Below are 72,089 nucleotides of genomic sequence, written 5' to 3' on the forward strand. Positions count from 1 at the left end.
TTAAATGAAACAGAAACTGAACTCTGTCAAAAACTGAATGTAAAAGAGAGCAAGCTTTAGACCTTCTTAATGCCCCACTGGTCCAAATTACATGGGGTAAAGCTTTTTGTAAGAATGACTGTAATGAACTTCACTCTTGAGCAAGGCATATGTGCCATTTCAGCACGTCAGAGCAAGGCATATCAAGGGCAAGTGCAGTTGTTTTCCCTCTGTTTAGCATGTAGGGAAAGTTTGGGACCATTGTTTTAATTAACTGTGACATCTCTGACTGAGTTATCAGGTAACTCAGCTCTTCCTTGATCTCATTATTGTAAAAAATCACTGGGTTGCTGGATCACTGTTGCTGACAATAGCACAAAAAGGTGTGTTTGACTATTCTTACACCAAGAGCCCTGCAGAGTCTGAACCTCTATAAATATGTATGTTGTGGTCTCTATTCCTCCTTATGCATCACTGAGAGAAGCCCTACAGGACCCTATAACTGGAAGGTAATGAACCTGTCACTCACACCTATAAGACTTACTGACAGCAGAGGGTATTGCAGAAAGCACAACCTGACCTGCTGAGTTTCGGTCCCCACGGAGGCACCACCAGAAGGAGAGAGCCAAGCTCAGCGCTGTCGGCGTGCTTTGCACCCAGGAAGGCACTTCTTTTCCTTAACCTGAACACAGCCAATGTGGAACTGAGACACGATAATGTTGAGACTCGATGCGCAATGCAGACACCAGGATTAGGTGTCTGTATGGGATGTTTGCCCAACAGCGCCATGCACTCCATTACAGAAAGCAGAGAAGTAACCGGTATAGCTAAGGGGCCTTCAAAGCACTTCAGCACATCATTTCCAAATTTCTTTGGAGAAAAGTATCAAGTGTAAGCGAGCATGTCATGTTTGTGATACCTTTGGTGGTGTAATGTGGTGACAAACTCTGTAGCTCAGCTATTGCCATGCAGTATAAACACAGGGGAGCCGCTACACAGCCAGTTTAGGGCATCAGTTACAAACAGAGCCCAGTGGAGGAGCTTTGATGAAATAGGATGCTTGTAAAAGGGACTGGCAACCTGTTTGCCAGACAGGCAGCCAAGTCAAAACCCTACTCACGCCAGCACGTATGCAGTTCAGGGTCACTCTCACCCTTTCCACAATCAAAGCAGTCATGCCCACACTAACAAATTGCCTCATTTGCACAGACACTAGTCAATTTGTTACCCTAGGTGCCCTGAAAAAGATGTAAACCTGAGTGACATTTAAACTATTTGTCTCTGTTCAGTTCGCAGCTCTAAAGGTGCCAATTAAAAGGACGGCAGGACATTTAAAAAGATGCTAGTTTAGGCTGGTTGCAGTGAGAATTTGCTATTAGTTATTAAAGCTTTCCAAATGGCTGCTGGAAATGATTCCCCAACAAAATACCAGAAGCTTCTTGAAATTACTAAATAAGTCATAGATGACCAGGACTTTAACATTACATACAGATACATTTCGTACCTAAGTCTTTTTGGGTTTCCTTTGCATTTAAATTTAGATTCTATTGCATCTTTGTATACTCTTAATGGCTACATAGATTTTGTAACAGCTTTCTCAGACTCATGAGCCAGAGGTTAAATACACAAATTTGATTCAAACAACCATGCTGTAATAGAACATGGAGATGAAAAAGACCTTGTTAGTTAGCCATTTTCCTGGCCACTACAAAATTGTTCCCTAAAGTGTATTTTGCAATACTTTGTCCAGACTACTTTTATTTGACCAAAAAGCTGAGCAGCTGACCACTGCTACTCTTGGGACATTTTACCACAACTTAATGAACTTCACATTTAGGAAGTTTTTTTCCAGACATCCAATCTTGTAGGTTTTCTCTCCTTTTTTATAGTGTCTGTTTATAACATACCTCCCATAAATAATTGAAAAGTTTACCTAAATTATACTCTTACTAAATGTGAAAAGCATTCCAAACTGGATAAACAGAATGTTTCCTCCTGCCACAACCTTGCCAAAAATTACATTTTCCTCTTCAGTGACTGACTTACATAAAAGATAAGAATCTACTGTTACCAGCAATTTTTGAGCAATTCTTTTGGCTGAGAGTGCGTAAGTTTTTTCAGATATATCTGATGGTCACAATCTCAAAAAAAAAAAAAAAAAAAGAAAGAAAGAAAGAAAGAAAGAAAAATCCTCAGACACCTAAAGTAGCATTTAGGGAGAATGAACTCAAGAAAGTCCTAAATGGAAATACCGAAAGCTTCTGGCTCAGCTGCTGTGTCAATCTGAAGCCACCATCTTTGCAGCAATATCTCTTTCAGTCAAAAATGTTTCTTCCTGCCTGAGAAAATCTTAAAGTAAAGTAGATCTGTCAATTTCATTTGAGGTCTGAATTTTCTCAAAATTGAAGGGTGTTTGGATCTAGGGTTTTAGTTCAAGCCAGAGGAAAGTTTTATACTTTGTCTAGGTTTTCAGTAAGGAAGTCTCTGTATTTCTTAAAAGCTCATCTACAGTTGCTCTGTCACTTCAGACTTGGGACACTAAAAATGGTAGATAAGGGCAGGAGTGAGTAGGGACAATCCCTTCCACTTTGGCAAAACTCATTGTGTGATATTCTCCAGCACAGTACATGTTTTAAGCCAATAGTGCAGGAAAAAATATTAAAATATATATGAATTTGTTTTTGTGTGTCTATATATATAAAAAATATATGTGAAAAGTCAAACCAAATAAAAATAACATGCACAGAAAAGTTAAATAAAAGAAGGAAAAACCCCCAGTTTCCTGAGTGTTATGTTACTCTAGACCCCTCATAACTGCAGGTGCTGCTGCCCACCCTGTGTGTGCCCATCCTGATTAGAGGTTTTGCTTAGTCCCAGATGGAGCACCATTTTTTTCCTCAAGCTTTTACTTTCCAAATGTTCTTGCAAAGCCATGTCCTGTCAGACTAGAACTGCAAGATTACATTCAACTAGAGCTAAAATTCAGATGCTTTAAAAAGGCAGGGATTATGCAGCAGTTCCTCTTTGCAACTTGTACTTCCCTTGTTACTTCTAATTTATTCACTTTTCTCCCTGTGTCACTGTGATAATGCTCCCTTGGTATTTTTTCATCCTTTTACAAAATTTGGATCTTATTTTCCCTTCAGTGCATGCTGACTTGTCTGTAATTGATAGTTTAGTAGCACCATGTACAAAGTGGCTCATGAGCTGTGTCTAATCATTGCTGGGGGAGGGGAACCTCAATCCATCCCACTCGTACCAGTTTGATGCCAGTGCCAGCCATAGATGCCCACAGTCGGGAGAAGGATCACAGGTCAGCAGGAGAGCACCTGAACTGCAGCACAAAAGAACTCCAGCCAGTAAGCCAGCTTCATCAGGGCCCAACATAAATGCATCTACGCAAGCACAAGTGGCATGGGGAATAAACAAGAAGAGTTAGACACATGCGTACACCTTCAGGGCTGTGATTTTATTGGCATCACAGAGACGTGGTGGGATGGCTCCTGTGACTGGAGTGTTGGGATGGAAGGGTGCAGGCTCTTTAGGAAGGACAGGCAGAGGAGATGAGGAGGGGGTGTTGCCCTCTATGTCAATGACCATCTGGAGTGTATAGAGCTCCACCTGGGGCTGGATGAGGAGCCACTGAAAGCTTATGGGTCAGGACTAAAGGGAGGGCAGGGACTGGTGACACTATGGTGGGGGTCTGCTACAGGCCACCCAACCAGGAAGACGGAGTAGATGAGGCCCTCTATAGACAGACAGGAGCAGCCTCATGTTCACAAGCCCTGGTCTTCATGGAAGACTTCAACCACTCTGATATCTGTTGGAGGGACAACATAGCAGGGCATAAACAATCCAGGAGGTTCCTGGAATGTGTTGATGATAACTTCCTTCTTCAACTGACAGAGGAGCCAATGAGGAGAGGTGCCATGCTGGACCTTGTTCTCATCAGCAAGGAAGGGCTGGTGGGGAATGTGAAGCTCAATGGCAGCCTTGGCTGCAGTGACCATGAAATGGTGGAGTTCAAGGTCCTCAGGGCAGTTAGGAGGGCACACAGCAAGCTCACTACTCTGGACTTCAGGAGAGCAGACCTTGGCCTCCCCAGAGACCTACTTGGTAGAGTACCATGGGACAAAGCCCAAGAGGGAAGAGGGGCCCAAGACAGCTGGTTAATATTCGAGAATCACCTCCTCCAAGCTCAGGAGCGATGCAGCCCAACAAAGAGGAAGTCAGGCAAAAATGCCAGGAGCCTTGCATGGATGAACAAGGAGCTCCTGGACAAACTCAGAAACAGAAAGGAAGCCTACAGAGGGTGGCAGCAAGGGCAGGTAGCCTGGGAGGAATACAGAGAAACTGTCCGAGCAGCCAGGGATCAGGTTAGGAAAGCTAAAGCCCTGATAGAATATAATCTGGCCAGGGACATCGAGGGCACCAAGAAAAGCTTCTATAGTATGTCAGTGACAAAAGGAGGACTAAAGAAAATGTGGGCCCTCTGTGGAAGGAAAAAGGAGACCTGGTTACCTAGGATCTGGGGTACTCAACAACCTTTTTGCCTCAGTCTTCACTGGCAAGTGCTCTAGCCACACTGCCCAGGTCACAGAAGGCAAAGGCAGGGACTAGGAGAATGAAGAACCACTCACTGTAGGACAAAATCAGATTCAAGTCCATTTAAGGAACCTGAAGGTGCACAAGTTCATGGGACCTGATGAGATGCGTCCACGGGTCCTGAGGGAACTGGCAGATGAAGTTGCTAAGCTACTATCCATCATAGTTGAGAAGCTGTGGCAGTCAGGTGAAGTGACTTGGCTTCACTACGGGCAAATCATGCCTGACAAACTTGGTGGCCTTCTATCATGGGGTTACGGTGTTGGTGGATAAGGGAAGAGCAACTGATGTAATCTATCTGGACTTTTGCAAAGCATTTGACACTGTCCTGGATGACATTGTATGTAAACATCATGAAGTTCAACAAGGCCAAGTGCAAGGTCCTGAACCTGAGTCAGGGCAACCCCCAGTATCAATACAGACTGGGGGATGAGTGGACTGAGAGCAGCCCTGAGGAGAAGGACTTGGGAGTGTTGGTGGATGAGAAGCTCAACATGAGCCGGCAGTGTGCACTCGCAGCCCAGAAAGCCAACCATGTCCTGGGCTGCATCACAGGAAGTGTGACCAACAGGTCAAGGGAGGTGATCCTGCCCCTCTACTCTGCTCTCATGAGACCCCACCTGGAGTACTGCGTCCAGCTCTGGGATGTACAGTACAAGAAAGACATGGACCTGTTGGAGTGAGTCCAGAGGAGATCCACGAAGATGATCAGAGGGCTGGAGCTCCTCTCCTATGAAGACAGGCTGAAAGAGTTGGAGTTGTTCAGCCTGGAGAAGAGAGGGCTTCGGTGTTCAGCTTGCTTTGATTTTTTACTTCTTTCATTAGAAACAGGATTTAAGCATGGCACTTCCACATAGGACCACATCTGAGTCCTGTGGAAGAGCCATAGAAGAACTGATGGCAACTGAATTAGGACAAACAAGCTGCTGCAGGAATCACAGCTGTGGAAGTATCTTGAAACTGGAGTCTGTTGGGCTGTACAATAGAGAACTGTGTACTGGGCTGTCCCTATCCACACCACAGCCTGGGGCAGGCAGGGGGAGAGCCAGAGCCATGGATTTGTACACTGACATCTCCTGAAGCTGATCCAAAAGCATCAGTATCAAAGGAAGTACCACTGTTCTCAGTCTGCGTTAGCAGATATAGCTTTTCACCTGAGCTGTGCTGGAGGGAAGTTCAGCATCCCCTGCACAGATGATTTCTGTGCAGAAAGGGAGCAGCAATCACTGAGGGTTTGCCCTACAGTGTACGGCAGAAAACACATTAATCCTTAAGAATTTTTTCCTCTGGCTTGCTGTCTGTCTGAGCCACACTACAGTGTCCTTAAGAACCGTTAACCTCTGACAGAAAGGACAAAGGTTACACAATGAGCCCTCCTTTTTTATTTTTATTAGAATTACTCATAGATGGAGAAAACAGATATCTGTATGCGGTATCGAGTCTTGCGTGCTTGGAAGCTTATCTGTATTTTTAGCTGCATCTAGTAGGTCTGATAAAAGCTATAACCACTCTCCCCAGACCTTGCACTGTTTACATCCTTAGACCTTCACGGCTATAGCACTGCCACTACATCAACAATGTTATTATTGTCATTGCCAGATCACTGTTGAGGTAGCTGGAAAATAAGTTCCACATGGATCTCACAAGTGCTGTGAAGACTGTCACTGCTCCTAATCATGTTATATGTGAAACAACTGGAAAGGGCAAGAAATTGTACTAATCTCATGCTCTTGTGCCACCTTCGATAACTGAAGGTGTCATTAAAAGTGGATCAGCTGTGTAGGTAGATGAACAAAGAGTTCACAGTGGTAAATAGATCGGCTCTTTCTGCCTCTCCTGACAGAGATGTCTAATGGAAAATGCCCACATTGCTCAGTGTCCTTGCACGCACGGTTTCTGAGTACTGTTTGGCACTAGGGGAACAGGGATGGTGGCACGGGGAGCGGTTGGTGCCTTCTGCTCAGCTCTGCTCCCCCCAGTACTGCGTACCCTGCACTTACCCAGCTGAAAGCACTGTGGGGTTTCCTACAGGCTCACTTGATTATGGGTATTAAAAGTTGGGTGAAGAGGTTAAGTCGGGACACGTGTTGTAGCCCCCTTTGATACTACCCACACCTCCTCCTGCAGGTCACCCTGTGACGTGTACGCTGAAAGACTTGCCTTTGTCAGCAAATGCTTATTTTGAAGATGTTCCTGTAACTGCGAAGCATTGCTTAATTCATCCTTTCGAAAGGGAAAAGTATTTAGAGCAAAGTTGAAATGCAGTACAAAGCCTCTGCAGATGGAAACTGCTTCTTTCTCCAGCTGTCCTCAGCTCAGCTTAACTCTGCCTCGGGGGCTTTCAGCAGCTCCCAGGAACGTAATGCTTTAACTCAGGGGAAGTCCAAGGGAAGCTGGCTTACACAGTAGATGACGCAAGGGATTTTCTCGTTAAACAAAACATGTCCTCTTTAATGAGCATTCACCAGTGCAGGGTGAGGATGCGGATGAAGAGCCACCTCATGGCTTGGCATGCAGGCTCTGGGCAAAGGTGGAGAAGATCTGCAAGGGCTGAGCCACCCCTGTCCCTGTCAGCTCAGGAAACATTTGGCCCTTGAAACAATTACTTTGACGTGAGTTTTTTGCTATTCTTGTGCATCCATATGTCTCACTGCCTTTTGAGCAATCAAGGAATGTCACCTCTTTGTGTTGCTTTCCAGGTATTTTGCAGAGGAAATGGAAGTCCACATTGTGACACAGCAGCTCAGCAGTGGGCACGGGGAATGTGATTTGTGCCTCATTTGTGCATAAAATGTTCACAGATAACAACTATTTTTCTAGGCTAATCACTTCCACCATTTCTTAACATATGTGAACAGAGCTGCCCAGAAGCATGTTTTGGCACATACACTAGCCCCTGATTTGTCTTCTTTAAGAGTCACTAACATTTTGGGAAGATGCTGTAGCTGAGCACATGACTGTCTGCTCAGTCAGTTAATACAGAACTTCATGGGCAAGTACATTAAGATACTTTTTGTCCCTTTCGTCCCTCAGTTGCCATCTCAGTGGAACATTATACCCTCTTTCACCCTGGTGCTGCCTATGGTGAACCTGTAACTTCAATAGATTGTCAGGCAATCTCATAGAGTGGTTCCAGTTTGCCAAAATAAATCCCATACCTCTGAATAACACACAGTCAGGAACTGTGAGAGTTTCTCATTGACTTTCAAAGAAAGATTTATGAAACCTTAAATCCTCCCAAAATCTTGTGTTTGAACATGTCTTGGAGCATGGACCTCCACTCTTGCCCCATTCTTTTCTTTTTCCAACACATTTTCCATGAATTTTTGCTAAGAATGGGACACAGATGCACATCTCTCTAGTCTCCCAGAGCTATAGCAACCACATTTAGTTTTACTGATAAAAGAAATTCTGACTTTTAGAGCTTCTTCAAAGTACTTGAGCCTGAAGTAGGAAAGAAAAAAAAAATAAAAATCAATATTGCCCAGCAACTAACCAGCAGTCTACATTCATCCTTCTGATACTGAGTCACTAGTTGACACTGTGTATTTTGTCTGCTTAGTACCTATGTCCTCAATTTTAGAAAGTAAGTGCAGGGAGCAGTACCTCCAATACCCTTTTTTTTTAATAGTGTGATGAAGCCTCCGGGAGCAAAATGTAACTTGAATGCAACATGATTAATAAAAAAAAGATTATCTGTATTTCTTCCTTGCTAAGCATTCATAAAAACCTTTCTAACTTCTGGGAAACATCTGTCTATATGGACTTGAACTCATAACACTGGTCCTGTACTCTTCACTAAGGCAGAAGCCCTACTGACCAACTGGACTGACTCATTTAAAATACAGGTCTACATCAGGTCACTATGTGTTTACATCATGTAGGCCCTCCGTTACTCTCTGGGAAAACAGTGGAAAAGAATTCACTTAACTAAACTGGAACAGCTCCTGTAAACAACTGTTTTCCTTGTTTAAATTAAAGCCACTTGCATTTTTATATACAAGATTGAAAATTAATCCAAATTCCAACAAATGCCCCACTCTCTTATATCCATACATAAATTATTTGGAATTAGCCAATCTAGCTGCTTCAAATTAAAAAAATGCAGATCTGAGATTCATGCACTATGTTACAGCACCAAGTGAGTCTTTATGACTGAAAACAGAGGTTTGTAATGGAAACTGCAACTCATTCTTAACTATGCCAGTGTGAGCACGCTGTTCTAATATGCATGGTAAAACCTTATAAAATAACAAGACTGCAAAGTTTACTGCAGCAACTGTGCATTAACAGGCAATAAAGCACACATCATTTACAGCAAATTCAGTCAGTTATAAATTTCAGCACTTACTGCTATTTTATAGTACCTATAATGAACACAGAGCTGTGATTTGCATTCAGATTATGCACATACAAAGCAATTCAGGAAGCCATGCTGTACTTTCATGAACACAAAGCACGGTTCTCTGCCAACTGCTGTGTAGAAATTGTATGAAGGGGTGAGGCAGAGTTCCTCCAATACTTCCAGTAAAACATAATTCCTCTCTGTTAGCAGAAGGCATTGCACACCCTCACATTCATAACAGTTATATCACAGTTGCTGCAGGAACAGGTCATCATTCTCGAAATGAAAGTCAATGCAAGTGAATACAGATCTGCACAACTGCTAATGAAAGGCTGGGCTGTGTCAAGCTATAGAGAAGGTATTAAACAAGATTTAAGCACACTACATTGATTCTTGAAGTCTGTGAATCTCCTTTTCCTTTCCCTGTTTACAAACTTATATTATACTTTGCTTCAGCTAGAGGCTGGTGTTAATACCTGACTTTAGGTCACTGTCTTGTGAATGAAGGTATCCCATTCAAGTTCAGCTGTGGATGAGACTGTCTTCCAGCTCTGTCTACCATAGGATGTTGGTTTGCTGCCAATCTAACATGAAATAAAGGGGTTTTTTGGACTAATCTGTACCACAAAACCCAGAAATGTTCTTTAGTTCCTGGAACCAAGTGCACAACACAGCTGTCTCCTAAACTTCATCACGTGTGGAGACTTGAGCACAAACTGGCTCCTGATGCTTCTCTCCTACTCCCCAGGACACACATGCTATTCTCCACATGCTTGGAGCCTGCCAGAAGGCACCAGGCACTCTGAGCAGCTGTTGTCTACACAGTTAGCAGAAAAATAGCAAATTGTAATAATGGTTTCCAAGAAATTAGCTGCACTGCATTTTATAAAATTCAGTTTTGTAGTCCATTCACTTGCTGAATATAAGTCTATTTCCAAAAGCTTAGGCACTAAGCACTCTGTTGAAGTGTACTGGATCTGGCTGGGATGGAGTTAATTTTCTTTATAGCAGCCCATATGGTGCTGTGGTTTGGATCTGTGACTAAAACAGTGTTGATAACACACCAATGCTTTGGCAGTTGCTGAACAGCGCTTACACAGCATTAAGACATTCTTTGTTCATCATTTTGCCCCCATCAGCAATAAGGTTTGGGGTGGGCAGGAATTTGGGAAGAATCACAGCTGGAACAGCTGACACAAACTGACCAAAGGGATATTCCGTAACTTATGATGTTGTGGTGGGTTGACACAGGCTGGAGGCCAGGTGTCCCCAAAGCGGCTCTGTCACTGCCCTCCTCAGCTGGGCAGGGGAGAGAAAATATAACGAAAGGCTCCTGGGTCGAGATAAGGGCAGGGAGAGATCACTCACCAATTACTGTCAAGGGAAAAACATACTCAACTTGGGAAAATTAATTTATTACCAATCAGATCAGAGCTGACTAATGAGAAATAAAACCAAATCTTAAAAACACCTTCCCCCACCCCTCCCTTCTTCCTGGCTCAACTTCATAGACTTGTAGAATGATAGAATGTTTTGGGTTGAAAGGGACCTTAAAGACCATTTAGTTCCAATCCCCCTGCCATGGGCAGGGACACCCTCCACTAGACCACGTTGCCCAAAGCCTCATCCAACCTGGCCTTGAAGACTTCCATTCATTGCTCTGTCTCCTCCCCGCTCCAGCGGCACAGGGAGACGGGGAATGAGGGTTGTGGTCAGTTCATCACACAGTGTCTCTGCTACTCCTTCCTCCTCAGGGGGAGGACTCCTCACACTCTGTCCCTGCTCCAGCGTGGGGTCCCTCCCACAGGAGACAGTCCTCCATGAACTGCTCTAACATGAGTCCTTCCCACAGGCTGCAGTTCTTCGTGAACTGCTCCAGCGTGGGTCCCTTCCATGGGGCCACAGGTCCTGCCAGGAGCCTGCTCCAGCATGGGCTTCCCACGGGGTCACATCCTACTTTGTGTGCATCCACCTGCTCTGGTGCAGTGTCTTCCACAGGCTGCAGGTGGATATCTGCTCCACCATCATCCTCCATGGGCTGCAGGGGGACAGCCTGCCTCACCATGGTTTTCTCCACAGTCTGCAGGGAAACCTCTGCTCTGGTGCCTGGAGCACCTCCTCCCCCTTCTTCTGCACTGACCTGGGTGTCTGCAGAGTTGTTCTCACGTATTTTCACTCCTCTCACTGACTGCAATTGTTCCTCGTGGTTCCCCCCACCACACCCCTCCTTAACTCTGTTACCCCAGAGGCACTACCACCATGGCTGATGGGCTCAGCCTTGGCCAGCGGTGGGTCCATCTTGGAGCCGGCTGGCATTGGCTCTGTTGGACATGGGGGAAGCTTCTAGCAGCTTCTCACAGAAGCCACCCCTGTAGCCCTCCCACTACCAAAACCTTGCCATGCAAACACAATACAAATGTCATGGTCAACAATAAAAAAAAAAAAATAAAGGTGTTTGTGGGTTGTCTTCCATGGTAGCTATTGCTCAGATACTGGCTGGGCATTGGGCTGCTTGTGGGAGGTGGTGAGTGATTGCCTTTGCATCACTTGTTTGGGTTTTTTTCTCTTTCAGTTATAAACAGTCTTTATCTTGACCTACAAATTTTCTCACTCTTGCTCTTCTTATTCTCTCCCCCATCCTATGCAGGGGTGGGCAGTCAGCGAGCAGCTTAGCTACTGGCCAAGATCAACTCGCCACATGACTGTATCCTGCATGTCAATAGAACTGGTTCTAACTTGATAGATTATGTTAGAGCTACAGCTGGTCACTGAAGACTACAGATTTTGCTGTATGTTGTCATTGATCTGGCAATGGCTTATTTGAATGTCTTTGTCGTATTGCAGGCTCATTCTGCTTTAACTTAAATTAGCACAAATAATCAATGGAAACATCAAGAGCTGACAAAAGATGAATCCAGTTTGAAAACTATTATTAACAACTGTTGAACATATCAGAGTACTATGTCATACCATCCTTGATTTCATATACATTCTGGAGTCTGGTTATCTTTTGGCTGAATAGTATTACATGGTGTAAAGCCGTTATGAAGCACCAGTAGAATTTCACATAGAAGACTAGCAAGATTACCTATTCATTGATACAGACAATTCTGAACTTCATCTGTACAGATGACCCGTAGCACAAAGCAAAGTTCAATTGCATTTCCAAATAATATATCTGAAAAGAAGGTATGCTTATGTATAAATATGTGCCAATTTCCAGTGCTGTAAGAAATCCTAGCATATCGCCTAGATAGAGTAGGACCAATGATAATCACCAACACACACTCCTAATACCTTCTTCTCAGTACTTAAATAGCTTAACATAAACCTGGGATGAGTTATTAAAGATAATGGAGGCTTCAAGGGTGTGGAAATGTTACTTTATAATATGTAAAGTGAAGTTTCCTCACTAGAGGTTTGTTTGGATAGGAAATGGAAAGATATGGTGGGAGAAAGAAAACAGTTAATAAATAGTGTGGAAACACAACTCACCTAACCTTGACAGGTTTCTGGCCAACTCAGAATCACTGATTTTTGTCAGTGCCAAATCTAAGACCCAGTCAGGGCTTTTGGACTCTGACACATCACTCACCAATACCTGTTACAGGCTTAACGAGTTACCACCTGTCAAGTGAGTTTCTGCAAATGAGCACGTGCACGCTGCCCCAGTGGCAAGGTAGAATGCACTTTCTTAATTTCTGTATGAAAAAGAATGACTTCAGTGATACTTATTTCAGCATCAGAATTTAATCATCTCACCAACTCTTCTGCATCTAGATACCTGTAAGTGAGTTTGTTTAAAAAAAAAATAAAATAAATAAAAGAGAGATTGTGGTAAATTGGGTCAGCTGAAACCTGTGGACACACAGAAGAAATTGATGACAATAACCAGAATTCAAGTAGACTGAGTTTACTTTAGTATAAAAGTGTGTGCCCATAAGTGTCTCTGCCTGTTTCACTAGAGAGTGTATAATCACACTTTGCAAGTTAAACAAAACTTCCGCATGAATAAGATAAAGCATCGACAGAGCATGGACTAGTGCAGAAAAATACTGATGAAACTGTCTTTCATTTTGACTTATGAATACATTTTGTTTAGTGCTTCACTCCCCTCCATAGCTGTAATGAACTAAGTTCTTTTGAGCTTGTTCTGATAAGTACATCCTAAAAAAAAATAACAAAATTTACTGAACTGAAGGAGTGAAGCAATTGCAAATACTGAATTCTTGACTATTACATTTTTTTCCCTTTTAGAACTGCCTAACAGCCTGGCTGACCCACTGCAGTCTTGTAAATAGCCACTCCTCCTGTTGCTAGAATTAAAATGATTTCCCAGATGATTTCATGTTTTTCCTGTGGAGCAGGGTCACTGAGACATCACACATCACTGTCTGGCTGCGATCTATCATCATTTGCAACAATTTCAACATTTTAAATAAACATTACCAACTGTTCAGTTTCTTGAGCTTGCAATTACATGTAACTAATCCCTGGCTGGGTTTAGACACCAGGATTGCCAGCTCAACCACACACACAACGTACGTGAAGGTACTCAGGGCGCTCTGCCGTGGATCAGGCTGCCCCACATCATTTAACCTGGGGCAGTGTGATACGAATCATGACAGCCCTGATCTTTCCTGGCCAGGCACTGGGCCTAGGTTAAATGGAAAAGGTGCTGGCAAAGCTATTGCACAGGGGTGAAAATCTCACTCAGCATCCAAAGACTGTACTTTACTAGAGTAATTCGGCTGGAAGAACAGAATTTGACTCACCATCAGGGATTTGACTTCTCAGCCACCGTGCACAGTAAGCAACTATTAGCTCTTTGCAATCAGCCTGCTTCTCTTAGCCTGTCTGAGTAGTCTGGAAGCACTTCTAAGGAACGATCCATAATATTTTCAGTTTCCTGAGCTCATTAGAAGACCAACTGAATTTCCAAACCAGGAAAACTGGCTTTGCAGTATAATTAAAAAAGAGAATTGCTGCACATTGAATATGTGCAGAAAAGATGGACGCTGCCATACTTGCTAGGATCAGTGACAAATACAGCTTACAGGATAACACATATTGCTAGGTGTAAGCACTAGTTAAAGCTATTGTTAGTAAACCAAACTTAATTCCTCTTGCTGCTATACCCAGCTAACAATACAGATGGTAAAAAACAATGGTTAAAAGCACAGACATATGTATAAAAGATGATAATGTGGAGGTGACTGGAATATGTAATATCTACTGGACATGGACCTTCATACGTTTTATGGACTTCTGGTTTTAGTTCCTTCAGGAATCTTTTCGTGTTTGGACCCATGTTAAAGGGGTCACAGGTGTGTGACTAACTCAGCTTTAGCACCAGCTGCTGGAGTGACTCATTGCAGATTTTCCCTTTTGGAGAAAATAAACTTCTAAAACTAAAAATAGCTGTTTCATTTTGATATTGCTTTTGTTTATTTTTTTCTCTTGGAGCTGAAAAACTTTATTTTTCTCTAGAAACACACTTTTAAGAAACTATGTGTAAGATTAAAGATTTCAAGATTTTTGCTAAATCACTTATTCAGGCACACGTCATCTAACTTCACCGCAGCAGTCTCACTTCATGCCGTTAAACATTATCTCAAGGTTTTCACTATAATAGGATTTGGCAAGTTGATGCTCAGCATAATAAGTCCCAGTCTGAACTGAACATCAATATTCAGAACTTTGGGGAAACTTATGGAGCACATCAGCCTTCAAGGGGTGCTTTTAAAGAAAACAGCACAAGCATTTTATGTGCATGTTTTCACCCTCTATGGATCTAAAAACTTCATGCAGAGAAAGAAAAGCAAGTATGGTCATTATACAGAGGTCAACCTCGGGTAAGAATTGAATCTTATTCTAATTACTCTAACTGGTTTCTTTTGAGCTGGGTTTATAGAGTCGTTCCAATGAGGTCAGGTTATATTCCAAGCTGGAGATCTTCAGCCAAAGTTTTTCTCCTGAAATAGTAACACAGGTATTGAGCAAACTGCACACCTTCTCATATTTTGTAAGAAATAGCAACACTTGCATCCATATGTAATGTTCAGCCCATTATTACTATGCAATGAAACTGTAATATATTAATGGAATCTGGAAATAGTCTTGAAGTCTCATGTATTTTTCAACATATTGAAATTTGTCTCAGCATATTTTACTAGCATATGGCATTGTCATTTTCCATCAGGTGAAGAACAAGAAGCAAGGGAGGGAGACATACTTTCCTCCTACAAGCACTGAAGTAACAACAGCTAAAATTAGAATGAGAGGCATTAATTGCACTGAGACTAGCCCCCTTTATCAACACTTGATTTGCTGCAGAACCACACAACCCCTGCCTCCCCAAAATCCGGATATCCATCCTAAAATACCATTTAAAATCTAGTCACCTATTGGGCATGGTTAGACCTTTAACTTCAGTGTGAGTAAGTGACAACTGCACCAAGGTACTCAGTACAACTTTTTCCTACGTGCTACTAAATGCCTTGTGTTGATTTTTTTTCCCCAAACACAGAAGCATGAAGCATCAGGTCATGTTTAATATTTATAAGTAATTATAAAAAGCTGTTTTCTATCACCAGGGAAGACTGACTCAAGTCAATTGATCTAAACTATCATTTTAATCAGAATTTGCTTCTTCAGCATAGCCTCTAAAATATATTTATTTGCCATCTAGTGTAACCTTAATGGCATATTTGATAATTTTTGCTGAGTAAGATGGTGTATTGTCTTCATATATATTTATTTGAGAGAGTGTATAAATTAGCAGACATTGTTAGGAACTTGATTTTTCTATTGATATTTTAGAATGGTGCACTCCTTGTTCATGATTCGATGTGAGAGCTGTCTTGGACTGTATTAGGCAGAAAACTGCATTTGAACTGAAAACAACCAAGGAAGAATTGTTGCATTTTTTAAAATTAATTTACATTTTTTTCCTGGCATACCTATCACACGTAAAAACAAGGGACAACGCAGCTGAGCTCAAGCAATCCAGGAAGTTCCTGGAATGTGCCGATGACAACTTTCTCCACCAAGTGATAGAGGAGCCCATGAGGAGAGGTGCCATGCTGGACCTCATTCTCACCAATAAGGAGGGCCTGGTAGGGGACGTCAAGCTCAAGGGCAGCCTTGGCTGCATTGACCACGAAATGGTGGAATTCAGGATCCTCAGGGCAGCAAGGAGGGTGCACAGCAAGCTCACTACCCTGGACTTCAGGAGAGCAGACTTTGGCCTCTTCAGGGATCTGCTTGGTAGAGTACCATGGGACAAAGCCCTGGAAGGAAGAGGGGCCCAAGACAGCTGGCTAATATTCAGGGGTCACCTCCTCCAAGCTCAGGAGCAATGCATCCCAACAAAGAGCAAGTCTAGCAAAACCACCAAGAGACCCCCATGGATGAACGAGGAGCTCCTGGGCAAAGTCAAACAAAAAAAGGAAGCCTACAGAGGGTGGAAGCAAGGGCAGCTATCCTGGGAAGAATACAGAGAAACTGTCCGAGCAGCCAGGGATCAGGTTAGGAAAGCCAAAGCCCTGATAGAAATTAGTTTGGCCAGGGATGTCAAGGACAACAAGAAAAGCTTCTATAGGCATGTCAGTGAGAAAAGGAGGATGAGGGAAAATGTGGGTCCCCTCCGGAATGAAACGGGTGACCTGGTCACCCAGGATATGGAGAAGGCTGAGGTACTCAATGACTTCTTTGCCTCAGTCTTCACTGGCAAATGCTTGAGCCACACTGCCCAGGTCACAGAAGGCAGGGACTGGGAGAATGCAGAACCGCCCACTGTAGGAGAAGATCAGGTTCGAGAATATCTAAGGAACCTGAAGGTGCACAAGTCCATGGGACCTGATGAGTTGCATCCATGGGTCTTGAGGGAACTGGCGGATGAAGTGGCCAGGCCACTCTCCATCATATTTGAGAAATCCTGGCAGTCCGGCGAAGTTCCCACTGACTGGAAGAGGGGAAACAGAACCCCCATTTTTAAGAAGGGAAAAAAGGAAGACCCAGGGAACTACAGGCCGGTCAGTCTCACCTCCGTGCCTGGCAAGATTATGTAGCAGACCCTCCTGGAGACTATGCTCAGGCACATGGAAAATAAGGAGGTGATTGGCGACAGCCAACATGGCTTCACTAAGGGCAAATCATGCCTGACAAATTTGGTGGCTTTCTATGATGGGGTTACAGCGTTGGTGGATAAGGGAAGGGCAACTGACGTCATCTACCTGGATTTGTGCAAGGCATTTGACACTGTCCCGCACGACATCCTTGTCTCTAAATTGGAGAGACATGGATTCAATGGATGGACCACTCGGTGGATAAGGAATTGGCTGGATGGTTGCACTCCAAGAGTTGTGGTCAACGGTTCAATGTCCAAGTGGAGACTGGTGACGAGTGGCGTTCCTCAGGCGTCGGTACTGGGACCGGCACTGTTCAACATCTTTGTCGGTGACATGGACAATGGGATCGAGTGCACCCTCAGCAAGTTTGCCGACAACACCAAGCTGTGTGGTGTGGTCGACACTCTGGAGGGAAGGGATGCCATCCAGAGAGACCTTGACAGGCTGGAGAGGTGGGCCTGTGTGAACCGCATGAAGTTCAACAAGGCCAAGTGCAAGGTCCTGCACGTGGGTTGACACAATCCCAAGCACGACTATAGGCTGGGCAAGGAATGGATTGAGAGCAGCCCCGAGGAGAAGGACTTGGGGGTATTGATTGATGAAAAGCTCAACATGAGCCAGCAGTGTGCGCTTGCAGCCCAGAAAGCCAACCGTGTCCTGGGCTGCATCAAAAGAGGCGTGACCAGCAGGTCGAGGGAGGTGATCCTGCCCCTCTACTCTGCTCTTGTGAGACCCCACCTGGAGTACTGCGTCCAGCTCTGGGGGCCCCAGTACAGGAGAGACATGGAGCTGTTGGAGCAAGTCCAGAGGAGGACATTAAACTGTCTTTATCTCAACCCACGAGTTTGGGGTTTTTTCCATTCTCCTCCCCATCCGCTTGTGGGGGGGAGGAGCGAGCAAGCGGCTGCCTGGTGCTTGGTTACTGGCTGGGGCAAAACCATGATGACATGTTTAGGATATCACGTATATCTGTTCTTGAATAACAGTTATCAGAATTAAAAGAATTTAATAAGCTTTGGCCAAAATCATCCTTGGCCAAAATTTCAAGATAGTTAGATATTCAGATATGCATATACATTCATAAATTCATTGGGCAGCTAACTATATATTTGGATGTGTAAACAAGTTTAAAAATATAACCTTGTGGCCTTTCAATCTTTATAATGAGAACTTCAAATCCCTTCTGACTTCTTTTTTCCCCCACAAGCCAGAAATAAAAGTAAACTTGGAATTTTTCAGTTACAGCTTGGTCTTTTTACTTCAAATGAACAGCTCTGAATGAATGAAAGATTTTCACTATAGCAGGCAACTAGACTGAAAGAACATGTAAATAAACAAAGATCTTCCCTTCATAGTGCAAATATCATACTGAGCTTTGGAAAAAAATAATACTAGCAGCATGATGCTAAGAATTTATAAAAGGGTCAGTTGACTTTTAGAAGATTAAAATGTTCTTCACAAAAATAGAAGCAGGAACACTCTTGATTTCATTAAATTTTGAGATTGCTGTGATACAGCATTAAAAAGAAGAAAAAAACCAAAACCAAATGTGATTATTCAGCTTGGTAAGAAAATGCAAACCTTAGTATAGTTTAGCTCCAAGTTCCATTTTAGAGAGTTGTAGTTCTGCAAACTGTATTAAATAAGGAAATGGCTTTGTTTTCTTATTAACCTAGGGCACATCTGATAACTTCAAGGGAAAAATTCTGGTATTGTGCTAGAAATTTGACCATCCCTTATAAGAAGAGGATTAAAGATACAGATTTTCCTCGAAATACTGAATTTAGAAACACATTTCTTAGAGTAAATACAGGTTGAAGTGATAACTTGATTTCAAAATGTAGCTCAGTCTAACTGTTGCTTATCATATTGTTGGGCATGTATGAGCAAGTGGGGGAAAGAACATGGATCAGCCAAGCATCTGCTGTGTGATTTAATACTTAAGCGAATGTGAAGTGTTTAACTCATCTGTTAGCAGGAAAGTTTTAACACAACATTCCCCTGAACTGACTGATGACTCCAACTGCCATTGAGAAAAATGGTGTCATTCTTCCATGTTTTATTCCTAGAGCTCTTACAGAACCATGTGTAGAACTGACATTCTTTGGTGTCAGCTGGATTTACTATCCACCTAAAGTATAAAACTAATATATTATATCTTACGTTAAACAAGGCCATTTGTTGTTTTTACATAAATAAATGATTTAGCACTTTCTCAGAGGCATCAACAGGCAAGTCGAAGCACTTACTATGATGGGTAATGGAAAATTGAATTTCTAAGGCAGGTTTTTTGTTTGTTTCTTTGTTTGTTTGTTTTTTCTTGAAGGCACACAGGATAACATGTTAAGTTTAAGTTTAGGGTGCAGAAAAAAAGAATAAGAACAAACCCCTCTTATTTCACGACAAAAACAAGTTAGATTTTATTACTAGAATCAATAGAATCATAGAATCATAGAATCATAGAATTGTTTGGGTTGGAAAAGACCCTAAGGATCAAGTCCAACTCTTAACCTAGCACAGCCAAGTCCAACCATGTCCCTAAGCGCCACATCTATGCGTCTTTTAAATTCCTCCAGGGATGGTGACTCAACCACTTCACTGGGCAGCCTGGTCCAGTCTTGACAACCCTTTCAGTGAAGAATTTTTTCCCAATATCTAATCCAAACCTCCCCTGGAGCAACTTAAGGCCATTTCCTCTTGTCCTATTGCTTGTTATTTGGGAGAAGAGACCAACACCCATCTCCCTTCAGGTAGTTGTAGGGAGTGATAAGTTCTCCCCTCAGCCTCCTTTTCTCAAGACTAAACAACCCCAGTTTCCTCAGCTGCTCCTCATAAGACTTGTTCTCCAGATCCTTCACCAGCTTCGTTGCTCTTCTCTGGACATGCTCCAGCACCTTAGTGTCCTTCTTGCAGTGAGGGGCCCAAAACTGAACCCAGTACCCGAGGTGCGGCCACACCAGTGCTGAGTACAGGGGCACAATCACTTCCCTAGTCCTGCTGGCCACTCAATTTCTGATACAAGCCAGGATGCTGTTGACCTTCTTGGCCACCTGGGCACACTGCTTGCTCAACACCCCTAGGTCCTTTCCCACCAGGCAGCTTTCCAGCCCCTCTTCCCCAAGAGCCCCTCTTCCCCAAGCCTCTAGCATTTTCCAGGGTTGTTCTGACCCAAATGCAGGACCCAGCACTGAGCCTTTGTCATGGTTTTACCCCAGCCAGCAACTAAGCACCACGTAGCCACTCACTCACTCCCTTCCAGTGGAATGGGGGAGAGAATCAGAAGAGTGAAAGTGAGAAAACTCATGGGTTGTGATAAAGACAGTTTAATAAGTAAAGCAAAAGCTGCTTTGCAAGCAAAATAAGACAAGGAATTCATTCACCACTTCCCATGGGCATGCAGGTGTTCAGCCATCTCCAGAAAAGCAGGGCTCTATCACACATTTCAATTACTTGGGAAGACAAACGCCATCACTCCGAACATCAGCACTGCTGCCATCCTTCCTCTTCCCTAAGCCCCTTATAGGGTAAGCATGATGTCATATGGTATGGCATATCCCTTTGGTCAGCTGGGGTCACCTGTCCTGTCTGTGTCCCCTCCCAACTCCCTGTGCACCCCCAGCCATCCCACTGGCAGGGCAGTTTAAGAATCAGAAAAGGCCTTGGCTCTGTGTAAGCGCTGCTCAACAACAACAACAACATCTCTATATTACAAAAACATCTCTATATTATCAACTCAGTTTTCAGCACAAATCCAAAACACAGCCCCATAGCAGCTACTGTGAAGAAAATTAACCCTCTCAGCTGAAACCAGGACAGCCCTGTTGAACCTCATATAGTTGGCCTTGGCCCATCGATCCAGCCTGTCCAGCTCCCTCTGTAGAGCAGATCAACACTCCCACAGCAGTTGATCCCCCAAGCAGATCAACACTCCCACACAACTTGGTGTTGTCTGCAAATTCAGAACATTTCTCCCATAAGCCTATCATTTTATTATTATGAAATTAATATATTTCTATTTCATTTCACATAGTTTCTTTTCTCATGTTTATCACCACAGATTCCTAATGTCTTCGATTTGTTACATCATTACATATGATTTGCTAGTCATATTTTCCTCCTCCAAAAAGTACATGTAATTTTGCTTGGTTGGTGATTAGACTGCTGCTACTTTGATGAAGAGGAAGGTACTCCTATGCATTTCTGTATCAGAAGACAAACCAAAAGATATACACCTTTATTCTGATGCAAAAAGACAATAATATTTCTGACAGTTCAGGCCCAATACCTCACAATGCCAACAGCCACTTGCCTTGTAGGACAGTCTTTCCTATTATTCTCCGTTGTGTCAGAAAAATTTAGCTATTGGCAGCAATCATCTCTGTTCTTTGACTCTCTTTTATTTTAACCCACAAATTACTAGCTCCACCAGAAGCCAATTCTGAAAGAACATATGATCTAGTGTTGCAATAACCTTTCTTTGAGTGGGGCCAGCATAGATCACTTGAACACATCTCTCAATGGTTCTTAGTGTCCTTATATATATAATATATATAATGATAGAAATATAGAATCATAGAATGGTTAGGGTTGGAAGGGACTTTCAAAGGTCATCTAGTTGAATCACATTGCAATGACCAGGGACAACTTCAACTAGATCAGGTCGCTCAGAGCCCTCTCCAACCTGACCTTGAGTGTTTCCAGGGATGGGGGCATCTACCATCTCTCTGGGCAACTAGTCCACGTGTCTCACCACCCTCACTGTAAAAAATTTCTTCCTTATATCTAATCTAAATCTACTCTTATTTAGTTTAAAACCATTACCCCTTATCCTATTGCAACAGACCCTGCTAAAAGGTTTGTCCCTGTCTTTCTTGTAGGCCACCTTTATATATTGAAAGGCTGTAATAAGGTCTCCCCAGAGCCTTCTCTTATCCAGGCTGAACGACCCCAACTGTCTCAGCCTTTCCTCACAGGAGAGGTGTTCCAGCCCTATGATCATTTTTGTGGCCCACCTCTGCACCTGCTCTAACAGGTTCATGTCTTTTCTGTGCTGAGGGCTCCAGAGCTGAACACAGTACTCCAGGCAGGATCTCACAAAAGCAGAGTAGAGGGGGAGAATCACCTCCCTCAACTGCTGGTCATGCTTCTTTTGATGCAACCCATGATATGGTTCACTTTCTGGGCTGTGAGTGCCCATTGCCAGCTCATGTCCAGCTTTTTGTCCACTAGAACCTCCAAGTCCTTCTCAGCAGGGCTGCTCTCAATCCATTCATCCCCCAGATGGTATTGATACCAGAGGTTGCCCCAACCCAGGTGCAGGACGTTGCATTTGGCCTTGATGAAGTCTCATGAATCACCTCATGAAGTCCATATGAGCCTTCTCGAGCTTGTCCAGGTCCATCTGGATGGCATCCTGTCCCTCAAGTCTGTCAACTGCACTACTCAGCTTTGTGTCATTTGCAAACTTGCTGAGAGTGCACTTGATCCCACTATGTCATTGATGAAGTTATTAAACAGTACTGGTCTCAGTACAGACTCCTGACAGACAACATTTGTCACTGATCTCCATCTAGACATTGAGCCATTCACCGCTACCCTCTGGATGCGATCATCTAACCAATTACTCATCTACCGAAGAGTCCACCCACCAAATCCATATCTCTCCAAATAAAGAGAGAAGGATGTTGTGGAGGACCATGTCAAAGGCCTTACAGAAGTCCAGATAGAAGACATCCGTAGCTCTTCCCTTGTTCACTGATGTAGTCACTCCATCGTAGAAGGTCACTAGGTTGGCCAGACAGGATGTGCCCTTGGTGAAGCCATGCTGGCTGTCTCATATCACCTCCCTGTCCTCCATGTGCCTTAGCATAGCTTCTAGGAGGATCTGCTCCACAATCTTCCCAGGCACAGAGGTGAGGCTGACAGGTCAGTAGTTCCCAGGGTCCTCCTTTCTACCCTTTTTTTTTAAAAAAAAAAAATCATTCAAATTTATCTCACCAACACAAGACATATTGATATAAAAACTAAAACAGTATCAGAGATAAATCACTTTACCTGTGCTTGGTACGAGCTTATCCATGAGTGATTTTATTGTACTATAAACCTCCAGTTTTGAAAACTTTCAAGAATCTGCTCTGTCCTATCTCATTAAATGCAATTCAGATATTAAAAAAAATAAATGCTGAAATCAAGTAGCATCATGAATCTCCTTTTCATTCATTCCCCCTCCCCATCAAAGAGCAGTCAAGCAGTTATTCCTAAAATGATCAACTAGCCAGTCTCAGAACAGCATTTTTGCAAGCGTGAGTAACATTTATCAGGACAAACAACTTTGCTCAGTAAAGTTTCTCATGTATTATAAAAGTGTTGGTGCTGGATACTTGATGGTCTCTTAAAACAATTCATAAAGGCTTAAGGACTATTACATTCTGAAGAAGCGTTCCCATAGGTCTCATAGAAACAAGAGAACTGGAACAATACAGATTCATTAAAATGTAATTTCCTAACACCCTTACAAGCAACAGTGATGCGTTTACATACAGACACTTTCTAGAAGGCTCCTGAGACCTCAGAAGAATGTCATCTCTACTGACATTTTTATAAGTGTATATTTGAAACCAAATCCACCCACAAACCCACCATTTCTGAATCTTCAGGCTGCAAGGTGGGCTCCAGGTGCAAATTAATTGCTTAGGGTAGCACAACGGGCCGTTCAGTTATAACTGCATGTCAAGGGCCAGCTGACACTGTGTGGGGGACTCATTTGGCCTCAGCAGCAGCAGACTGGTAATGCTTCCTCAAGTTAAGGCATGCTTTTTTAGATATCAAATGACTCTAGCAAAGCTTTTAGTGTTTTATGGTTTTCACACTAATGAGTACAAATACTAAGCACATTGTAGTACTTAATCAGTATCTCAGAGCTCCAAATTCTTTTAGATTAGAAAGTCCAAGACTGATGCTAATGCAAAAAACCTAAAATGTATTTGAAGCATGCTAAAAAGGGTGTGGAAATGTTAATACGCTTAGACTTTTTATAAAAGGCTGCCAAAGTTAAGATAAACTGCCAAAATTATGTCCTAGGACCTCCTCAAAAAAGAAAAAAAAAGTATGCCAAGAGAAGAAGAATCGAAGGAAATGGCCATATGTGGTAGAGGGTTGAATTTGTGCTCATACATCTAAACAAACCAGAAAACAGGATGAAATGGGTTAGAGAATCACTGAAGATAAAATTTAGGCTAAAGGTTAAATTCAGTTTGTCAAGAGACAGATGATTAGCACATTCACTTATCACATTTGTAATAATGAAGTTTTCTGTCAGTGATTAGACCATAAAAATTCCAATCTGCAATTGTAATGAGATACTCACTTTCTTATGGCTTAACAGCTGAAGCTTGGACAAGATTATGCCTTCATGAGCAGACCACCCATGAGTGTTTCTTAATATTTAAAATGTATAAGAATAACCTTATTAAAATTGTGTATTTACACAATTTCAAAGTTTATAGCTTTCTTTCATGAAGTGTTTGTATTAATTATTTGAATCATTTAATGTTTCCATAGTTAGAACTTCCAGAAAAATCCTTGACTCAGAAAACCTTCACGTGAACTCCCTAACCAAAATTGGAGGCCTGTAGCCAAGTAAAAATGAGTTTGCCATTACTGGTAAGAGGCCACAGACTTTATATTAACCCAAGGATAGAGGTTCTCTGGACTTGTCCGCAATTCTCTTGGCTTGAGCTGATTTTAGCATGCCACAGCTGTGACAGCAATTGTCTAGAGGTCAGATAGCTATATCCTAAATTGTTTTAGCTTTAGTTTAGATGTGTGCAATTGTGCAGTGTAATGCCTACTGCTAACTAATAGGTAATGATAACAAGTAGTTATTCTGTGTAGGCTGAACTGCCTATGATCCTAGAATAAAAATGTAGCATAGTATAGCAACAGACAGAAACCAAAAACCCCAGGACTGTAAACACAAATGGCAGTGGCCAATTACTTGGCACTGTAGGAGTGCAACCATGTGTGTCTGGTAAAATGTTTTTTAAGGATAATAAAAGAGAATAGAAAAACAAGCAAAATATGAAATTGGGAATCACTGGAGATAAAGGAAGCAAGCATATTGTTTTAGATGGTGTATAAAAATAATCTAAGCAGATCCCAGGCTGAGGAATGCCCGTGTCACACTTCTCCCTGGAAAAAAATCAGGACGCTGATGCCTTCTCAAAGACCTCCACCATCCTCTTGAGGGGGCTGTGGCAAGAGGGAGCAAGAGGATGGGTGAACAGAACAGCAGGGAAAAGAGGTAAGTACCAGAAAGTTTGCATACCTCAGCCCTAATTGTATTGTTCACTGCATTAGCACTATTGTAACTGAACAAAGAATAACTTAGACTGTTCAGGTTTTAATTAGACTAATGATGGATTCTTGTCTTCACCTATGAACCTTACTCCTCATCAAGATTTTCAGTGTAACGGGATTCATTTTGGAATTCTGATTTTCCTCTGTAATTCAGATTTCATCCTCTCCTTTTCTCTTCCATTCCCTTTCCCTTCAAAATGTACAAAACTGAAGCAGGAAGAAAAACAGACACTTTGCAGAATATTCCCTTAATTCCTGTAGACATTTTTCAATGTTTTCAAGTTATGCAATATTGAAAAATGTTGTGAATACAGTAACAGATTTTTCAATGATTATTAAAAAAATAACCCACAATTCCCCAACAAACTGAAATCTTCAGTTTCTTGTAGCATTTTTGGGGAAAATAAGTACCAGCTTGACTGTTCCCCAAGGAGTTCCATAGTGTGTTGCATGACAAAAAAGAAGTTACCAAAACTGTAATTTAATCAGTTCATGATTTTATAAATGTTACTGTGATATGGCTATGTTTACCAACAAGCAAGTACTTTGCTTTCATGAGGAAGGCAATTAACTCACTGAAATGTCTGATATATTGTTCCATGAAACTATAAAGTCAGAAGAAGGAATTCAGTAAAATATCTCCACTCATCCCATGGAGAATACACTGACACGGAGGCCATCTCACCATGCCAAGAGAACACAACAACTTTCTGCTGGTGCGTAGCCAAGAGCAGAGGGACTTCTCCCATGGCTCAACGCCAACCCGACGTCTCCCACATTGTGCTCTGGCTGTTAATATCAGACAGAAAGTCAAGGCCAGGGCAGCCCTATGTCAGAAAGTACTCACGTCACTGTGGCTGCTGGCAACAGCGAAGGAGGATGGAGCGAAGTCAGACTGTGCAGACCTGTGCTAAGGGAGCTTGCAGCCAGCTCTTCAGTCCTCTACAAAGTCTTACCATCATCCCCAGAGGCGCAGTCAAGAACTGAATCTGAAATCTCCTGGTGCAGTGTATTTCCTTGCCCAGGATATCAGCCCTTTTGGTTTGCGTAGTACCTTTTTTTTCCAAAACTACAAACACAGATTTCCTTAGGAGTCACGCTCAATAGGCATTCTTGTTTGTATTATACTGCACATGCACTGGGACAGGAAGCCACAGCACTTCCAATGCATTGATAACAAAAAATAATAATAAGATACATTCTGCGCAATGAGGTATAACTTTGTACGTCAATGAGTGATTGTTAATAGATAAAAGCTTCACTTGACTCAAAAAGTTTCACCATTCTTTGTACTTACGGAAAATAAATGTAATTTCCCTTACTTGAAATGGATCTGTAAACACTGGGAGAGTGTTTCTAATGCTTAAACATAGGCTTAAACACCATCTGAGCTGCCCTAATGCTCTGTGGCATCCAAACGCTGCCTGTATGCCAACACTATGCCCACAGCATCCTGCCAGGCCTGTGAAGAGGTCTTGGGCGCTCTAGAGTGTCTCAGTTGGAAGAAGATGGGTTTACAAGGTTGGGAGTGGCATCCTGTCCCACAGTCTGCTGACACCATCCTCAGAACAGAGAGGTCTCTGTTACAGAGAGAAAACAATAAACATCTCTACTCGGTACTGTGATATTCAGGTATATAAAATCTCTCTTAAGCATACATAAGGTAGCATTCCAATTTATCATGAGAATTCCAATACTGTGCTCATCATGTTTGCTACACTCATGATGTCTCCATAAGAAATTATCATTATTTAGGGGAAAAAAATTATTTGTAGATCTGTCTGTATTGGATCTGGCTGGGATGGAGTTAATGTTCCCCATAGCAGCCCCCATAGCACTGTGTTTTGTAGCTGGAAGGTGCTGATAACAAACCAGTGTTTTGGATACCACTGAGCAGCACACAGCATCAAGGCTGTCTCTCCAACCCCCATCCCACCAAAGGCTGGAGGAAAAGAGGTTGGGAGGGAATATGGCTGGGACAACTGACCTAAACTGACCAAAGGGATATTCCATACCATATGATATTGCACTCAACAATAAAAGCTAAGAAAAAGGAGAGGGGGCATTCATTATTAAGGTGTTTGACTTCCAAAGAAACTGCTATGCATACTGAGGTCCTGCTTCCCGGGAAATGTCTGGACATTGCCTGCTGATGGGACGTAGGAAATAAATGTTTTTGTTTTCCTTTGCGTCTGCACACAGCCTTTGGTTTTCTTTACTAAACTGCCTTTATCTTGGCCCATGAGTTTTTAATGTTATTTTCTCCCCCTGGCCCACTGAGGAGGAAGAGTGAGAGAGCAGCTTGCTGGGCACCTGGTCATCAGCCAAGGTCAACCCATCACATCATCCATTCTTTTGAGTTTATTTCCCTATATAGTCATATTTTGCTGTGTGGTTGGTCTTACTGAAAACAACGAAATTGAAAACTTTCTTTGCCAGAGATTCCGTAAAAATTGAAAACATGGCATTTGTAAATTAAGATAGATTCTTTTCTTCAATGGACAATGCAGGTTAGCAATCTGGGACACAGGTGGTAAAGGTGCCATGTAGCCAGGTTTTGAGCAGTGATTGACACAGGACCTGACTTCTTGAGGTATGTCCATGATATGCAGAAAAAAAAAAAAAATTTAAAAAAATCCCCAAACCGAACAAACAAAAAACCCCTAGAAGTTTGTCAGTGGTTGCTGTCAAATTTAGTAAGGTTGGTGGTGTTATACTGTCAGGAGTAGGGTAGGAACAAGACCTTACTCTCAGCGATTATCCAGTTTGTGCTCTTGGTATTAGCAATTTCTTTCGGCTAAGACCAGTCTTAACCAAATGAGTCCATTTGGAAGGACCATGAAACCAATTGGCCAGAGACCAATTTCCTTAGGAAGCCTATGTGATATGACAGACATTACCTTACTTGCCTCTCTGTTTGCAAAGCCATGTTCTGCTAAGTGGTCCTTGCTGATTGATTGCCTCAGGCTTTATTGTTGCATCAATCATCCAAAAATGAGACTGGTTACAAGTAGAACATGACAACATTATATGGCTAGGCTAAGGCCTTATATCATTCAAGAGGAAAAATCAAAATTCTTATTTTATGTGAATAGTGTGTCCAATTGCACAACTGCGTAAGAGGCACAAGGAGCCAAGTGGGTTACCTGCCCCAGCAGCGTCCCCTGTGGAGGTAAGCAGTCCTTACCTCCCCATTGGAGGTTTCCTCCCATCCCATTACCTCCCACACTAGACCAGTGTAAAGGAAAGAAGTTGCCAAAAGATCTGTGTCAGATTAGTTCCTTTGCTAATAACAGGAAGGATGAGGACTTGAGCCAGCTGCAGCTGAGCCAGAGTCTGTCCCACCCTGCTCCACGCTGTGCTCCAGCTCATGCTCTCACCCAAGCTGGAGTCAAGGGAAACTTCTGTGTCTTGGGGCAAACAATTTAGTGACTGCCAAAGTGGCTCTGGGTTAAGAGCTTCACCCCAAGTCAATGACTGTGAAGACCTATGGGGTACCCATTACTGCTGCAGTCAGATTACTCCTAACCCTCCCAGTGCTAGCCAGCCTTTGGTGATGGGAGTGCACTCTCCTGAGACAACTCCAGGCTTTAAGAAGCCAGAATTGAATGAACACAATTAAGCAGAAAATGAGCAAAATCTTTATTAGAAGTGGGAGCATAGAGAAACTCTATTTTTAGCAGTAAATACATGGAGGAGCAGAGACCTAACCAGTGAGGAACAGTCCAGCTATTGCAAGGGTAGGAGGTTATACAGAAAAAGGTCTGGAAACTTTGGAGACAATGGCACAGGGGAGAAGACGGGTGAACATATAGAGAGGGAGGGATGGAGTGGCAGAAGAGGGGGGGAGGAAAGAAGCTGTCCAGACACAGATATTAAACTACTTAAAGGTAACACCAAAGGTGCCCACCCAAAGATTTTCTTATCAATGCTTCTCTCTTATTTTGTTTTGAAGCTAGCATCCCATACTGGTACAACTCAGTCAGACACCTTAAACAGAGAAGCCAGTGTCTGCTGAACAAAATGTTTATTTGCTGTTCATAGTGAAAGATTTTATATGGAAAATAAAGTGGCTCCAAGTGTACCTGCACAGGACTGTAGAAGTCTTGAATTGTCTTCTGTCATCCAGAAAAGATTTTCTTTGGTATACTTTAAGATTCAAAGTCTTTATCTGTAACAAAACTTTCAATAAAACATTGTTCAACCAAACTTTCCCAGTATTTAGCTCAGATCAGAAATTTAGAAATCATCATCCTTATGTCTGAAGCAAAAAAAAAGACAGGAACATTGTTTAAAACACAGGGCTGTAATTTCCCAAAACAAGTTGTATAGGAGAGGTTTTATTCTGTAAAGCAAAATGACTTGTGGCTGGGAAAGCTAGCTCATAGCTATTAAGAGAGGAGACACTGGGGACTGTTAATATGTATAATTAATGTCTAACTAATTTCAAAAGAATAATATATAAAACCTGAAATGCATACACAAGGCCCATCCTTTCCATCTACTCCTCAGATGTAATATTTTTAGGACAAGATTTGTCTCTCTGTACTGCTCCTAACTAATTTTGGCAGCTGCTGTAATATAATCAATCATTAGACAGTGGAATATATAGAAAGGTGGGCAACAAGACAAGGGAAAAATGGTCTGGTACTGAGTTAGGATTGGAGATTCACCTCGCCCAATATTCAGTACAGGCAATATAGATGTCTCCATTTGAGCCTGTCACTCAGTGACGTGTCGGCAGGCAAAAGAGGGGAAGAGACACCCCAAGAAGGGTTCATCTCACTCTAAACAAAGCATTTAATGTAGGCAAACCTGAAAAATGGTTAATCTAACCTAATTGTCTCCATTGACTATACAAGGAGCCACCCCTGCAGGTAACTTTGGATTCAGAGGACTGTGTTAAGCCACAGCAACAGTCCCCAAGCAGCTTTATGGCTAAATTTAGGTTTTAATTTGTATTAGTCTTAACTCACTTTTCTCAGTAAAGTAATATCCCACATTAAAAATTCAGTGGCATTCTCACCTGATTGTTTACACTCATATAGACCATTTCCTATGGAGATCATTGTTATCAAATAACCAAAATGAACATTCAGGAAACAAAATGTTTGATGAGTTGCTAATAGATCAGCTTGTTTTCATGTTTTTTTGCTTTGCCAGAGTGAAACAGACAAATACTTCTAGCTTTTGAAGGAGTTCTCACAGGATCAGCTGATGCATTAATGGAAAATCGTATCGCCTGTGTTAGCAGTCAACATCAAAGCAAAATGCAGAAAGGGACATAGTCCCAAGGTCACACAGAGATACAAGAAGCCAAAGTCAGCAGGACAGTACCCATTTCTTAGGAAAGTACATCTGCCACTCCCATTGCGCAACGAACAAGCATTTGACATGTTTATAACATTAGGATTTCTTCCCCTTCCTTGACATCTTTAGAAAACTGTCAGACTTAGGAAAAAGTTATCCATCCCTTGGTTTCATGCCCACTCCTTATGTGATGGAAAGACCTAGTACTTCACAGAGAAACCCGTGTTTTTTCCACTGTGATGGTTTAATAATTATCCCTTTCAAAACAGGGTGCTTGGCTTATTACCGTTCTATGCACTTAGTCTGACTAAACCCAGCAGTGAATTTTTGACTCCCTGAGAGGAGCTCTGTGAGACATTACTGTTCAGTTCCGTACAAAGGAGTACTGTGCACCAGAGCAGAGACTGCCTGTTACCTGATAAGCATTTGCCACTAAAGTGAAATCAAATTCTTTCTGAATTAGTCTTTAAACAAACATCACTGCCAGAAGAAAAGCAGTAAAGTGGGAGGAATCTTTCTCCTTTGTGTGCTCAGCTACTCCACTTAGTTCAAATGGGAGGTTCTTTCCTAAGCACTAATGCCCATTTACCACTTACTTAAGAGAATTGAAAGTAAATAAGCAAACAGTGAAGATATTCTTATTTTATATGATGATATAATTTTGTCATCTGGGACTTGCATTGCTTTGTGCTAAGCATTATACAGATGTTGGATATTGTCTGTGACACTGGCTTATCTGGCCCTTGGCCTGCCTCTGCCTTATTTTCTTTCTAGCTGCATCCATAGTATAGTCATAAAAGTAGGTTGCATCACGTGACATGTTCTTTCATAAGACCAGAAACAGTTGAGAAGGCATGCCACCTATGCAAAACTTCGGATGAACCCAAACCCAAGCTTTTGCCCAGTTGTCACATAAAACCAACCTGAGACACTGCATAGCTGCATGTGCAAAGGGCCATGCCTCAGCAGTGCTTCCTTCCAGAGCAGACCTGCAACCTCCTTGACAGCTGGCAGAGTGGTCCTCTCCATCCTCGGACAGTCTCATCTGCATAAATCTAACCTTGTGTCCCTTTGGGGGGTTTTGAAGAGAACAGAGCTTGTTGTTTTTCTCTCACTTGGTTTTCTCTTCCACCTCCTTATCTCCTCTTTCATTTAACAGGAATCCAACTTGAGGGATGGCACTGACTCCAGCTGCGATGATTCACACTTCCCAACTCCCCAGCTCTTTGCGGAGTTCCTTTCCCCTTCATGGGAGTTCCTCAAGTTTACATGCCTATGGTAGTCCTATAGGAATTACAAGTCCTTCTGGCTTGACTGGCTTTTTTCCAGATTACAATTCATCCAGGACTGTTATAGTAATTTATAGGCAACATAGAAGAAATACCAATGTACTTACGTCTCATTCAATTTATAATTTCCATCTTGATAAAGACGTCTCACAGAGACCACACATTGCATATTAATAACACAAATGGTAGACTTGGCCCTTGAACTGCTTTTTTAAACTACTTTTCTGTTCTCTCTTCCCTCTTAGGCAAGCACTTTGGTGAATCCAGCCATTTCAGGCAGATCTACTCCTGGTCACATAGATAAAGATGATGGCAGGGTATAGTTCCAGAGTGCCAGAGAGGCTACATAGCCTGTCATACATAAATCCTCATGAATAATATTTTGAATTAGGTTCATTATCTAATGAAAGAAAAAATAAAAGTAAAGGAAAAATAGCTAAGTAGGCTTTCAGAGTCTTGATTTCTAACCTATCAGACATAGGCTAGACTTTGCAGACTGTGTTTCTCCCTCCACTGTTGCTGCTCAGAGTCATGTAATTTGACTATATTTTCCTGACAGAAGTGTCCTAGTGTCCACTTGCTGTAGAACTAAGCTTTTGCTGCAGCTTAGCTTCCTCACACCACCTCTTCCTGTTGCGCTGCCAAAATGACATGTATTTGATTTTGAGAACTTTTCCCTAAATGCAAGTCACCCTCAAAAATTGAAGCTTCTGCTCTCATAGTGGACAGCACAGACAACACAAATGGTTCCTCACTTCAAAACCCTTTTGATTTAAAAGCCACTTTCTCATATACATTCTTTTCATATTTACGAGCTCAGGTAAAATGTTCTGCTTCTCTTAAGATACAGTGGACCACTCTAGTCCTGCATGCTTTGAAATACACATTTCAAATACCTTATAATTAGCCTTTTAATTAGTAGGGATTTTTTTTTCAGCCAGACACAGGTACAACAGGTAGCTTCATGTTTTAATGTTTTAACCTCATTAAAGCTTTAGCAAGCTTTAAAGATCCAGATTGATGTACTTTGTTTCAGAGTGAGTGGATATGTCAGTATCCACAAAACATTGCCATTTCTTAGAGGGTAAACTCAAAGTCTTGTTCTGACCAATGCAGTTTCCCTGCAAGATTTTGACATTTTGTCATTTTGTACTAGACATTTTGAACTGGCAATGTTAGGCAGGACATGATGTGTTGCCTCAGTTTTAAGAATGCATATTTTACAGATTTGGGGATGTAAAGAAACATATAAAGACCTGTGGATAAGGTGGTGAAGAAACTTTAAACTAAAAGAGAGTAAATCTAGATTAGATATTAGGAAAAAATTCTTCCCTGTGAGGGTGGTGAGGCACTGGAACAGGTTGCCCAGAGAAGCTGTGGATGCCCCATTCCTGGAAGTGTTGAAGGCCAGGTTGGATGGGGCTTTGGGCAACCTGGTCTAGTGGAGGGTGTCCCTGCCCATGGCAGAGGGGTTGGAGCTAGATGATCCTTGAGGTCCCTTCCAACCCAAACCATTCTATGATTTTATGAAAAAAAATCACAGTCAGTGCAGCATTATTCTTTCTCTGAAGACCCTGCCCTGAATAAGCTTCAGGGTCTGGTGACCCTCTGCTGACCAGGTTGTGTCCTTTCTATGAATCCTGAGCGACTCAGTGTGCTTCAGCCCAAGGGCATCCTGGCTCAGGGAGTGCCCCTCAGTATCAGTCCGTAGCTGATAGCACATTTGGGTGAGGTGGAGTCTCTGCCTGTTCCCCACTGCCCCTTCTTCAGCCAAATTACAGCCCTTCCAGTTGGCCCAAGGAGATGATGGAGCCACTCAACTCTTACAAAGAGCCCTTAAGAACCAAAAGATAACAAAGCTAAAAATTCAGACAGGAACTGAAAGTGTAGATAGGAAGAATAAAGTGAACCTCTAGGTCGGAACTGAGGAGGTAGAAGAAAATCTAGGCAGAAGCAGGGAGGAAAGATGCAAAAGTATTTAACTACTGCAAAATGTGCAACCGAATTTGCAATTTTCAAATCTCTGCACTCTCTTCTGTGCTAGAAGATGGTCAGCAGTTTTGCAGCTAACGTGCCTTTGTGGCATGCAGACAAAAAAGTAGGAAATCACAGGAGGTTATTTTGATCTGCCAAAGTCAACCTTGTTGATACTTCACTTATGGTCAGCATTGTCTCACATTTCTCTTTTTTTCTTTTATTCTGTTTCTTTTTTTTTCTTTTCTTCTTTTTTTTTTTCTTTTCTTCTTTTTTTTTTTCTTCTTTTTCTTATTTTTACTTATTTTTTTTCCTTTTTTGTAAAGGCAATTAAAAAAACCCCTGAAAACATTACAAAGGGAACCATTCAAATATAAAATCTAAGTTCAGTCCTCATGTAAGCATTCAGACAGAAAAAAGAGTTGCAGGTTTCATAATCATTATAGTTCCCCTTCCAATATCCATGACTGACTCAGTGCCTAGAACGAACAGTGCTGCCTGAATAACAACTATTCATAATTTATCACATGCTTCCTCAAGAATTAGTGCACTGAATTCTTTACTGTGGAACTACCCAAAAATATATCTACAGTGCAGCTATTTCTACAGTATCTTAAACTGTAGCACTTTCTGTATCTTTGTCCTCACAGAAAGTTGCATAAAAGACTAAAGCTGAGTGAAGCAAGAGAACAGAAACAGGGCAAGGGAAGAGCACTTTTCATTCAGCAACTGAGTGTACAATTTCTAGGTACAAAGCTTCCTTCAGGAGCAAAGTTTTACAAAATCCAAAGGTCACAAAGAGATTAATCTCTCACAATCAAACAATTCCCAGGTCATTACAAGAGTAGAAATTAATATTAAACTCCCAACACACTGAAGCTTTTTGATCTTACCCAGGCAGATACCAGAATATAACTCTGCTGTAAAGGGCATACAGAGGAATTCCATGCTCCTGTGACAGCACTAGATGGGAGGGAAGATGATGATCTAGTAGTCTGCTGTCTTCCTTCTGAACATTTCATGAGCAGAAGTTAAAAACATCTTGCTGTGTATCTGAAACAATGATGACATAAAGTGGAAGTAATTTAATGAATGAATCAACAAAACTAGGATGTAAAAATGTTTAACCTAAATAGCTATAAAAGTTTTAAGGACAGTCAACACAACCTTGGGTGGTTTATCAAGGTTGCTGAAGACTAGGAGAAATATTTGGGCTAGCTCTTTGGTGAATAGTTGTAGACAAGGAACTGCAAGGACTTATTACCTCTTATTTGCTTGTTAATGAAACTGTGTAAATATGTGCAAAATGCTGTTTCCCCATTTAGAAAAATGTACTTGATTCCACACAAAATAAACTAGAGACAATAAACCCTGCAAAGTCAATATAGTTCCACATAGATCTAGAAGAGGCAACTCAATACCACGCTGGGGGCAAGCTCCAGGAGAGCTCTGCAGAGTCAGCATGGGGCAGGCAGGACTGTGAAAGCCAGACCCGTGCCCGCGCCAGACCTGGCCTGCCTCTGATCAGAGCAGCTTAAGCACCTCATTCATGGAAATGGTGATGTTTGTGACACAGGGTGGATGCTTAAGAGCTAAAGGTAGTAGCCATCAGTCGGAGTGCAAGGTTAAATAAGGAAAATTAAAATCTAATTAAACAAATATAAAATTAGAGCAGTGTTTAAGTTATTACCACTTATTAAAGACAGAAGTGGAGCAATATGTGTTGTCCTGAGGTCCTGACATCCACACTACAGGACCAGTAAAGAGGTTTTGCTTTGGACTGGCTGTGGTCTGGTCCTGTGGACTGAAAGCCCCCACAGATGAGTGACCCAGCTGGGGCTCGGGCTTGCCCCACCCCATTCCGCCTTGTCTCTGAGGATTATAGTTCACTCCTCCACGACCACTCTGCCCTGGGAGCTAAAGCATCCGTAACAGGGACAATCAGGAGGTTTTTACTGCAGAACCCCACTCCTGATGCAAAAGGACATGGCAATGCAGGCACACCCTTAAAGGGCTTCCTTGGTGCCCCAGAAAAAAAGAAACCCCCGAGTGGTAACACTTATCAGCACCCTCTGTGGCCCATTTGGGTCTGAGAGACTGTAAACTACTACAGACGCTGGCTGTGTGTATCACTTCTTTCTCTTGGTATAATTGTTTTGGTTAAGCTCAGTAATAACCACTATTAGCAAACATTTACTACTAGGATTGCTGATTTATTTATTAACTCAAAATCAACAACTTTTCTGCTAAGGAATTTTAGCTGGATACTAAATCCTGCTCAATCACGCCATCTTGAACTCCAAAAACTTGATTAATTATTATAATTAATACAAATTACAGGTTAAGCAATAGCCATCTGTCAGCTTCTGTCCTCACTCCCATTCTTTGTAAGCATTTCAGAGATGTAAATATCAGGCAGGGTAAACAACTGTTTAAGCTAAAGGCCATGCTGACACAAGAACAAATGGATATAAATTGGCTATGAATAAATTTAGACTGGAAACAAGAAAAAACAAATAAAAATTAAGCACTACACCAAGGATCTGAACCAGAATTTTTATGGGAGCAATGCAGGACTAAAAAAATCATACTTTTTAAGATGGCGGATTAAGATAAGTTTAAGAAAACTATGAAATAACGTGGAACTTGTTAGAGAATGAAAAAAATAGTCATTCCTCCAGAGAGGCTCTTCTGGAGCCATGTACATGACTGCAGCTACAGCCAGACCTCCCTATGGCCCAGGAGCAGGGAGAGATCAAGCTTCAGATGACATTGAAGCTTTCTTGGATCAGACACCGTTAATTGCTTCACTTTACCTGGCCTAGATAAGATCACACAGAATATAGCTTCACAATATTTTGTTTGAAGTTCAAAATATGTAAGTTTTGCTCGCAGCAACAGAACATATTTTAAACACCTAGAAAGAAACATTTGTGCAGATGAGAATATTTGTAAGGCAGGTAAATCAGAACTAACTACTGCAGCTTTTGATGCTGAAATACCTCTCTTCTGTTGTTACCACTTTGGGCTTTCACTTTTTATCAGATTATTTATACTGTATATAGGCTAATATTATACTGTGCAATCCTTTCTCACGACTTTAAGGTTACCTACAGAGATCTAAGGTGAAATTCAGTACACAAGGCACCAAGAAAAGGAACTCTTTCATGGACCAATGATAGATGAAAATATATACCCAATTCTGGAAAGCAAAAATTCCATTACATAACTTAATTTAGGTAATGAGTAGTGAAACCATGTAAGTTTTAAACATATTTCTGAAACAATTTCTTACTCTTTTCACAGTCTTTGTACATATTACAGATTTGTAATAAAGATTATGTGGTTTATGAAGCATATATATTAAATTATCTCAAATTCCAACCTCTCCTGCAATCTTTTCAGCCCCCATCTTTTTTTTCCTGTTAGTATAATATACCTGTAATCTCCCTTTTACATTGCAATTTACTATTCAGCATAAGTAAAGGGACTGGACTTTCATCTTAAAAATATTTAAATTAATTACTCCAAAAGAATTAGAATGGTCATTTTTTAGCTGCTGGAAGCTTATAAAAAATAAATATTTTTTTTCTATTAAAAATGCATGAAGTAACAGTATGTCCTAGGGAATACACCACCAGTAAAGAAACTGAAGGATCATTGAGCATCAGTACAGCTGCAGGAGACCAGCTTTATCTGAATAAAGCCTACCTTTTATTTTTGGATGGCTGCAATTTCATGTTTGTCTAGTCTGCACCTCTTCAGGAGAATTTCAAATTACTGAATCCAGTGTCCAATACCTGCAAAACAGAATATTATTCAACTGGTGAAACAGAGGGAACATTATCAGCATTTTCCAACACTGTGTGAAACATGCCCCAAAACACCAAACAAAGCAGAAGCTCAGAGGCTATCTTCATTACTCTATTAGCTCAGAAATGTTGAGGGCAAGAATATAGCTTTGTTAATCTATAATATAAGCAGTTAGCCTCAAAGTCTTGGCCAGTTATACTCAGATTTGCTAAGAAATTTCATCAGCTTTACTAAAAAAAATAAATAAAAATAAAATAAAATAAAATAAAATAAAATAAAATAAAATAAAATAAAATAAAATAAAATAAATAAAATAAAATAAAATAAAATAAAATAAAATAAAATAATAAAATTAAATTAAATTAAATTAAATTAAATTAAATAATAGAATTGTGGGGTTTTTTCCCACCTAATAGCCATCCAAATGGAAATGCTAGCTACATCTGAAATCTCTGTGCCATACACCTCCTCTCCAGTCAGACACCTAGTCTCTGAGGCTGACCTTTTGTTCCAGCTCCCCAGGGAACTGGGGCGGCTGCTGTGCACTTCTGAGTCAGATGCCTCTTCTGGTGCAGTCCTGTGCATGATCTCCCAATAGCTAGCTCCAGACAGCTCGCTGCTCAATGCGAAAGAGTGCTGAATTGCTCCACTGAAGCACGAAGGCTCCCTGTACAGTCAGCAGAGACAAGTAAATGCTCCACTCTTGATCATTATTGATGATCTTGATTATTGCCGGCACTGTACAACATCTTTGTCGGCGACATGGACAATGGGATCGAGTGCACCCTCAGCAAGTTTGCCGACAACACCAAGCTGTGTGGTGTGGTCGACACTCTGGAGGGAAGGGATGCCATCCAGAGAGACCTTGACAGGCTGGAGAGGTGGGCCTGTGTGAACCGCATGAAATTCAACAAGGCCAAGTGCAAGGTCCTGCATGTGGGTCAGCACAATCCCAAGCACAACTGTAGGCTGGGCAAGGAATGGATTGAAAGCAGCCCCGAGGAGAAGGACTTGGGGGTATTGATTGATGAAAAGCTCAACATGACCCAGCAAAGTGCACTTGCAGCCCAGGAAGCCAACCGTGTCCTGGGCTGCATCAAAAGAAGTGTGACCAGCAGGTCGAGGGAGGTGATCCTGCCCCTCTACTTGGCTCTTGTGAGACCCCACCTGGAGTACTGCGTCCAGCTCTGGGGGCCCCAGTACAGAAGAGACATGGAGCTGTTGGAGCGAGTCCAGAGGAGGGCCACGAAGCTGATCAGAGGGATGGAGCACCTCTCCTATGAGGACAGGCTGAGAGAGTTGGGATTGTTCAGCCTGGAGAAAAGGCGGCTCTGGGGAGATCTAATTGCAGCTTACCAGTACCTGAAGGGGGCCTACAGGAAAGATGGTGAGGGACTGTTTATCAGGGAGTGTAGTGACAGGACAAGGGGTAATGGGTTTAAGCTGAAGGAGGGTCGATTTAGATTAGATGTTAGAAAGAAATTCTTTACTGTGAGAGTGGTGAGGCACTGGAACAGGTTGCCCAGAGAGGTTGTGGAGGCCCCATTCCTGGAACTGTTCAAGGCCAGGTTGGATGAGGCTGTGGGCAACGTGGTCTAGTGGAGGGTGTCCCTGCCCATGGCAGGGGGATTGGAACTAGATGATCTTTGAGGTCCCTTCCAACCCAAACCATTCTATGATTCTATGATTGTGTGATTATTGAGAGACCTTCAGGGGTGCCTGTATTGCTCTGCTGACTATGTAGGGCACCTGGGCACATACTTAAGCGCTTTGAATCACACTTCCAGGCTGTGGACTTACAGGTAAGACATTGTAATGCCTGACTTTTAGAAACTTTACTAATATGGAACCCAGCAGGTTGAGGATTCTGACTGAGAGCACCAGGGATCTGGAGCACATGGTCTGTGAGAAAATGTTGAAAGACATGGGCTTGTTTAGTCTGGTAAAGAGGTGGTCTACACCAGTCTGCAAGTGTATGCATGGGACTTATGAAGGTGACAGAGTCAAACTCTCTTGGCCATGGTATATGTTATACATATACAAGGAGCTGCAGCCACATGTTGTGGCTTGAGAGGTTCATTTTCTACTTTAAGGAAAATTTTTTCACTGGTGCATGGTGCAACACTGAAGCATGTTATCTAGAGGGGTGGTGGATCCTTGTTACAGGCTCTGCTGACCTGGTCTAGCATTGGTGACAGTCTCGCTTTGAGTGGGAGGAGAGATGAGAGGGCCACTGAAGTCCCTTCCAATTAACACCAGAAGAATTCTGTGTTTCCATCTGCACCTCTGAACTTGGCTTGTAAAAGCAACCCCTCAAGTTCACACCAGCAGCCATGAGCAAAATGTAGGGACTCCAGTGGTATGAAATAAGTTCCTAAAACATGGGAAGATCCTGTATCTTATGATTTCTATTGGCCATCATATGTTCGAAGTTCTTCCCATTCCCTGGTGTAAACAGGCAGAGCTTGGATGTGTAGAGGACCTCAAGACTTGGGGTGTGTGGTTGCAGTAACCATAATGCTGGGGACAGCCCACACCACAGAGTTCATAAGAGCTAATTGCTCGGAAGCAGACGGTGTTAGAGCCTGTTAAGTGTTTAACCTGTTAAGGATGTGAGGCTGGATGTAATTTGCAAACAGATATTTCTTACAGTGCTGATTTTCTTACAGCAACAGTTTTCATGTTAATCTGAACCAATTACAGAGTTAGAGGTCATATTCAAAAGCAATAGTAGGTGTGGCATTTTTTTTTAATTTTGGAGAAGCCAAAAGAGAAATTGCTAACAGGACAGCAGTGCTGTTCAGAGAGTAAGAAAATCCACTGAAATGGCAGTAGCACGCAAAAGATCTTTCTTTCTATCAACCTTGTAGGCTTAAAACATACACAAATGCAAAAAATAAAGTTAAAGTCAGCTCTGAACAGGCATTTCCTTTTGGGTGAAAGATGGAAGGATTTTGAAACATTCATAAATTGAAATATATTGAAACTTTGGAGAGGAGAAAAGGCAATTCTTGGATAATTTTGTCAGAGTGATGAAGGTGAAAAAAATTGATTAAGATCACTTAAAAGTCTTTTAAATCACTAATTGGAGTCCAAATTTATTTTTCTTCCCTCAAATGCACAGTTTTTAAGAGAGCTAAGAACTCAAATAACTTAAAAAGCTGCCTACAATCTTTCCAGTTAATATCTATAGATGCAAAGCAATTGTGGAGATCTCTGTTTTTAAAGTCGGCCCCAACACAGGGATGACCAAACCAGTAGAGACCTAAGAGCCACTGCTGATTTAGGCTCGAGTCTGGAGGAAGTCCAGCCACATTAGCTCTGTCATTACTATGTGAACGCATATCCCTGCATTTGGTCTGACTGCCATCCTTCCCGATTCTCCCTGTTTGGTGTGACATCATTTCTGGGATCAATGCAAGCTCAACGCCAAGCTCAAAGCTTCTGTGCTACGTGGTATAGATATGCCCAGTGTTTTCAAGAAATAGAATTAACACTGTCATCCTTACTAGTGGATATTGCCTTGCAAATGTATGAACAAAGGTACATTGGTAGAAAATATTAAACTCAAATGCTTTTATTCACAGAAGAAGCAGGACCCAACTCAGATCTGAGCCACTACTTCTGAAATAGTTATGTTATGATGAAAGAATTTGTTATGGTTCAATGTATTTATTAATGACAGAAAGTTTCTGATTTACATCTCTTTTCACTGAGGTTTAGTGCAGCGAATTAGTTAATGTAATTATAAGTGATGCAAATAAAAATAAAAACTGATCCTGATGTTGCAATATTGAAATGTTAAACAAGATTAATTTGATTCAGTGCTAACATTAAATTAAGACAAAAGGAGTCAGTCCTAAAAAGTTGTAATTGCATTACATATTTTCGGATGTTTCGAGGTCACAACAAAGAGGACTTGGCTGCTGCTGCCAGTAGTTGCTACATAGGCAAAATGACTTTTTATTAATTTTCCAAAGTAGTTTTCAGAAAAACATACACTAGAGTACTGTAATGTCCTAAAAAGACATGAGGCTCACAAATATAGCATTATATTTTGCTATTGTATAAAGGAAAGTGATTAGGAACAAATAAGTGGGGAATAACTTCTTGTTATGAATTATGTGTGCAAGAAGTGATGATGGTTCAAACTCCATACTTAAGCAATGGTAAGCCTGGATCCAGCCTCTAGGAGTGGCTTATAGGGAATAGAGAGCTATTAAATGTGAAAGAAGAGGGTGATTAATGGACTTCTATGGCAAGCAGCAGTATATTTCTTTTTCTTTCAAACTTTAAATGTCATCATTTAGTATTTAGATTACAGACCACTGGAGGATTCTCAAAGTTTCTGAAAATGTAGCAAAAAATATAGGCTAAGATCTAACTGCATACACCACCAATATGAATTGAACTGTGATAAACTACTAACTCATTCATTACCCCAATATTTAGTTGAAATAAAGTTTGAACCAGAAAGCAAGGTCAGTCTTGTGAAGCTGCAGTAGCAGAAATGAATCATTTACATCAGTCACTAAGTTTTCATCAAAATTTGAAACCCTTGTAAAGTCTGGGCACTCAGCCTCTCTAAAAAAACTCACTGAGCTGCATTTAAATTCCACTACCTACCTTAAACACCTCCTGGTGAAGCTTCTCACAAGTGGTTCCTGCATCTTCAGTCCTCTTCTCTACGAGATTGTGTCCATCAATGTTAATGGCCTCTTTATGGACACGTTCTGCACAGGCAGGAGGCGTGCATTACCTGGGAGTGTTGAGGAAGGCATTTCCTACTGTGTAGGAGAGCCACAGTGATCTTCACGAAACCTAAACACTGCCCCATTGAAGTCCTGTACATCACCTCACTAACAGTGTACATGAAAATAGGACTCCTTTCCCAGAAGACCATATCACATGGAGCAGCAGGTCTTTGGGCAGCCTGGCTGAATGCACTCCCTAACACCCAGACACCAACACACCATTTCCAAAGGGATGAACAGGAACTTCTCAGTTTTTTTCTCAACAAGTGCAAAGTGAGGAGACACATCGGGTCCTCTTAGATTAGACCAGGTAGAAGTTTCCATGGAAGTCATAGAAACACCTTAGCATTTAAACTTTCACTACAGCAGCTAATTATGCAGCAAGGGGTAGAGTTAGGACTAAATGGGCCTTGATTGTGTAATAAAATACTGTGTGTGGTACGCAGGTGCTGAATGAGGTAAAATAAAATCAGAACTTCAACATCTGCTGCTGTAGGATGAGGGGCAGATTCTTACCAAATGCAAATTGTTTCATTCTTCCATGCATTTTTCTGATTATGATATTTACTCCATCAAGCATCTATCCAGTGGAGTCTGGTGTAGAAGAAATTACAAATGAACCAGAAAGAGGTTCCCAGGGGAGGATCTCCTTTAATAGCAACACAATGCAAATTCAGCCAAAAATGCCAGCCAGGACCCAGATGAACATTTCAGTAACAAGTATTAGAAATAAGGCAGGGTTGTGTATAGCAGCACACTAGGGACTAGTTTAAAATCTGTGACTGAGAGAAAGAAGTCATCATCATACCACGGATGGTTTTTATTACACGCTTCTTGTTGTTCATCAGAAGACACTTAATAAAATAGATCAGCAAATAAAACAACAACAGAGTTTACAGCCGTAGCATAAACCCAAATAAGCAGTAAAAAGTTAATGCTAAAAGATATTTTTTTCAGCCCTGGCTTTGCAAATGCAACAAGCGGAGCTCTGCACATTTCAGGCAGAAGGATTTCAGAGGAAGTCTGAAGCAACACGCTGCCTGAAAGCTCTTCTGCCATTCTTATGGATCAGACCAGGAACAGCTACACATCTTGTCTTAAAAAATATTTGCTGCTGTGAATCTAACAGGCCAAATTCTACTTTTAAACATATTCCCTATGACCCCAGTGGCTACAACAAACAAGCTTGGCGTGTTAATGACAGCAAATTTTAGTCAAAGGGGTAACAATTTCTTCCAAAAGTCAAAATGAAAAGCAAGTTGCAATTGCATTTCTGTTATTCTTTCTACCCCAACTACCTAGGGGCAAAATTGTGGCTGAAATCTTATGATCCAAATCAACTGATTAAGAACAACTTCAGTCTAAGCTGATGTAACCATGTATAGCTAATAACTGCATTTCAAAATATCACTAGGACGAAAATAAAAGCAGATGCAAAATTGACTAAATGATGTGGCACTGTTCTCACTACATTATCTTACTTCTGTGTCAAAACAGAGGACATTTTGGGCAAGTCAAATAATCACTTCTCAAGGTTCTTTCTGGTTCCCCTTACTTCTCTCTCTCTGAAACTGAGAACAAGCAAGCTCCATGAAGTAAAGGATTTCATGACCTTCAGATGAAAAGTAATTTGGAGAATAGATTATTATTTTAGGCAAATAAATGCCATATTTTACTGCAAGGCAAGGATAATTTGACTGCTGTTGGAAGGAATGGAAAGCAGCGAGAGACTACAGGATGATTTAGGAAGGCCAAGACTCATGCCTTCTGATTTAATGAATTTATATTTGTCAAATATAATAATGTTAACAGACTATGGTCCATATGCTTTAATAGCAAAGGGTAGAGTGCCCCTTGTTGACAATGATTGGCCTCTGGTTGATTTAATGCAGGGATGTAGCTGATTTAATGAAGCGCAACAAAAGATAAGGAAAACCTAAGAGACATTCCAGTAAAAACGAAGCAGAATAATTTTTTGCATGGCTACAATGTCATACAAACAGGCAAGTCTCTTAGAGTAAAACCGTCAGTTTAGCTGGAACAATGAATGTGACATGTATTAATGATTACCCAGCTTCTTGCTACCTTTGAAATTAAAAGGGAGATGAAGTGCTGTAGACAAAATATGTTAAATTCAGACACAGGTCTGCTGAATCTAGGGACAGGATTTAATGTAATTTGCATCACCTTCCAGGCCATTTACCAAAAAAATTATACTAAAAGATTCTGACTCCGTGACTGAATAGGATCATAAGTATCTGTATTGCTGGATAATCTTACGTGCATCTAAAATTATTTGTGCTCTACTTCTAAAACTGTTTATTAGTTTAACAAATAAATCTAGATGAAGAGCAGGTTTTCCAGTTCACTGAAAATTTTAGTCTTTCAGAATTTGGTTTCAGTCCAATTCAGATAACTTTTTTTTTTTTTTCCCCCAAATTCTTTCCAGACAGAAATCGTCTAAAATGGGGGCACACTGCACTGGGTAGTACTAGTTGCTGGGAAAGGTAGAAGGACTATTGTCACCCCTGAATCCCTTCCAGTACATTGCCCGTTTTCAAAATAAAGGTGCTCTTCCGGCTTTGTCAAATGGCCTGTCCCAGAGTCCCAAGTCCTGGAGGTGGTTCACAGGATCAGCAGCTCCCAAGTCGTGTGTCTGGGAAGCGCTTGTCCCCATGGCATCATTCACTGCCTGCTGAAGAGATGGGTCTTAGACGCTTATTTCCACAGCACACAGCATGGCAAATCTCTACCTCCACAGATGAGGGATTGGAAGCCTATAGACCCATGGAGTCCACTCAGATCCTGGCCAGAGAAACGTGGGTCTTGAAAGCTCATGTTAGGGACGGGGAAAACTGAGACAAATGCCTGAAGAGCATTGCCATGGATTTGGTTAACCTGTTTTGCAATAGGAAAGTCTGCAAAGGTGACTTCAGGCACAAGAAGATATTCTCATCTATCAACACTCTGAAATTCTGCCCTGTGTAACCAAGGGGATCTTCTTTCAGGTAAAAATGATGTAATTTAAAGAAAATTGCAATTCTGTTTTCTGGTAGCAAATTGCCGGAAAATATACCAAAACAGAAGAATAATTTCATGTTTATAGGCAATTTACTGACATATATTACCGGTCCGAGGGGGAGAGGATTTACACACTTTAATATAAGAAGACTTCTGGGAGTGACAGGAGTTAATGTAGATGCCCTCGAGAGGTAGAGATTCATGAAATCAGCTAATCTTTGTTGTAACTACAAACAAGTCCTGGCACCGCCTGTGAACACTTTGAGCATATCCACCCCAGAAACAGGCATACATCCAACTTCCATCCCCACACAGCACAGACACCGTGGGCACAATCCATTTTGCCTGAGTTTAGGGGCTTGATCCAGTTGCCCATATCTAGGTGTCTTGTGACATTGAGATGACCTAAGATACCCCACCTGGCCTTCAGCTGCTGGTCTTGAAGGACATGAGCATCTGTGTACATTGCAAATACCCCTTGGCAAATCAAAGCCACAAGGTATATGTAAATATCCGCATCATTGATTTCTCAAGTTGATAAAATGAATCCAAATAAAGAGACAGGTCAGCAATGAGCCACAAGAGCTGCTTTGATTGATGTATCCACAACTATAAAAGTTAAATGTCTGAGTTGTCTCGCTGAGCTGAGTCTGAACAGCACTGACTAGAGGTGCATACCAAAAAATAAAATAATAGAGAGGTTAGTGGGAGATTTTCATCAGTGCAAATTTAAAGCCAACTTTCAGTAACTGTTCTTTTGTTTTAACTCATTTATTTAACCATATAGTCCATTAATATCTAGCATATGTACAGGTTATAGTCGTCATTTGCTAAGAAAACATTCAGGGTGAGAGATCTGGGGACAAGTCCATCTTATCAGTGGCATAACTCCGAAACCCTGCTGTGAAATTATTTTTCTCTTGTCAGCAGAGCAGCAGACTAATGGCTATGTTAAAACAGTAGCTTCATGTTTCTTACAAATTTAAATTGCCACCCTCTGAAATGACAAAGTAGCTTAGTGGTTTGCTGCAAAAGTTCTTCGTCAGGAATGATAAAAGAGCAGCAGAGGCAGCTTGCAGAAACTGAGACCTTAGTGACACAAGGGGAACAAGAAAACATGACAATATCTTTCCTCTTATGGTCCTCAAAGCTTTTTTTTCTGTGGGTAGGGAAAAAAAAAGAAAAAATAAAAAATATTGTATTAATATATCTATATTAAATATGATCTTAGCTTGAAAAAACAAACCCAAAGACTACAGCTGCTGTTGTGCCCCAGCAGTAATGACAGCAGCACCTGCCCCAGGTCCTCCACCTCAACAAAGCATCCAGGCTGCGTACATGCAGGTGATGTGCCTTTGGTCCAGTTGTAGTTGCTTTGTCCATCAAAAATGCAGTGGGCAGCAGGGATCATTTTAGGATCACTCAGAGCCTGACATGCCGAGGATACCCCCACCAGGCAGTTCTTCCCAAGGGACCTTCCTCACCGGCAGCACGAGTGGCAGGCACGACGTCATCAGCCGCTCAGAGCAACTACATCAGATGTCCAACATCCCCCGTGGGGTCTCATGCATCCCCTATCAGGTGTGTACCCCCCGGGTTGTGTCCCATGTTTCACACCCGGCTCAGTGTGTCACAAACAGCTAGGCGGTGTCTGGGGCTGGATTCAGGCTGCCTGCTCGCGGCACCCCTGTGCTGCAGGGGAGACTGACGTGCTCCATGTTGGTGTCACACAGCTCTACAGAGATGGGACACATGGAGCCAGCAGAGAAATAGGGACACAGGGAAATCCTTTGTGGAAGGAATTATTACGAAAAGCAAGAAAAAAAGAAGAAAGAGAGAGAAGGACACGAATCAGTCCTTTCTTTATTCCAGTGTTTTCCTTATTTGCCTCCTACCCTGATTACTTCTGATTCTCACCACATTCCTCTGATTACTTCTAGCTGTCCATAGGGCATAATTAACAGGTGACATAACCCAACCCCATGCAGCATATGTCAGCGATACAGGGACACTTACTATTCATTTCTTTCTTAGGTTCACCAGTGCCACTTTGGCATTCAGGCACTGTCCTAACTCTGCCTGGAGACCTTAGAAGAAGCTGTAGGTTCATATGGCAGACAATATTAGTCCATCAGCATCCTGCTTAGGCTCGATCTGAATGCTAGAGGAATAGCTTTGACCACAGACAAGCTTCTTAGCAACATGCTGTTTCCATGCTTTCCACCTTCTCCTTTTCAGCAGATTTTATAGATATTCCAGTGACCTGAGCTTTGTTCATGGAAAAGGGACTCCAGGACCATGGCTGAAACTCAGTTACTAAACTAAATTATTTTCCATAACAAGATGTCTTTCACTTCAGGAAAAGACAAATGTAATTTGTAAAGTTTGGATCAATCAGTCAGGGATAAAACCAAGACCCCGGGACTGCAAATGAACTTAGAAGGAAATCAGCTTTGAATTGATCAGGATCTCAGGAACAATTGGAGTAGTCTGAAAGCAGACAACCAACTGAAATTGCACTATAAATTTTGTGATTTAATTGAAATATTGGCAAATATTTTTATACAGTGATTATATAGATAGCTGTGCACAACTCAAATGTGAGCTGTGCTCACCCAGCATCAATATCATCTATTGCCAAAGATAAAGCTTTTACAGATTCTTCTGTCTCCTGCACCCTTACTTCCAGAGGCTCACATGCTTCTGCACTGATAAGTGCTTCCTATCCAAGCCTGGTTTGTGATGACCCTGGGACAAGCTGACTCTCCAGTTCCTGGTTATGTGATGCAGTGTGAAAGTGTCCTGGTTTTAGCTGAGGTAGTTGATTTTCTTTCTAGTAGCCCGTATAGTGCTGTGGTTTGGATTTAGAATGATGTTGGTAACACACTGATGTTTTCAGTTGTCGCTAGGTAGTTGTAGCGTCTACACTCAGTCAAGGACTTTTCAGCTTCTCACGCCCTGCCAGGTGCACAAGGAGCTGGGAGAGCACAGCCAGGAGGGGTGACCCAGGCTGGCCACAGGGATATTCCCTGCCATATAACATCATGCTCCAGATATAACTGGGGAGGCTAGCCGGGAGGCAGGGTCGCTGCTTGGAAACAGACTGGGCATCAGAGGTTTTGTTTGCATGTGGTGAGCAATTACATTTGTACATCACTTGGTTGTTATTATTATTATTATTATCATTATTATTATTATTATTATTATTGTTACTCTCTTCCTTTGTTATCTTATTAAACTGCCTTTATCTCAACCTACAAGTTTGCTGGTTTCCCTTTCTCCTCCCCACCCAGTTTGTGGGGGGCAGGTGAGCAAGCAGCTGCACGGTGCTTGATTACTGGTTGGGGTTAAACCATGACAGAAAGTTGGAAAGTGAGTGCAGCACTCAGAAATAGCATGGAGGTTCTCATCTGGGAAAAAGTGTAATGTCCAATAAAGACAAAAGACTTGCAGAAAAAGTCCTAGGGTCCCAGGCATCCACCATTTAAATATTTTAAAAATAATTTTAAAATATTTTTAAAAGGTACCTAGAAAACTTCCCATATTCTGCAAACATTAGAGAATCCAGCTTTCTAGAAGCCAGGGTACTGTGGGATGGCTGCCGGGGGTGCCCAGGCATAAACTCAGTTTTGCTGTGTATTGTTCATGGACACACACACACACATGGATAAGCTGAGGAAAAAGATAGTGTAGAGGAGATGCAATGCAACGATTCATTATGTAATCAGCATGTGACCAACTCTGAAACCTCCTATGCTAAGGTATTCCTACACATTGCATCTACTGAACACATACATATCAAATACAGCAGAATTGAAAGCAAATAGATGTGTCCTCCCGTATGAGAATCAGCATTGTCACCACTCTGCTCATGGGATCACAGTGGGGCAACAATATTTTTATTTATTTTTATTTTTATTTTTTATTTTTATTATTTTTACTTTTTAGTCTTATCTTTACCTTTACCTTCATTTTTATTTTAGTTTTAGTTTAATTAAATGTGGGAAAGAAGCAGACAAGACATTTTAACCTGTGACACTGTAAACAAAAAGTCAGTAGGGAAGATTTATAGAGCAATATCAATAGCAATGTACACAATAATGAAGTGAATTAGTACAGCAGTTAAAGTTCATCAAGTTGAATAATTGCTGGCAACTGATTTTATTAATGACAGAAAGATCTGAAAACTCCATAGTAAAAGTCTCTGGGCAAAACACAGTCTGCCTCAGTTCCCTGAGATTTTAAGCAGGAATGAAAGAGTGTGGTCCCAGTTTTGTTTCTCAGGCTGATCTCCCTGCAATGATACCTTCAGTCAAAGTGTTCAGCTGGAAACCCAATAGCTTTAGAAATATAGATGAGATATTTTTGATGACAGCTACTAATCACCCATAGGATATGTCACTATAACAGAGAAAATCCAGTCCTGTCCTAATTAAAGGTCATTTCAGGGTTAATATTATATTCTAAGCCTTCCATGCAGTAGAAAGGCCAGAGAGAAACAGATTACGAACACTTTGTGCATACAGGAAAGTCTTATGAGAGACTCCGTTTATGTTTTATGCATATTTTTTATATCATTAGCTCTCTTATCAGTCTATAAACAAACACTCCTAACACAATTCACCCTCACAAAACAGAAGTATTTAATAATACAGGCTACTTCTATCCTGTTCCCACACCTAGGGTAATAACTTTTAATTATGTCATTTCCTATATTGAAATAGTTTAAGTAGTACGACTGTGGGTACACTCACCTTGAAATGCAGCCTACTCTTCTCTCAGAGCTTGAGCAGAACTGTTGTGGCAGTTGTACTCATGACACGTATAACATATATAAGGTAAAAGAACTGCAGAACATACTCTAAGTATATGTGTTTGAAATCCTGACAGTACATAAAAGGATATGGAGAAGACTGGCCTGGTTATTTCTAACACTATTTGTACTTGCAAGAGATGCTATAAAGATGTATTAGCTCTTAAATCACGGCAAGGTCTGCACAGAAGGGACTACCCAGCCTGGCACCATGCCTTTGGGACAAGCCGGTAGTGGGCATGACAGAAATGTAAGAGCAGGGCAAATTCCAAATTACCCTTCCCCCAGTACGTCCTCCCACTTCCAGCAAACTCCAGTTTGGGGACTGCCTGAGCCAGAGGTTTCCTCTGCTCCTTTGTGCTTCAGAGCAGTAGAGGGATCCTTCTTTCATTCCTGAGGATGGTTTAATTTGAATCCCAATAACTTCTTGCTCTTTTTATGCCATTTATATATTTATGCATCCATACCAGTTGTCTCTTTTCCAAACTAAGAGTCCTTGTCAATTCAATCTCTACACCCATGCTATTTTAAAGCCCTGATCATACTTGCCATCATTCTCTGATTAGCTTACTCTATATGGAAGCAAATTATGCTTTTCATAGCCTTGTGGTCCACACATTCTGCTAAGGATGTCCACAACTGGGAAACCAACTCCTCCCCACACCTCACAGACTGCACATGGCTTCCCAGGCAGAGATTTACAGACACTTGTACAAGAACAATGGGGAAAAAAAGTCTTTTGTTTCATTCTTGATAAGTCTTTAGAGGGGTCTCAAAACCCACTGCTGCTTCTTCCTACAGGTGAATTGGTACCAGTAATGTTTTTTTCATTGTTTCTCACCATGATTATAGATGTGCAGTTTAAGTGCATGTGAAAATACCAGCCCTCAGTAAAGCTAGGAGATGATATACCAAAATGCAACTTTCATTCCCTCCCCAAAACACATGTCTAAGATCCATGATCATGTATGGAAAATTTTACTTCTAATGATCAGAATCGCCAAAACTGTAAATAATCTTATAAGATCAGCAACATGAGCAAAAGGCATTGCTGCGAATTCTGCCTGGTGTCAGTTTTGGCAACTAGTGCGCCATTCTGCTGGCAAGGTGCATCTCTGTAAGCAGAGGTCAGTACTAATTTGTTGAATTTCAAAGGTTCAGTGCCATTTCCATTCTTGTCGAAGTGTATGTTTTTGTGCTTGACCAGTCTATTCATATCTTACGTAAACTGTGGGCAAATCTTGAAGTCCTCTCGTTGTGCAATTGCCTTGATCCATTTTCCCATCCATGTGTTAAGTCTCTGGAGAAAGAGACATGCTCGGCAAGCATGGCAGCATCCAATTCCTGAGGGCTCATACAATGGCAACAATGATTACTGCTTTAAATAAATATAGCAACAGTGGTGGCAATGCAATCTATTCCTACCGTGAATATAATTTAACATCCATGTTCAGATGCTTCCTGTTATCCATCAATTACTGGATCAGCAAGAAATAGCATACTCAGATAGAGCCACCTGGGTAATTTCACTGCAGATAGCAGTTATGGTTGTTTAAGGAGTAGAGGAGTCGGTTAAAAACTCAAAGGAAAGCAAAAAAATTCTGTTTGAAAAATCTCGGATTTTAATCTTTCCCAGTGAGGACTAAATGATTAAAAATTTTAAAAAAATCATTTCTGCTTCACAGTCAGAAATCCTACAGCACGTCTGGCAGTTGCATGGAAACAGGAAGCAGAAACATTGCTTGATCTGCTTTTTCAGTGCCAATGCCAGGCCTTTATCTACAGACCTTTAACGAAGCACCACATCGAGTCACTGATAGTAAAGTGATGGGATTCCCATCATTTTCCTTTTGCGGCTATCCCTCAAGTGATCCCTGATACTAAGTTTTGCCCTGTCACTTTTTGAAATTTTTTAATCACTTGCTTTAACCATCTTAAATATTCTTTCAGATTCCTATTATATGAGAAGAATAAATACATATTTCAACCAGACCTTGAGACTAGGTCTTTGCTGCCCTTACACAGAAGATAGTGCAATTCTGTAGTGTATTTAGCAATATCCACTAGTTGACGTGCTTAGCTGGATAAAGTTGCCAGTGGGTATCAGACAAGTAAGCCCTTTATTGAGATATGTTCTTCTCATTCAATATAAAGGAGAAAAAAAAAAAAAAGGAAAAGAAAAATCTGACAGAAACAGAGAACCAATATAAATTTGGGAAAGAAAAACTAAGAGACAAGTATCAATCTCCTATTCAATAAAAGGATTGTTACTGCAACTAGAAGAGGAAGGAGTGACGGGTTCTTGCTGCTCAGGTTGCACAACCTAATACCTAAAGAAACTTGTATCATATGGACATCAAATGTTCTGCTGCCTCCTAGGAAATCATGAAGTGTGCCAATAATACTGTTATTGACAAAGAATTCAAAGAATGGCTATATGACCCTACTTTCTAGAACATCTCCTCCTCTGCCAAACCCCACATATCTGCAACTCTGACTTGGTGAATTTAATTTTGCCTTAACTTGTAGCAAATTATAGTTTCAAATGAAGTTCTGTACTTATTGTGCTTATAACAATGCAGGAGGGAGTCCTTCTCACCCAGGGGCAAAACAATAACAGAGAGAAAAAGAGAGGAAATGGAAATGTAAGACAAAAATTCAAATAACAAGCAACAAAAGGCACATGATTGGCCCCCAGCACATTCCATGTCCTCTGTCTGCTGTTCATTACAAACAATTAGTTACAAAAGTGTGGTGGGTTGACCTTGGCTGGACGCCAGGTACTCGCCAAGCTGCTCGATCCCTCCCCTCCTCAGCGTGACAGCGGGGAGAAAATAAGATGGAAAAAACTCAGGGGTCAAGATAAAGGCAGTTTAATAAAGCAAAAGCGAAGGTTGCATCTGGAAGTAAAGGTAAGATTTATTCTCCACTGGTGTGTTATCCACACCTTGCTGGCTACCAATACACAGCACAGCACTGTGAGGGCTGTTATGGGGAAAATCAACTCCACCTCAGCCAGACCCAATACAAAATTTCTTATGGATGTTTTAAACCAGGAATTGTTAGGTAAGTTAAAGCAATCACTGCCAGATCGCCTTACATTAAAGTAGTAAAAATACTCTTTATTAGTTATAATTTGCATATATTTTTACCCAGAATAGTCATTCCTATTGATTATTTGGATTTCAGACTATTTTCTCTAGTATAAGAGTTTTCAACAAGTTACTTGCTTTGCTGTTTCCTTTTCTGATGTTTCCTTCTCTGTTTTCACTTTAGTTTTTTAAGCCATGCAGTCCATCACCTTCTGGCTGTACACAGCAGCAAAAACCTTATTTAGTCTTCCACAATTATGGCCAGGTAACATCTTAGAATCATAGAATGGTTTGGGTTGGAAGGGACCTCAAAGACCATCTAGTTCCAACCCCCTGCCATGGGCAGGGACACCCTCCACTAGACCAGGTTGCCCAAAGCCCGATCCAACCTGGCCTTGAACACTTCCAGGGATGAGGAATCCACAACTTCTCTGGATCTTCTGTGACTTTAGATCATACTTTCATATTAGCAATGTTAGCATATGTATGTTTTGCTATAGCTGTGTTTTTTCTTCACAGACATGGAATGAACGCTCAGAACTTCCCATTGCATGGTAGGTCTGAGGAATCCAGAGCACACCACAGAGGAAGGGACCTAAGATTCTGATAGCAGCACTCTGTTAGTATGGCTTCACTCCAGCAGCTGTATCAGTGTTCAAGATAATGTCCTGTATTGTTTAAGCACAGAGCACTTTTGCACTATTATTTTATGATTTTAAATAGTGAAAAAAAGTTGACCAGATCTTGTTTGACCTTCTTGAATCTGATCACTTTGAAGCACGGACTGCGATTTCTTGCTCTGGCCAGGAGCCTTCTCCGTTGCTCAGCAGACATTCTATGTCAAATGCCTCAGTCCCTTCATGCACAACCCATCTGGCAATAGCTGGTGTAAGCATAAGACAACAGCCACCATGTTGTGGACATGAAAATGTGAGTCAAACACAGCCTTTCTTTTTTAAAAAAACCAAGCGTATCATTCCTTCTGCTTCCCAAAGAGCAGCTGAATGATTGGGATGGCTTGGGAGAGTCCATGGTGCATGCTGCTAAGTGTAGAGGTCAGTCCCAGGAACACCCAAACTCAATTACTGAGGTGTTTTTCCAGCCCCCATAGACCCACACAGTAACCACAGCAGCACACGTTCCAGCATAGTCTCTCTATATACAGCTTCTTATCCGAGCAGATCCAAAGCTTGCTTGGAATTGTGCCCAAGAACCGAGTGGCTGAAGCCACAATGCTGTAGATAGTAACAATTGATACCTGTGGCTGTGTTAGCTGGACTGGGTTTCAGTTACATTTTTGGTTTTGCTGTTTTAACACAGCCTGAATGGAAATACTTTAGCTTTGCCTTATTCTCAAATAAGAAAGCATCCTCCAGAACCTGACAATGTAAGACAGGACAATGACAAACTAGAAGGCCATCACTGGAAGGATGCAAAAGAGCTAGTTTGAGATTCCTGTCCCTGAGGAATTGTAGCTAACCTAACTTTCCTTCATCATGAACTTTGCTTCCTCAGCACTGGGTTCTGCTACCATTTATAAAAGCAAGGAAAGAGATTGGGAGTGTTTCTAGCATGAAACCCAAATAGGCTACATGCAATCAGTCCAAGAGGGAGCCTGAGACTCTCAGCTTGCTCAGGAAGAGGGAGCCTTTTTTAGGAGCTTAAATGGGGAAATATATGAAGTAGAAGAAAACAAAAGGTAGGGAAGAAAGGGCTTTTTCTGGGATAGGTTATAAGAGATTGTATTTGGAAATCCCAGCAGCACATCTCTTACTGGCCAAGGTTTGGAGGAACAGTGTGTCAAGCTGGCAGTGATACACCATTGCACCCATTGGATATGTCATAGCATGTGGCTGAAAAGGGTTAATGATACAAACACAAACCAGCAAATTTAAAACTTCTAAGCAGGGATACAAGTGCCAGGAGGAAGGAATCCGAGAGCCCTTTAATTGTTCTGGTTGAATATATTTCAGATACATCTATAATTGTAAATTAAACAATGCCAGGGAAGGTGCCAGGCCCTGGCACTTGATAATTTGCACTACTGCAGTGTATTACAGCACGTAGTATGTTTTGGTCCAGGCTGATTAGCACTCTCCCAAAGAATTCATAGGCACAATCTGGCTGTTAGCACAGGCCAAGGACCACTCTCTACAGGCAAGTTAGATACCCTCATGGTGTAGGAAGATACAAAAGGTTGATAGCGTGGATCCAGGCTATTCCACACCACTTGGTCCCAGTGCCAAAGAACAATACCAGGGAAAAAGTATTTGTCAGTGTAGACATTTCCTTTCTGTTCTTTTTTCAGGTTTCTGCCTTACCTTGAGCCCACAGGTGAGCTCATGCAGTTTGTGAATTCTATTCCATGTTTGGCTTTCCAAAAGAAAAGATTTGAAAACTTCTTCTTAATTTCACACTCACTGTTTCTCACCCTCACAAGGGATTTGTTGTTTGATTTCTTTTCTAGTTATATAGCTTGTACATAAACAAAGTGTTCTTGTTCCCATGGTATAATAAAGTATGACAATCCTTCCCCTTAAAATAATACATATTAATCAAATCGTATTCTTAAAAGATAAAGGCATGAGGTGAAGCTCTGCTTGGAGCAACCCTGGTTAAAACCTGAATATTTACATTTGATTTTTTTCCAGTAATGATGCTGGAATAAAGAGGAATAAAGAGAGCAGACGTGCCCCAGTGCTCTTTGTTGCTGGAGGGGTCTGAAGAGATAGATGAAGCAGGCAGGAGAGTAAGACTCTGGTGACAAAGGAGTCAGTAGAAAAACTCTTTTTTGTTCCAGTATGGAGTCCAGGACATCACCTTCAGTGTTGTGTCTGTTTATTAAAGCCTCTTAGGAGTGCACAAGCAGCAGGAAACACTTATGCTCCAGTATCTCGGAATCCAAGGTGCCATCAATTCAAGAATGGATCTGCCTGTGCAAATGATGTAGACCAGAGCACATGAGAAACTCTCTTCTTCAAAGTCCACATTTTGGATCAGTCGCCATGAGCTTTTACTGATCTTTTTCTGTTTCCCTAACGTCCCTTTTCTGACTCCACACTTAAACTGAGTGATGAGTACTACCATAACTACTTGCATGACTCTTTTTTCCTAGATCTTGATGTGTTTTCCACTTGCAAAGACACTTAAAGTGAAGAGAGTTGTGTTTGTTACCCGTTTTAAATCTTCCCCTCCTCCACTCAGACGGATGTAGAAAAAAGTATCACAGTAGGTAAAAATCTGTCCCAGAGTGAAATTCTGGCCCAAGTAATGACAATGGCAAAATCTCATTACATTCTCTCAGACATATGGTTCTATTATGCACTTTAAATACATGTTAAATGGAAATTTCATTATATCATTTTACACTGCTACAATCCACTGTTTATTTGCTCTGAACTATTGACCTTCCCCTGCCATGTCTCAAGCATCAAGGTGCTGTTTGTTCAATTTAATTGCCTACGGGCGAGTGAGTCCGATGTGTTCCTCTTCGCCTTGACGATGCAAGTGTTGTTAATTAAGAGTAGCTGATTACAACACAAGGCGCATTGCTGCGGGAGCTGGAAAAGTCAGGCCAATATGTGCAGTCCTGGGGGGATGATGAGCATCTTTAAGGTTTTAAGAAATGGATGCAAGTTGAAAAGCTGAAAGCTTTTTCAAAGGACATGGCTATGGTCCGGATGTGAGCAGGTGCATACAATGATCACACTCCTGGAGGCGGCAAGGACGTGTCCTTCATGTCCAGCTGGACATGTCCTTCATGTCCTTCCCTAAAGACATGTCTTTTCCCCATAATACCCTTATTAAGGAGTGAAGAGAAAGTGTTGTTTTTCTCAGATGTATGTTTACAGTCATCAGCATACTCTTGAATTTCTCAGTTTTATCAGGTTACAAGTAATTACCATGCATCGCATCACCTGGAGTGCCATTATGCAAATTTGCATATGGCTTGAATGCTCTGCTTAGACAAATATTTATCATCTTTTAAAGCTTCTCTTGGAAAAGAATATCATACCTTCTGTTCTCCCTTATCACTTCACATGTACCATGATTTAAACAGAAGCCACAGCTGAAGGGAAGGTCTGCAGAGGAAAGGTCTGGTGCCTGCAGAGAAATTCCTTTCAAAATCCTGTAAGAATAAAACAAAAAGAAAATTCATAAAGAAATACCATGTAAAAAGAAACATATAATTTAATAGTCCACCTTGTTCAGAATGAATTTAACTCTCTTCTCCCAGCTTCCACTCTGTGTACTCTAGGGCTGCTCCTGAGCTTGACCAAGAGGTTTCAGTAATCACTGCAGGAGTGTTATTACAGAGCAAGACTTTCTCCCATCAAGGTTGCTGGCTCATTTTCTATCAATCATACACACACACACAAAAAAAAAAAAAAAGCTAGGTGTTATCCTGGCTTCTACCAGTTCATAAATTCTCTCAGTGAATGTTGATAGTCAGAAAAAAAAAATGTACTGGAAAGACTGTAAGAATAACAAGCAAGAAGGATACGGTCCTAATCAGGTTTCCTTTGGAGGTGTTAAAGTTTATCTGCCTAAGAAGTGACTGAGGAGTAGCAATGATACTTCTGACCAAAAACTAAGTGGCGAATACACAGTTACCATCTTTAAGTTTCTGAAGCACAACTCATTTAGAGGTCTGGGCAAGCCACACACCAAGAAGTGCAAACATGCACTTGATTTTGGTGGCAAGAGAAGGACCAGAGAGTTCTCTTTTAATAAAACTTTTTATTAAAGCTCTATTTATCTGCACAGACCGAATGGAAGTCAGAATAGCAAACATTTCCTCCCTCCCCCCCCAGTTCTTACTTGCTTTTTCCCACAGAGCACTGCAAAGGATATGTGGTGCCTTCCCAAAGACACAACATAATGCAGCTTCTGATTAATGTAGGACCAGCATCCAAGAATTAGAGAAAGAAAATGCAGATTTTTCTGAACTATGACAAGAAACTAGTTTAATTTTATGTAAGGTAGGCTGATCTGGTACAAAAATAGGTAGATAAACCAGGGAAGGATATTTTGTATCATAAGAAGGGAACTTAAAATCACTTCCAGAGGCTAGCAATCTTGATTCTATCAGCTAAAGCAAGAGATACAAAGACATACACATTCAGATAGCAATTTGAGATGCCTTGAAAGAGCCTTTACTCAAAAGGGTGGTGGTGGAGAAATCTTTGCTAAGTAGAAATTAGTAAAATAACGATTTGTTCATTTTCTTACCTGTTTTTCCTTAATTGTGTTCTTTGTCATGTGAAATTTACAACCCAAGTTGAACCAGAGCATGGTAGTATGTTGTTAATGGCTCACATCAATCAGGTAAATTAGCTATTTTTACCATTTTTCTTCTTGAAAGCTTTAAGATCAATTTGCATTGTCTACCTAGTTGGAAGAAAAATGTCTGTGCCTTTGTGTATTGATAATGTGGGAGCTGCAGGAACTGTTGTATTAACCCAGCTGATTCTTAACATACGATTTTCCTAAAACTGTCATGTTCACCTGCTCCAGAGCTGTCTGACCCTGCTTCCTGCTGGGATATGCTCAGAGCTATGCACTGGATATAAAAGATTTTTAAAGAAAAAAAGAAATTTAAACCACTGTCGTTCTCTTAAGTCTCTAACTCCAGTCTCAAAGGAAATGCTGCACAAGACTTTGAAACATGGCAAAGTATTGTTTCCTTCATTTTGGAGGTACTTTGTTTTACAAATATTAAAAAGATCCTGATTTTCAGAGGGAAGATGCTGACCTCACTATTACCTTGGACACTGAGTTCCTTTGTGGTTAGTTGCTAGGTGATCTGGCCACGATCATACGAAGTAAATACATATTCTGTTTCAGACTAGTGTATGTCCATGATCAAACCAGGAACTGAACCCTGATTAGAGAATGGACAGTAACAATTTGTCCTGGTTTTTGGCTAGGATAGAGTTAATTTTCACAAGAAGCTGGGAGGGGGCATAGCCACGACAGCTGACCCAAACTGGCCAAAAGGATATTCCATACCGTATGACATCATGCTCAGCATATAAAGAGGGCTGGCTGGGGAGGAGAGGTTGCTGCTCAGGGATGGGATGGGCATTGGTTGGGTGAGCAAATTGCATTATGTATCATCCTCTTTGTATATTCTGTTAAAAGTATCATTGTTGTTATTTTCCTCTCCCTTTGCTGTCCCAGTAAACTGTCTTTATCCAATCCATGAGTTTTACTTTTTTCTTCCAATTCTCCTCCCCATCCCACTGGGCAGGGAGGAGTGAGCGAGCAGCTGCACGGTGCATAGCTGCCAACTGGGACTAAACCATGACACTATTATAATCACTGAACATCCTTTATTTTTGACTGGAATTAAACTGTTCCACCTTTGTTAAACCAAATCCTGCTCTGCTCTTTGTACTTCATGCATTTCATGTACTTCCACTGGCTTGAAATTCTGGTTGGTAAGCAAAGCTCTGAGGAACATCTCTACCGCCTGCACCACCAGTGGTGGAGAGCATGTCATGACTTTCAGGTAAGTACTGCCAACTCTCTCAAGCCCATGTGTGTAGCATCTGTGCCTAGGTTTCTCCATTAACAGAAGCTACCTGATCCCACCCGTAACTAACAAAGATATATAGGCAGTATGGATCTTCTGGCCGCAGGATACTGGTGCATCTTGCACTTGCAGGGACTGTCTGAGTGTTTCTGCATCCAACAAACCCTGCCATTTAGACTTTCCCACTTATTACTTCAAAGCATGTAGTATTTTTTACTTTACTAAACACATCTGAAAGATCCCAATAACATAAAAAGGACTTGAGCAACAAGGAGGAAATTTTAACAATGCATTAAATCCAGCCAGTAGAATCTTTCACTTTCCCAGTAGAGACAATAATGGTGTTTTATGATACAGCTGACGAACAAATGCTGTCCACAGGGTTGGTGTCTACGATGAGAGAGTAAGGCTTCAGCCAGCTCAATAGCATTCCCTGCAGCCAAAGAGGACGAGCTCACACTGTGGATTCCCGCCGGCCAACTGATCTGTTGATAGGCTAGCCCTCCTCACTATAAGCTGCATGAATCACAGATGAACGACTAGAATGGATAGCTAGAGTGGTTAACCTGTGAACTTACTGTGGGAGGTTTAAGTACATCATATATAGAAAAAAAGGCCTAGCATCCGCAGGCCACCAAGGCTGATACTCACATGACATTCTTTCCTCAGTAGCAAGAAGGCAATCATTCCCCAAAGATGAGAATTGGAAGGCAAAGTTATTGTACTGTTACACTGCATGCCGCCCAGCACCGACAAAGCTACCATATGTTTCCTGTTTTGGTATCAATTTATTGTGTTAGCACTCTTAGAAGGCTGGCTGCTATGTCAGGTGCTGGGTGTGATCCTTCACAGAGAGAAAAGCAGTTATAAAACACCAACCATCTCCATCATGTACCATTGTTAAAGAGAACAGTATTTGGGGGCCATAGAAAGTCTGGAATTATTTCAAAGCTTCATTTGACTCCTGATAATAAATATTCTCTTCTGCTATTCTTTTGTTTTTCATGAAAATGTGGATTTTAATTTCAAAATTAGCAGAATAAAGAACATAATCTTTGTCATATCATCAGTTTCATGGGATAAAACATTGTGAGTTGGTCCTTTTGTTCATTCTATTGTGGCTGTGTTTGCAGTACAGCATGCCAGTGGTCATTTCTGTTGGGACTGGATTACATAGCATAGGCTTAATAACTAAATTTCCATGAATCTAAATCTTTGTTTCATTCCACCTTCTGACTTCATTTCTACTGAATAATTTATCTTTTGTTCACTCAAGCAAAAATGGATGTAAAGCCCATATCATGTTTATGAGACCACGCAGAACATATTCAAAGTTCCTCCTTCCCTGTCTCCTTCCTCCCCTCCACACACACGATTCAGGAGGCAGAAACAATGCTCCACATCAGAAGTTGCTGGAAGGACAGAAACTCTAAAGGGAAAATGTGTATGTACATGCAACTATGGAATAAAATCTGTTTCAGACTCACCATCAAGCTGCAGTCTAGGACTATCCCACTTTTCCAGATAAGCCACAATTTTCAACCCCATCTCTCTGGACTCTGGACAAGACTTCACTTTCAAGTTCTCCCTAATAGTGAATGAAGAAACACCATCTCCAAAGATCTACTATCTAAAAATAGGAGACTAATACCAGCGCTTATTTCCATCCATTGACTGTCGATGACACCCTAAACTTCTGCTAGGTTGCTGAGTTCATGAGCAGTTAGAAAAAGGTAGATACCTTAACAATGAAAAGTGGCCATTTATTGTTAGTTATAATATTTACTTTGAATGCATGTAAAAATAATACAATTAATGTTTTCAGAAGACAAGAAAGATTCCAGTCAATCTCTGACAGTCAAAATGGTCTCCAGCCTTACTCATGGCCAAAACACTCGTGTAGGACAGCTCCATCTTTGCATAATGCCAACCTGTGGAAACATGCTCTGAGAGGCAGCACACAGGCCCATGACCAATCCCAAAGGCTCTCTGATGCAGAAGAGTTTGGGGACCACAGGTGCTAGATGGGATCCTGTTGGCCTGTTTTGAAAACCACAGCAGACAGTGCAGACATTTCTTGCCAAGCATTTCTGTTTGGTTTGCCAGTTATTCGTACACTTACCGGAAGGCGCGCACCGTTACACATGTCCTTGTATCCTCTCTATTCCCACCTACCTTTCCTGTGTTGCAAGCTGCCCAAAGCTGGTCTTTGATTTGTCTCAGCCAGGCCCTTTTCCCTCTCGTCTTTGACCTGGGACATCCTTCAAGCTGGTACAGGGCGACTGGCTGGCATTTCACCTTGGTATAGGAAAAATGAAAATGGACCACAGGAGACTGGTTAATGCAAACAGCAGGAAAGAGATTATAGTTTTTTAACTCAGTTTGTACCTGGTAAGAAATGTAGGTTCCTGCTATCTTCAGTAAGTCAATACAAATTTCCAGAGAACAGTCATAAGTGGTTCTGGGGGCTCTTTTTAGGAAGGACACTTAAGCCTTGCACCAGACAAGACGTCTCTGATGTGCTACCACAGGAAAATATTTCTCATCATAAAAAATCCAGGAAAAATATTTAACTCCAGGGATCGCTCAGAGAAATAAGATTTTCATTGTGTGAGAAATGGCAGCATTTTGAAATTAGTTTCTACTCTGAATTAGATTGTTTATGAAGAATGTTAAAATCTATGGAAAGAAGAATGCTTCTGTAAAAAATGGAAATGCCAAATAAAAATGCTGGCATTTCCAATACAATTGAAAGTATACCATTTGCTGGAAGAAAATCAGTTTGAACCTGACAAATAGATAGTGTTCCTGTGACTTACTAATTTTTGAAATGTTGGCTCCAATTTTTCCCTTTCTGTTTACATAATCAGATTTCTTTTTTTTTTTTTTTTAATAACAGAAATTAAGATTTGGTCAGAGAAATTATTTACCTATGTTACAAAATCATGTTTTCTGAAGAAAATTGCACTCTGTCAGTAGCTTCAAAAGGCCTTAACCAGAGCACGTGACACATGCTTGGTGTGTACGTGCACACCTCTATACAGATGCACCCCATTCTTTCCTGGAGAACCCACATAAAATGTGCGATTCTTAGAAAAACAGGCTTTAATTTCCATTGTGTCAGGCTCCCAGCAGGTTCTCTCTACCTCACTGCAGCAGATTTACTGCTTGTATTAAGCTTTGCTGCTCCGCAGCACGTACACACTTGCAAAGTTAATTCTGGCTGCTGAGATACTACTGGAACCCCAATTTAAGCGTGGGAAATATAGCTGGAATTGGAAATGCTTCTTAAACCACAGGGAACTCCTGAAGTGTGCCTACTGTTTCTGTAAATTACATCTGCCTGGGAGATGTAACACTATATGCTTTGGGATTTGTTTTATTTTGCTTGTTGTTTGTGTAAGGCTAAGATCATAAGCAAAATAAAATCTAAGTAACCATAAAGTTTGACTGAAATAAAAAGCAAAGGAGAGAAACATTTCTTTCAGTCTCCAGGTGGAGGGTTATTGCAATCAAGATAATTATTTTCCTAACTTCTTGATTGTTCTTTGGAAGAAGATAGCAAGCACAGCCTTCTCAAGAAACAAACTCCCTCCTGCCCCCAGGAAAAAAAAAAACCAAACAAAAAACCCCCAGAAAAATCCAAACAAAAAAACCAACCCACCACTTTTCTCTGAAACAAGAAGCTACAGGAAGCACTTTGGATTTAGATTTGTCCTCAGCTTTTTCAAAGAAGATTTTTTTCAATTTAAATTCCCCTCATGTCCCTCAATAGTTAGCTTTCTCCTGTTTGCACAAGCTACCCACTCGCCATTAGCATGATGTGAATATTTTTCAGATGTCAGCCTTTACCCTGAGTCACCATGCTGCTAAAGTATCTTGACTGTGGTGTTGGATGCAGAACACAGAGTGATTTGATTAGATTCCCTTTTAAAAATCTGATATGGGCAACAGTTTTTATATTATCTCATAATGTGAAAACAAAATGAAAGCCTGAAATTAATAGGCTATGGAGAATTGCATCAGCTGCATGAGAGATAGGCTAACACTGCAGTGTGCTATATTTAACCTTCAGACTCGGGAAGTGTAAGAGCATGCTGACCACATACAGCCAGGCTAATGATTATTTTCAGGCTGGTTTTTATCAACAAGGCTCACAGTATTTAGGTACAATAGTTTATAATACATCAAAGGCTTAAGTTGGGTGAATGGATTAGAGAACCAGGAAGCAGATGAGAATAGCTTGGAGTCCTACGGCAAGACAGCAAAAAAGCTTAGTGCATGCCTGTTTTCCTCCTCCAGACCGACCGGCTGTGCTCCCGAGTAGTGTCAGCTCCTAGGTACAGTGTCTCAAATGCACATCCCAGGCGTGACAGAGGAACACATTGGTTTTTTCAAATGCAGCATCTGAGCAGAGAGTGATAGAGGTTTGTCAAGAGCCACGAGAAAGCAGAATACCATAGAGGAGATCATACAGATTATTGTCAATACTGTCCCAAGCACATAACATGCTACTCACCACTGAGCAGACATCACGTTGTGAAGCTGGAAGACACAAAAAATAACAGAGCCATCTCAGACCCACAGAAGTAATTCAGTTAATTCAGTGCTGTGATGCACATATGATGGGTCTTGGAGGGATGAGTGCAGCATGAAAAGAAAAGTATCATTAACAAAACAAAACTAACTTAAGTTGTACTAAAAATAGACTTTCTTAGGTCACATCAGCAAGAGAGAACATGGCAAAGGTCACTGATGAAGCATATCTCTCTGTACAAGATAACTGCAGAAGTTCATAGATATAGCTTTGGCACAAATTACAAGATGGATCCCATGAAGTATGTACCTTGTCAATGCTGGAGACCTAAGAATGATTGATAAAGACTATTAATTCCTGCTTTATACTGCTTAGATTTTCAGATCAAAGCCATCTTTCTAGGGAACATACTGCTAAATGTATTGATTAATTCAAGTTTTCTCACTCAACCTCCTGACATGAAAAACAAGGTTCATTGGTTTGAAAAATCTTTTCATGAAAAGCAAAACACCCAGCTTGTAAATTCCTCAGTAGCTGGAGCCTCACATTTGACAATTGACCTCACAGAATCTTAAAATCACAGAATCTCAGAGTCTGGAAAGGAAGCCTGGAAGTCATCTGGTTCAACCCTCCCATGCAAACCAGGGCTAACTCTGATGCAGATCTGGTTGCCTGGGGTCTTGGCCAGCCAAGGTCTGAATGTCTAGGGATGAAGATTCACAGCCTCTCTGGGCAACATGTGCCAGTGCTTTACCACTATTGCTGTAAAGTTTTTCTTTTCTCCTTAATGCAACTCATATCTGTTGCCAGTTGTCTTTCCTCCACAAGGAGCCTGGTTTCTGTGCATCCTCTGATCAAGTAGTTGTAGACACTAAATAAGATCCCCCGAGCCTTCTCTTCTCCAGGCTAAAGAGTCTCAGCTCTTGCAGCCTCTCCTTTCATGTAAGATGCTCCAGCCCCTTCATCATCCTCATTGCCCCTCACTGGACTCGCTCCGGTATGCCTATGGCTTTCTTGTACTGGGCAGCCCAGCACTGGACACAGGACTCCAGATGTATCTCACCAGGCTGAGCAGAGGGGAAAGGTCACCTTCTTCAACCTGCTGACAATGCTCTTGCTGATACAGCTCAGTACATGGAAGCTGCCAGGGCACATTGCTGACTCCTGTTCTGTTTGTGGTCCCTTGGGTGCTTCTCTGCAGAGCTGTTTCCCGGCTGGTCAGCCCCAGCCTCTCCTGGTGCATGGGGTTGTTCCTCCCCAGTAGGATTTCACATTTGCCATCTCTGACTTTCACAGGGTTCCAGTCAGCCCATTTCTCCAACCTCTCCAGGTCCCTCTGAATGACAGACCTGCCCTGCAGCTTGTTGACCACTCCCACCAGTCAGGCAAACCATGTATTTGTGCTGATTCCCAGAGAAAATCTGAGGCCAGATCCTGAGAAAAAAAACCAAAGCAAACAAACAAAAAACCCCAACCCACCACACATCTCCCATATTTGTGCATCACCTGAAAATACCTTCCTGGAAGAAAAGTCTCTGTATGAAAGGAGTACATCCAGAACTTACCCCTTATGCAGGATGCTTCAAATCCAATGCCATCACCTGAAGAACTCTCAAGACCTTCATTTGTCACCATTAGCAAAGAGTGGGAAGACGTGCTGAAGTATCACTAAGCAAGGAGCACTGGCTTCGCCTGCATCATTCCATGGTCTCCTGAGTGTCGGTTCAGCTGGGACAGGAGCAGCCTGCACCCGCGTGTGTACCCTGTGTCCCCACCTCGCTGCTTACTGGTGTTTCTCAGTAGGTCTGCGCTAAGATCCTGTTGCAGGCTGCGATGTAAAAGAGAGCTACTGAGCACTATTTCTGTACATCCAGAACAGCTGTACTTTCTGAATATTGATTTCTCTCTCGTTGCATTTCTCTTTTCTTTCCCTAAGGTGTATCTGAGCAAATTCACTTTCCTGACAAACTGCTATCAGCCACTCAGCATTAAAAGTGGTAGCTTTTAGGTGACAATCAGTATATTTTTCGGAATGAATTGAACAATCAAGATAATACAAAAAGAAAGTAATTTTTACTTACAGTACATTTGCAGGCAAAGTGGGGGGTAGACATTAGAAATATTGAAGAGCATGAAGGTTAACAATACCTGATTTTGCACTGCTGGCAGCATATTTGTACTTAGGGGAAAAAATGAACATTTTTCAGCATAACCATACTGCGATTGTGATTCAATGAAACCAGGAAAGCCGTGGAACAGGGAGATAATGCTGGTTTAATCTATGAGTAGCAGAGACTGATTTCCATTGAGAGTAAAGGCAGGAAAAATGCTAATGTAATTACTTTCCTTTGGAACAATACAGTCTAAGTGAAATAGCATATCTTTATTTTCTGTAGTACTTTTGTGTACAACTGTTAATAATGTTGGAAAGTAAAATATTTGGATGGTAGTAATATGCAGATTTTATTTTATGATACAAGAGAAACCCCTGCATAATGCAGAATCTTCTTTTCTATATACTCTACTTCTGAAGCTAAGGTCTGACCACCTGCAAACCACGATTTTCTTGTCCCTTGCCATTTAAACGCTGACCTATGTAAGGCCTGTTATAATTCTGAGGCTCTTAACGGTGTGCCCATTTCCTACAGAAGACATAGATTTGTGGGAAGAACTTATATTGTAAGAAGCAACAGCCTTAAAACAATTATTTTAAAAAAATTTAAATTAATTTTTGTCATTTTTTTTACAAGAGAGATCTGATTAGCCGGTATGATTTGCTGCATAGCACAGGTTTCAGCTCACAACCTAAAACTGACTTACACACCGCAGCTAGTTACATACCAAAATAAAAAGTGTCCTGAATTTTCACTGCTGGTGCTCAGTGTCTATTAAGAGACAGATTTTGAGGATGGTTTAGAAAAAAGATCTGACAAAATATCAGAATTTGGGAATTTGTTGAGATTAGGTGCTCCATGGCAATGATGTGAGCGCAGCTGAGAAGTGCTGAAGCTGCCAGGCCCACCTGGCTCCCTGTCTCACCATCATCTCTCAGGCCTTCCAAAATTTTCAGGTATTTTCTCAGCTAAATGGGGCAGTCCCCTGAAGCCCTGCCAGCAACTGGCACTGGCAATAATCAGGCCCATTTCAGGCGTAGCCTTCAGCAATATAAACATTTCAAGCTCCCCTGCAGCCCTCCAAATGAACCAGGGATCCTTGTCATGGTTTCAATGGTAACTCAAGCCAAAGTGAAATCAATCGGATTTTGGAGACCGTAACTTTCTACATTTACAGTTTTGAGCAAACAAGATGAATGCACATGGGAATGTGAACAGACTAAAACAAATCATTTACATTTGAAAACATCTTCTCAGCAGAAAAAATTCAAAGCACAGGTATTTTATCTTGGTGAAATCTTCATGAAAACAAACAGCATAAGTCACCTGTAAGACTGCTGGGCTTGCAAGAAAATATTAACTGACTTTTCTAGCAGAGCACAGTTTTCTGATACTAATAAGTTTCATGCAATCTGTTGGTGTAGAAGGATGCATCACTTTACAAATTTAAGCATCTACAGTCACATGTTTTTTTCTTCCAACACAGCGAGAACAATGCTATGCTGCACATGAAAGGCTCATTTGCATGCACTGCGTCATTATTTTACACATGCTGAGGCCTCCAACATTTTGCTTACTGTATCAAAGAAAGTTGCAGTCCTTGAAAAGGCTTTTAATAGGTCTGTAAAAAGAAATATCCTCAGGCACATAACATTTTGAAAAAAAGGGAGAAGTGTACCACAGGATCTGCCTTAGATAAAGGCAGATGAAGGTCTTAGTTAAATTTTCAAAGTGTCGATAGCAAGAAACTTTTAGAAAAAAACCCTTTTGTTTAAAGCACTACATAACATAGATTAAATGTCTTACTCATTGGTAAATGATTCTAAATCTCAAAACAGTTTTGGTCAAAAAAAAGTATTAATATAGGATTACACTAGCAATTAACCTTCAAATGATGTATCTGCATCAGCTGATCTTGTAAGGGTGAATCAGAAAAGCTAAACATTTTTTCTGTAGCTGACTTATTTAAGTAATTCCTCCAAGCCGTACAGTGTAATGGGTTTGGTCTAGCAATGACTCCTGGATCAACACTCAGAGCTAAATATGCAACTGATTGATTTACATGTGGTTATTGAGCAGTCTCAGGTGGTGACAAAGATGCTTTGAGGGCTGGGCAAGAGGAAGACCAGCTAACAATGTGGGGAGCACCTGACCAAATAAAATTTGGGACCTGCCAAGGGGTGTCTGACTTTGGCTTGGGACTGTATGAACCATGGCTTGCAGCACACGAAGTTGGTCCGTTTCCAGAAAGGGGAGTGGGTGGCACCGAGGGCTAGACATGGCAGAGCCACCCAGGGAGGACTGAGGCTGTGGCTCGCAGGAGTCAGCAGCTGGGCTGGAGGCAGGGCTGCCAGGCTTGCATGGGAGGGAAAGGCTGTGGAGAGGGGACTGGCGGAGCACCTGCTCTGGAAAACACTTACACAGTAGACACCCTCCCACGGACAATACTGTATTTCTAGGAACAATGTCCTCAGGAATGTGATCCTTGGAGAGAAGTAACTGAGTTGTGTTCCCTCTCCCTTTCTTTTAATTTGTCCTTGCTTTCTATATATTTCCTCTGACTGGTCTCCTCCCTGGAGAAAAAACTTTGCTTCCCTCACAAAGACTTTTTAAAACACAAATGGCATCTCTATACAAATTAGAGGCCACAGACACGCTTCTCCAAAGCTTTTAACCCCTTGGAGCAAAGGACAGTGGTGTTTACCTCCTTCACAAAGCTTTTTCTAGATTGATGCTTTCAATACATTCGAGCCTTAAGGGAAATGCAGTAAGGCTTATTGCATCTTTTAAGGTAAAAGCCAATATTGAATTATAAAAGAAATAACAATTACCTACTCAGAAATTATGGCTCCCACTGTATTTAGATGATTGTGCTTTTTATTTACCAAAGTTCAAATTTTAGCAGTGGTGTTTGACAGTTTATATACTTTCTTGTATGATGAAATACCTTTATTGTTCTATTTTTCCCTTAAGATAGACCAATTCTGAAAGATCAATGTCACCATCAGACCTGAATTCTGATGGTCTATGAGATACTTAACATTTAAGTAAAACATAAACATTTATAAGAAAAAAATAATCATATAATTATATTCCAAAGCTAGCAGAAAGGAAATCAGAAGAAAGAATCCACAACTTCTCAGTTTAATCTAACACCAAGCAGGAGGTAGGACTACAGACTCTCTGCGTTGTCTTCAGACCTGTATAATTTGAATCTACAATTGCAGAAAAAAACCCAAGGCTTGAATATTGTCACAGAGCAATCTACAGGCTAAGATGATGGGCACATTTGCCAAGAGCTGCCCTAAATGGTAACACATAGAGGACATGACCTTCCCATAAGATGGGAAGGGTCAGGTGGGTGTCCATTTTTTCATCTCAGTTTTGGAAGCATTTACGTTTAGTTGCAGATTCTTTGTTATAAAATCATAGAATCATAGAATGGTTTGGGTTGGAAGGGACCTCAAAGATCATCTAGTTCCAACACCCCTCTGCCATGGGCAGGGACACCCTCCACTAGACCAGGTTGCCCAAAGCCCCATCCAACCTGGCCTTGAACACTTCCAGGGAGGGGGCATCCACAACCTCTCTGGGCAACCTGTTCCAGTGCCTCACCACCCTCATAGCAAATAATTTTTTCCTAGTATCTAATCTAAATCGACCCTCCTTCAGCTTAAACCCATTACCCCTTGTCCTATCTCTACATGCCCTTGTGAACAGTCCCTCTCCACCTTTCCTGTAGGCCCACTTCAGGTACTGGAAGGCTGCTATAAGGTCTCCCCGGAGCCTTCTCTTCTCCAGGCTGAACAACCCCAACTCTAGGGAGAGGTGCTCCAGTCCTCTGATCATCTTTGCGGCCCTCCTCTGGACTGTCTCCAACAGCTCTTCTTTAGCAGTATTTTGCCACATTCCTACTACATTTGATGACCAACAGCCCAAGCTGCCAGCTGTTTAGAAACCTCTGCTGAGTGACCGCTGTGAACACAGGTCAGCTATGAAGTACATATTCACACCGGTCTATGTGTCTCAGATACCACATGCATGCTTGGCTAACCTGCACAGAGCACAGGACAGCCCCATCCACTAGTGAGAAAGTCTCTACCTTCTACCTGTGCCTGTGCAAGATGAATTCTTGCTCCTGATGACTCCTGAGCAGCCTGTCTTCACCACACCATGGCAAACACCACTAGACTATCCTTGGGCTGAAGTTTGACCTTACATGAGCTGGGTCCATACATGCTCTGTTCATCTGCTCAATTTTACATTGGCTTGAAGCTCATCCATGCAACATTTAGGAAGAACTGAGGAAGGCCTCACTGTGGAATGCTTGGTGCAGAATAGATGTCCTGATGCACTGGGCTGTGCTAAAGCATGAGCTTCTCCAGGCAGGAGCCCTGGAGCTGTCCTAACCCTGCCCTGGAGTGCAGGAAAGCAGTGTGGATAGTCCAGGTTCAGAGATACATTTAAATGACAACATAAGGATGGACAGGAATCCATATGGCTCCTTCTGCACTGTGATTTTGATTTACTTCCAGGGTGATCCATGCTTTTGGGCCCAGGTGGCATGGGGAGGCTTGTGTCCACACTGCCATCAAAAGCAGATTGGCTGCACCATCCTGCAGTGCATCTGAGACAAGCTCAACACATCACACACAACACTGTGTTGCATGTCTGTGACACTGTGAAAAGCATGTTGCTTTACTGACTGGGGCAGTTTCCACATGCATGGTCCATTTTACATGTCAAGTAGCACAGCTCGGGGCTATGCTTGACCCTCTCAGTATGAGGCCACGTCCTGTGTCCTGAGGCGGCCTTGGGAGTCTCTGATACCACAAACCTCTGCCTTCATCAGCAATAACTGAGGGCACTCTTCTTCCCTTTTGAGGCTTCTTTTTGAGTCACAGACAGGTTGTCATTTAAAATGCTTTTAGAGTTCATGTTGTGTTATGAAACAATGAGAGGACTGACTCTGTGGCAACCTGCCATGTTTGTTACCCCTGTAACATAACATGAGGGTGAAATGCCATCACAGCACGAGGGCATATGGAAATGAAAAAGAAAGGCTTACTGGGACACTCTTCAAGGACCAGTCTGAAATTTGTTGAGTAATACAGCATGGCCAATACCATGGCCAATCAGGAGAAGTTCAGTCCTGGGCTGAGCTGAGGAGCAGTGCAAACCAACAGTGTAAACACAGCCAACGGTTGCAATACTGATACAAATTTTCCATTGAATGAAATAATTAATTTTGAAATTCTGGAATATCTTTCTGACCATGAACTGTGACAGTGTTGCTGATGATCCACGTACAACAGCTTCAAGCATGGTCTGAAGGCTTTCTGGTTTCTGTCTTGCTGCTCAGACCAGCTCTCCCATGAAGTATCTTGACTCATGCCTCAGTCCGTGGCTAACTAG

Source organism: Grus americana, chromosome 1 (assembly GCF_028858705.1).
Source record: "Grus americana isolate bGruAme1 chromosome 1, bGruAme1.mat, whole genome shotgun sequence".
Taxonomy (NCBI): Eukaryota; Metazoa; Chordata; class Aves; order Gruiformes; family Gruidae; genus Grus; species Grus americana.